General features: G+C 34.3%; 5 protein-coding genes, 1 long non-coding RNA gene and 2 other non-coding genes across 15 annotated transcripts in view; all 8 read right to left on the bottom strand.

Moving 5' to 3' along the window:
- Positions 1-12,452: 12,452 nt before the first annotated feature.
- Positions 12,453-13,552, bottom strand: LOC140009786 (F-box protein CPR1-like). The gene is made up of 2 exons (XM_072056104.1): positions 13,162-13,552; positions 12,453-12,502 (listed from the first exon to the last, which is right to left on the bottom strand). Exons 1-2 carry the CDS (start codon positions 13,550-13,552, stop codon positions 12,453-12,455), a joined length of 441 nt encoding a protein of 146 aa, XP_071912205.1.
- A 7,863-nt stretch (positions 13,553-21,415) lies between these two features.
- Positions 21,416-30,344, bottom strand: LOC113696031 (uncharacterized). 2 transcript variants are annotated; one of them, XM_072055624.1, is made up of 7 exons: positions 26,842-30,344; positions 26,667-26,742; positions 26,497-26,577; positions 24,968-25,075; positions 23,113-23,736; positions 22,755-22,930; positions 21,416-22,196 (listed from the first exon to the last, which is right to left on the bottom strand). In XM_072055624.1, the coding sequence occupies exons 4-7, from the start codon at positions 24,970-24,972 to the stop codon at positions 21,598-21,600; spliced, it is 1,404 nt and encodes a 467-aa protein (XP_071911725.1). In that variant the 5' UTR covers positions 24,973-25,075; positions 26,497-26,577; positions 26,667-26,742; positions 26,842-30,344; the 3' UTR covers positions 21,416-21,597. The 2 variants fall into 2 exon arrangements, with proteins under 2 accessions (XP_071911725.1, XP_071911726.1); XM_072055625.1 differs by lacking the exon at positions 26,667-26,742.
- A 1,475-nt stretch (positions 30,345-31,819) lies between these two features.
- Positions 31,820-36,748, bottom strand: LOC113695398 (10 kDa chaperonin, mitochondrial). The gene is made up of 3 exons (XM_027214482.2): positions 36,536-36,748; positions 35,874-36,013; positions 31,820-32,163 (listed from the first exon to the last, which is right to left on the bottom strand). The coding sequence occupies exons 1-3, from the start codon at positions 36,638-36,640 to the stop codon at positions 32,115-32,117; spliced, it is 294 nt and encodes a 97-aa protein (XP_027070283.1). The 5' UTR covers positions 36,641-36,748; the 3' UTR covers positions 31,820-32,114.
- A 19,896-nt stretch (positions 36,749-56,644) lies between these two features.
- On the bottom strand, positions 56,645-58,794 carry LOC113696070 (uncharacterized). The gene is made up of 2 exons (XR_011817065.1): positions 58,525-58,794; positions 56,645-57,226 (listed from the first exon to the last, which is right to left on the bottom strand). It is a non-coding gene; the product is annotated as an uncharacterized lncRNA (long non-coding RNA).
- A 50-nt stretch (positions 58,795-58,844) lies between these two features.
- On the bottom strand, positions 58,845-58,947 carry LOC113697664 (U6 spliceosomal RNA). The gene has a single exon (XR_003449947.2). It is a non-coding gene; the product is annotated as a U6 spliceosomal RNA (small nuclear RNA).
- Positions 58,845-67,549, bottom strand: LOC113696069 (hydroxymethylglutaryl-CoA lyase, mitochondrial). Of its 7 annotated transcripts, none has more exons than XM_027215393.2 (10): positions 67,065-67,381; positions 66,437-66,696; positions 65,087-65,243; positions 64,753-64,932; positions 64,214-64,294; positions 63,954-64,117; positions 63,122-63,258; positions 61,768-61,883; positions 60,853-60,879; positions 58,845-60,655 (listed from the first exon to the last, which is right to left on the bottom strand). In XM_027215393.2, exons 2-10 carry the CDS (start codon positions 66,679-66,681, stop codon positions 60,407-60,409), a joined length of 1,356 nt encoding a protein of 451 aa, XP_027071194.1. In that variant the 5' UTR covers positions 66,682-66,696; positions 67,065-67,381; the 3' UTR covers positions 58,845-60,406. The 7 variants fall into 7 exon arrangements, 4 of the variants coding, with proteins under 4 accessions (XP_027071194.1, XP_027071195.1, XP_027071198.1 ...); XM_027215394.2 differs by lacking the exon at positions 67,065-67,381 and adding an exon at positions 66,804-67,047; XM_027215397.2 differs by lacking the exon at positions 67,065-67,381 and adding an exon at positions 66,129-66,212 and having other exon boundaries at positions 66,437-66,575.
- Positions 67,191-67,293, bottom strand: LOC113697663 (U6 spliceosomal RNA). The gene has a single exon (XR_003449946.1). It is a non-coding gene; the product is annotated as a U6 spliceosomal RNA (small nuclear RNA).
- Positions 67,550-70,722: 3,173 nt separating the features above from the next.
- Positions 70,723-72,089, bottom strand: part of LOC113695356 (uncharacterized) — a 4,141-nt gene continuing 2,774 nt past the window's right edge. Inside the window, exon 3 of the mRNA XM_027214414.2 lies at positions 70,723-71,104. Within this exon, the coding sequence (XP_027070215.1) occupies positions 70,826-71,104 (279 nt within the window). The 3' untranslated portion in view covers positions 70,723-70,825. The remainder of the gene's footprint in view (positions 71,105-72,089) is intronic.

Genomic DNA, 72,089 nt, shown 5'->3' with positions numbered 1-72,089 from the left:
TAACCAATGAGCATAAAGAGACTCTATATGGGGTAGGGGCTAGCAAATGTACTGACCTTACTAGATTAAAGAGATATTTTGACACCTCCTTTAATTTTTTTTTACTATGGGTGGGATTCGAACTTCCAACTACAGTTCAAAAAGAGATTTAGTCCTTTTTTTAGTGGCAACTGAACCCCAAAACTTAGTGGTTCAAAACTCTTGCTTTTGCTAGTAGACACTTATTCCTTACTTTTCTTCTTCTTACAAGTTACCAACTACGACAAGGACATATCAATGTCACGATCATTCTGATAACTTTATTCTTTTCCTTCATTTGACTGATGGCTTTATCTAACGAACGAATTTAAGTCATTTTCAGGAAAAAAGTTGACTCAATTTCCTGATCCACTCATCTAATATGTCATCTTGATCAAAGATGTGATTTCAATTAATTGGGTCATAAAATCACTACTACCTTTTTTTTTATATCAAAATTTTCACCCTAAATAGTAAACCTAGTAATTGGGTAGATTGGACGGATTTTGAATCAGTTGGCTTTGGGTTTTTATTTAAATAGATTATACTTAACCCGCCAATCAAAGATTGGGCTGATGTTAGTTGGATCATATTAGATCAACTAAAACCCATATAATCCAACATATTATTTCATATATTTTGATGCATAATACTCTCACATACACATTTACACATACAAATGATTTTTTTCTAACACATAAACATATTTTTACATACATAAACGTATTTTCACATACTAAAACACTTTCATACATGTAAACACACACTTACCTCTTATACTACTTGGATATAAACCCAATCGAACTCGCATTTGATTTAGTGAGTGTCAAAATAAAAGTGTCATATAATTTTGAAAACTTCAGGAATACTGAGTTAAAATTGCCAAAATTAACCATGGGTTTCTGAAATTATCCTGACATAATAAGTATTTGATTTTTTAAATTTCAGGCACATTGGTTCATTTTAGTTTCAAGGGTAGCTTCCAGAATAAAACTTTGTAAAATTTCTGAAAAAAAAAAGTTAGAAGAAAACAAGTAGCAACATCGCTAATTTTGAAATTTCGTCTACATGTTCCTCATACCTAACCTCTAGCCAATGCAAATTCTCTAGGGGCAAGAAAGAAATCCTGCAGCCTCACTTTATACAATCACACAGGCACATCAATTTAGTTTGATCTTGCAATTTGAAGTACCAATTAATAAGGTAATAAAAAAAAAGAGAAAGAAAAAAGATAGAGATTCGCAACTATGTTTTACAGAGAGATGTGAAATGATAGAGCTATTTAGTTGAAAATTCATATCAAACAAAAAACAAAAAAGAGAAAAAGATAATAGAAGACACCTACAACAATTATAGAAATATATCGACTTCCAACAATTGACACTTTAGTTGACTCTAAATAATGGGAAATTATTTAGGAAATAAAAGACAATAGTTCATTGCCCAGAATTCTTTTGATTTTAATTTTATTTGATTAATTTGGGTCAATGGGTGCCCAACTAGAAATCCAACTTGCCCAAGAAATATTTGGGTTTTTGTCACCCAACTGACCCAACTCAACCTTTAAAATAAGTGGATAGGTTGGACGGATTTTTGGGTTTTAAATTTAATTGCTAGCATTACTAAATAGCATATTGTAATGTACAAATACTAATTTGTGTAAGTTTTTAATTGTCAATAGGTTTCAAAGCTTTATGTGTATCAACGACCACGTATTCCAATTCCTTTCACGACTAGATGATGTACAAGTTTGACTCATAATTTAAATTGCAATTTTTCTTAGATTAGGAGTTTCTTCATCATACATGTTCCACCATTCAGCTATTAAAACAAATCATGCAAAAACTAGTAATTATATTGAGTAAATAATAATTGTCCTTAAAAAAATGAATAATGAACAATATAATTTAAGGAACAAATTTATAATTTTGGACTTGGTAAAGATATAAATGCTGCTTTAATTCCAAGTGTACTTTCAAAGTCTCCAATTTCGTTGACAAATGTGCTTACTTAAGGATATCACAAAGTTAAACTATGTTAACAAAAAAAAGTCATCCAAAAAATAAAAGATATAAAGTTAAACTATGTTAACAAAAAAAAAACTACGTTAACAATTTAAAAGATATAAATAAAGTCATGCAAGAAAACCAAGATTATCTGTTTTACCTCGTTCATTGCTTTTGCGCTTGTAAATCTACTTCAAGCTTCTTAATACCTCTTTCAACCCTCTTTGAACTTCAATCTGTCAAATGCACAATTGCAAGAATATTAAAGTGCTGGATTTAAGAAATAGTTTAGACCAATGACACAGAAAAAGATCAAGTAAGGAATTTTTCATGCTAAGATCGTTTAAACAAAATTATGTACTTGTAATACTGAAGATACTTACCTATTGCATGCAGGTCTCAATGTAGCCGCTTATACCATCGAACATGAATGATGTCCAAACACTTTTACCACTCTTTCACTGTGTGTTCTCTGCCATTCTAGCTGGGTAGACTAGGTTTGTTATCCTAATTGACAACTTTTAAAATTTTCATCAATGACTACATAAAGCTGCCACATCTTTTTTCAAAACCCTTCTGACAAAGTTAAGTTAGACACTTTTGCAGCTTCTCCTTTTCGTTATATTTCTTCCATTCATTTGCAGTGTACATTCTTTTTAACTCAGGAGAATGGTGAAAAAGACTTTACATTACAATGAACCAATAGCTAATACTGCTATGTTGGGTCACAATAATTCTCTGTTATTTGTAAATATCTTTGTGAGATTTACCACTTTTTCACTATTATATATGAAGCTGGTAATTCTCTAGTATCTTTTATTGAAATCAACTAACTAATACGTTTTTCAGAATGACTCCTTTGCTTCATTAGCTGCTCCCCGATTGCTTTCATTTTAGAATCACTATTTGTGATGATTTGTACAATATTTTGTTCTCCAATTTCGTTCACAACATGATCCGTCAAGGAAACAACAAAGTTTGCATTCTTCTTCTTGTTTGTACAGTTGATAAAACTATGATATATCATGTTCCTGTCGCTGTTCACCATGAAACCAATAATTAGTAGGTGTTTTGTTTGAGTACTCCAGCTATCGAACATGATTTTCCATGCATATATTTTTTATTTGGGTAAATTACAATAAAACACCTAATTATTGGGGGTTTTTGAACAATGAAGAAATTTTATGTGCAATAGACAAACTATAGAAACATTTACTGTATTTTATCCTTTGTATATATATATATATATATATATATATATATATATATATATATATTTGTTAAACTAATGTATTGTTCAACTTCACCATTTCCACATTCAAGTGTTCACCCTCCAATTTGTTTACTTATTGGTCCTTTAATTCCAGTCCCATCTCGACTCTTGCAATTGTATCAATCACAACTGAGTTAGTATAAGTTTATTTGCAACTGGTTAATGAATTGCTATGATTGTTTATATTTGTACTATTAATAGTTACTGCTTTCTATGAAAAAGAATTATTATACTAACCTGCACAGGCTGATGGATGAGTAGACAGAATACTAATTAAGCAAAGTCGTTGCTCATCCCAATACTTAACATTTTGCATAAACTATAGCCACTGGAGGTAAGGATATAGGATAGCTATATATAGTTGATCGATAAGGAAGGAAAGAACAGCTTATATACAGTGATTTTTGAGACTTTAGCTATGTGAGCTTATTTTCATTGTAGCTTCTTATACTTTGTAACAGGTTAGATCTTGGGATTTGTAATAATGGAATTATATTTTTCTTTAGTTGTGAAGATGAAATATTGGATTTGTTTGAAATTTAGTTTGATGATGTGATGAACTTTTGCTCTATTTTACCCTCGACGCCTTGCGCTTTTTTGGAGTATTCACTAGCCATGGTGGTGTTATATCTCGGGTATACAATGTGACATCTCATATTCTATGTAAAATAATATTTTATTAATTTTTATATATTTATTATAAAATGTAAAATTAATTGTCATACAATATAATTTCTATAAATGTATTTTTTTTTCTTTCATGCACACACATTGAGTGTGCATTAATCACTAGTCATTGATGAAGACTCAAACTTATGTTAACTTCTCATTTAAAATTACAAATTTATATTATCTTCACTTCCAAGGTTCAAAATTTCAATACTTAGATTCAAAAATATCTTACATTTTTCCATACACTCGTCCTCATATATACCGTTTTGGTGATGTATTTTTGAATATTGCACTTTTGTTTCTTATGTAGTACCTATTGCTGATTCATTATTTCCTCATATTTTCTAGTAGGCCGAAAAGAGAAAATTGGAAGCACATCTACACGGAATTGGATGGAAGCACAAACATGCAAAAAATCAGTATTTGTTGGGAGAATATAAATAAAAACTGTCTTCCACAAATTTCTTCAATATTTTTTTAACGCATATCAAATTATATGTAGCTGATGATTATTATTTTTGTATCATTCTAAATCTCTCGTCGCGGGTTTTCAACTAGTAAAAGAATAAGATTTTTCTTTTCGACTTTGTGAGCAAATAAATTGCATTAATTCAAATCAGCTGCTACAAACAGAGATAACATATTCACGGGGAAAACTAGGGTAAATTACTTATAACCTCCCGTGGTTTTATATAATGGCATATGATCTCTATGATTTCAAAATAGCAACATAACCCTCCATAGTTTTATGCAAAGTGAAAATGGCTAGAATGCACAATCAATTACAGTGTTTATACCAAATGCAAATGTGCTCTAAAAACGTCTGTGATAAAATTTTAATCTCCATGTAATCCCCTTATGATTTGTATAAATATCCACTTTACCTTCATAGGATTTTTGTATTTATCCACGTAATTCCTCTATGTTTTTATACTGGGTACCTAATATGTTAATTGATTTAGCATTTAAGTAAGGGCACTATTGATATTTCAATTAACAACATTATATAGGATTTTTTCCATCAAGTTTCCACTTTATATAAAATTATAGGGGAGTGAAATAGACATTTTGAAATGTTAGGAGTGTCATGTGGCAATAGACGGAGGTTATATGCAAGTTACCCGGAAAACTATCCTATACGAAGTACAAGCGTTCAATGAAGAGCTTTCCTAGCCATAAGATGGGCTGGAATTTAAACAAAAAATCTTTTAATGGGAAAGAAAGTAAAGATGAAGCATTTTAAAGATAAATGGCATCGAGTAAAGCACAATTGCAATATGCTTAAACACATGAACATACTTCGACATGCAAATAAACTACTTCCTATGATCTTATCATGTAATCGAAGTTCCAAGCAACTCCCTTAACAATCAATTTCAAGCAGATTATATCATCACTTGCAAGCAGAAATGGTGCTCCAACAAAGCAAGCCGTAATCTTCAAATCCTTCCTCTTTTACTACTGTCTTTCGAATTCTGAAGCCTGCTAGGTGCACAATGCTTGATCCCTTTATAACTTCCCCAAGGCTGGACAAGACTTGCAAAGCAACAATACCCGCATGCGGCATGTCATCCTTGATTGTTGATTCTACAGGACTAACTTTCAATGTCTTAACTGATTTCTTGGCAGTGCATTACTAGGGTTCGACGAATCGGCCGAGTCATAACCGGAACAGTCCCTACCGTTTCGATACCGATATCCGAAATGTCGATTATACCATATTCGATTTGAATCGCTTTGAATCAGTCGATATTTTCCGAGTTAGAACCGTGTAGAAAGATATCAGCCAAATTCTCGGATTCGACTCGGATTTTGTCCGATTTCCCATGCTTTCTTGTTTTCTTTTTCAGCCACAAAGACAAGATTTAGGGGAAAGGGAAGATAAGGGGAGAAACATACCGTCAATTTCTGGGTGCCTTTTGCAGAGAGGGAATATCTTCAGATTAGCAGAGAGGGAAGGAGAAAACAGAGAGAAAGGAAAAGGGAAAAGAAAGAACGAGGGTCACAATTTATTTGGAGAAGAGAGTTCTTTTGGCCACCGTTGGTTATTTGGAGAAGCGAGTTCTTTCTTCATCGTCCGGCTGTGAAGGAAGGAGAGGAGAAAAACAGAGGGTGATGGCAGAGGGAAGGAGACAACAGAGGGAAAGGGAAAGCGAAAGAAAGAATGAAGGTGATGGCTGGCTAATCTAGAGCTGAAGCTTCAATTTCTTCGTCATTTGTACTGGGCGAAGGGGTCTTCAATCTGGCTGTGAAAGGGAAATTACCAAGCTAAGGGACGGCTAAATCTGAGAGGAAATTGAAAAGGGTGAAAGGGAAATTGAGAAGAAAAACGAAGAAAGGGACGGCTAAATCTCAGAGGAACAACACTAGTGAAGTCAGATTGCTACTTTGATAGTTTGATTCCCAATCTCACTCGGAGGAATCGAGAGCATCTCAATTCTTTGGCAGTAAGTTTATACGGAGATGTTTCAGCATATAAAAGGAGCCTAATGACAGAGCTTTGAGAGAGCGGCACCCATTTAATAATCCCAAAGACACCAGGCTCCCACTGTGCCAGGTTTCACTCTCTAATTCCACATTGCGGCAATTGTCACATATTTGGTGGAGAAGCTGGGCTTTTGTACCAGACCCAGAAACAGGGAAAAAAATAGAAGGAAAAATTAGAAGCACTTAAATTTCAAGTTTGGCCCAAGTTCAAGTCCGCATCTTCTTTTAAAATAACTTATCAATTTTAATTTTTTTAATTTAGTATTCAGATATGATATTTAAATATTTGTAAATTTATGTAATGCATTTTGACAATTTTTACATATTATTAAGTATATGATTAATTTGTATTAGTAGTCTCTTATCTAAATTTTAGTTAGAAAATATATAGTGATTATTTGGATACATTTTAATGATCATAAATATAATTTATTTATTTTCATGTATCTCAATTATGTTGGTTAAAATGATTTTAGGTAAATTAATTAGAAAAAGGCAAATTTGATAATTTTAGGTAATAAATAGTAGGTATTTAGTAAATTTAATTTGATAATTGTGTTTTTAATGGTATTTTCTATTTTTAGCAATTTTTTCAGATTTTTTGGAAATTTTTATATACTATAATATGTGTATCACCCGATATTCAACCGATATACCGCGACGGATATGGAACAATCGAGACCGCGACGCGGCCGCGATCCGAGACGGCGAACCATGTGCAATCATGGTTCAAAGTCGCGGTCGCGGCTCGGAACGTTCCACATCGGTCTCGACATATCGGTCGCGATCTCAGTGAGACGCAAATTTTAAAACATTTAATATTCTAAAAACTGTTAATAACATAAAAAAAGTATGCTAAACAAAAATAATAAAAAAATAGCAAAAGAAAATTTGTAAAATGTACTATTTTTATACATATTAAACACGATAAGTACTTTTAATTATTTAAAACAATGGCTTCACAAATAAAATCAAAATAACATAGACCACAATTTTAAAACTAATAATTGCAAAAGTAATATCAACCATTAACAATACAAACTAAAGATTTATTTATAGCATAAAGTTGGAATATTTTGATCAATCTCCTGCCAAAAATAAAAAGAAATCATATTAGATAAAAGGTAAATATGTAAAAAGATATACTAGTACTTTATATTTTTCGTACCTGTTAATACCAAGTAGAATGACGATGTGGTTCAAAATCATCCTCATTTGTCAATGAATGGTAAAACAGATGTGGAAGTGGCATAGGACCTTGAGTAGATAGTGTATACGAGTTATCTGGTGTATTTACTGGATGTGAGGATTGACTAGATGTTCCATAATCATTGGACGGAAGAACTTCTGGATTGGAGATGATTTGCTGATGGTAGTATCCAAACCCTTGATAGTTAACACTATCGCTGGTACCATATGATGCAGTAGAATCATGACCATAAAATCCAATGTTATTGGAATCAAAAGAAGAACCATCATGAGACTTATCTATTTTTTTTTCATAATATCCACTACCATGAATGCTAGTAGACCTTTCGACCTGTCCAAATCTGTCAAATGGCCGATATCCACTGTAATAGTCAGGAGTGATTCCATATGATTGGTCATAGCCATATCCCAATTGACTAGTACTACGGTTTTGACTAGATTCATGCTCATAAGTTGGGTGTATACCCAAATTTTGCATCTGATCATTGACTCCTCTATATCTTTGTGACCCTGAATGGTGAGAGAAAGTATCCTCACTTGAAAATTGAGTTAAATCATTGAGGAATTGACGTTGTGCTTCTATACCAGGACGATAGCCATGATCAGTATCTTGGGTGGCATAATAATTATCTTGTCCTTGAGCCCATGACATACCTCCTGTTTGTTGGCTATCTTGATTGTAACCACTATGCATGAAAGAATTGTTCTCTCCATCTCCATTGTCACCATTGTCAACATCATCATTACTGCTGTCACTTTTATTTGAAGATGACGGAACTGTCTGCTTACTGGTTTGTTTAGTCTTACTTTTTTGTTTCCTATTTGAGGATTCAACAAGACCTTTCTTATTTCTTTTGGTAATATATTAGGACAATGTATCACCAAAACCATCGTTGTCATGTTCTTGATATTCACTACTTTCTGATTTAGTTTGATGAATGCCCTTATCCAACCAATCCAGATTATCTTCAGGCAATGTGGGTTGTTCATTTTCTCTTATCCAATCATCCAATATATCATCTTGGTGAAAAATGTGATTCAAGTTAATTGGGTTATAGAAATCATCAGTATCTCTTTGATGCATCAAATTTTTCACCTTCAATCGCATATTGTAATGCACAAAAACTAATTTATGCAATTTTTTAACTGCCAAACGGTTGCGTAGTTTTGTATGAATTAATGACCATGTACTCCAATTTCGCTCGCAACCAGAGGATGTGCAGGTTTGACTCAATATTTTCACTGCAATATTCCTTAAATTTGGCGCATCTTCACCGTAGTTAAGCCACCATTCAGCTAAACAAACAAAGTAATAATAACATTCATTTATTATTATTATTTTAATATTATAAAAATATTAATTTCATTTATATGATTTAGATGTTTATGTAAGTATGAATTAAGTTGAAACCAGGTAAAGATTTTGGTAATGCTCTTGCTGCAATAGCACTTCCAAAGCCTCCCTTTTTGTCTGCAAAAATTTTGATCTACAAAAATAATGTATACACAGGTGTTAAAATTTTAAAATTTGTTGATTAATATAAATAAATAAAATAATGAAAAGAATACCTCATTTATTGAATCAACTTGTGCATCTAAATTTGGCTCCAACCTTGCAATGACTTTCTTTAACCCTTTTCGAACTTCATCCAGATTAAACTCACAAGTTCCAGAATATTGAAGGATTGGGTTCAAAAAATATGCTAAATACAATAAAATAACAAAATTAGAAAATAAATAAATATATATATATTACATATTTAAATTGGATGTAATATTTTAAATTACTTGCAGCATGTAAATCTCGATGAAGTTGATTGTACCATCTATTATCAATCACTTCCCAAATTGTTTTCCAAGATTTCACCGACTTTTGAATAGCCATTTTTGCTCTATCCATTGCCTCATAAATAATTGGCAATGTTGGCTTATTATCTTGATCAATAGTTTTTAAAACTTTGACCAGAGGCTTCATTATTGCACACACATTTCTAACTTTTTTCCAAAACTTCTCTAACAATATCAATTCAGCTACTTTAATAGCTTCTGTTTTTCTCTTGGTAGTGTTATTAAACTCTGCCCATTCATCTGAGGTGCACATTCTTTTCAGTTCTGTAGAATGCCGAAGAAGACTTTCCATAGAAATGAATTCAGTTGCAAATCTAGTGATACCTGGACGTAGCAGTTCCCTTTTTTTTGTATATGTCTTCATCAGATTCACTACTTTGTCACTGTTATATATGAAACTTATTATCTTCTTCCCCTGAGCAATAGTTTCTTTTACATTATCCATTTTGCCAATATCCTCCAACATCAAATCTATACAATGCGCAGCGCAAGGTGACCAGAAAAGATTTTTTCTTTTTTTCATCAACGGTTGTCCAGCTGCTTTCATACTAGATTCACTATCTGTCACAACTTGCACAACATTTTTTTCTCCCACAACCTCTACTACCTCATCCATTAACTTGAAAATATATTCAGCAGTTTTCTTGACATTGGTACAATCAACTGAACTATGGTATATCATGTGTCTATCACAGTATACCATAAAATTTATTATTGGATGTTTTGTATGAGTGCTCCACCCATCACACATAAGTGTACAACCAAAAGTTGAAAATTTATCATAAATATCTCCAAGATATTTCTCAAGCTCTTCATATTCTTCATCTAAATATTCATTTCCAATTTGATAAGCTGAAGGGCCTTTAATACCAGAACCAGTTTTGACAATTTCATCAATCATCGATTGATAATAAGGATTGTCAGCTGCATGAAATGGTATAGCATTGAAATGAAAAAACTTTGAAACTGCCTTACCAACTCTTTTTATATTTTTCGTCGCAAACATTGATTTGACTGATTTTTGTTTCGAAGGAAACATATGTGAGTCAATTCCTCTGCTTGTCATTTCATCTGCTTCTCTGACACTGAAATTACGTGACAATCCTCTTTTATTTTCAGAAGTCGTTGGTTTTGAAGTGCCAACACCCATATTCCCTAAAATTCACAATGTTCAACAAATAAAAAATGAATGACTAAATTGCAACTTTATTTAATTATATTTAATAAAATGATATCAAATTTGTTATAATATTTTAGTTTACAAATCATACCTGACATAAACATAGAAGGTCGACTCCCAGATACCGAATGCCTTCATTGTTCGTCTAAAAATTGCAAGTATTGGCTCTCTCTAATTGCTTGCTTCATCTGTTTTTTTTCTAACGCCATCCGACTTTCTTCATCAATTTCAAAAAAGACTTCGTTCTCTTCGTCGCCAACCATGTTGAAATTACCATACATATTTTCTTGTTGGAGAGAATTCAATATTTTTCTTCTTTTTTCTGTTTTATTGCAGCTCTTTGAATCTTACCAACCTTTAGATGCATTTTCATTAAATCTCTAACTTCACTTGAGGCCCTTGGACAAGGTTCAACTTGTCCTGTGACATGACCGACATGCTCTTTCAACCTTGTAATGCCACCATGCATTATTTTTCCACAATGATTGCATCTCACAATTTTTCTATTCCCACCCACGGGTTTACCATGTTCCCAACCAATATCGTTGCTCGTCATTGTAACTATTACACATATCAATATAAATGGTTAATACATCACAAAATAATTAAAGATATATGGAAAAAAAATACAACAAGCAGCTTCTGACATTTTATAATTGTAATAATTTATTTCTATGATATTAGTAAGTTAAACATCTAATCTATAATGTAAACCTGCAACAATGATCATTTTTTCATTTATTATAAGAACTTCGGCATTTTGTTTGTTAATGGGTGATTAACTAAAACATATAATTTAGCTCTCCATCATGATCACCAAGATGATTATGTATTATAATAAGTTGGAAGATAATACAAAATGTCCCTCTCTATTAGCACAAAAATATACACATACAGTGGAAGCAATTCTCATATCTCTCTAATTTCTTTGTTAACCATCGTCATATATATATATATATATATATATATATATATATATATATATATATATATATAGACTTAACAATACATACCAAATTCAAATGACCGAATTCAAAAAAGAAAAACCCTTTGAGTGATAGTGCATGCCTATAAGCCTATGTGGACTAAATGACCGAATTCACTGTGAAACTAATTCCTATACCACAAATAACACTAAACCCCTATTTAATTAAAACACTTAATTAACCACATCAAATACTAATTAGTTTGGTTTAATATTGTCAACACTCTCTTATATGACAAATAGCACATGACTTGAAACTAATGTACACGATTTTGTTATGTATATATGCCGCCCCACGCTTACTGGTATGACAATAAATAGTGTTATCATTATATTTTTTTAGCCACACAACTCTATCCATTGTCCCTATCAATAATAGCTAATATGATACCAATTTGTACTTTGCCAAATGGTTGTGTATGCCATATTCTGATAATGACCTGATTAAGAGTTATATGTGGAACTTCTGCGATTTTATTGATTCTTTTTTCTTGTTTGCAAATCTGGACTTGTTGGCATTAAAATTTTAGAAACTTGACCAAAAAACTGGACTTGTTAACAAATTGCAGCAGATCTGATGAACAAAAGATATAGGAAAATGAACAAAACCAACAATAAAGACAAATGTCATATACATTCGTGAACATGTACCTTTCGGAGTGGAATCAACACAAAAAGACCAATGAAACTAATTGCACAGAGATAACTGGTCATCCAACCAATCCCAGGTTCCTTGTAGCTGCCCGGAGGAATTCCCGCAGTGCTTACTTCTGCCTACTCATATGTCTTCTTAATTAGAGCTAACAAATAAGAACCAAGTCCACCTGAAAGTTTGAAAACAAAGCAAAAGAGTTTAGAGAATCAGACAATACTAAGAAAAGAAAAGTAAAGTGAAGGTAGTATGTTCAACGTGGCAAATTCAAGGTAGTACCTTCAAAGTAAAGTGAAGGTAGTACCTTCAAGGTGGAAAAGAAAACGCATCTTTTCACGTGATAGTACTGTGGCAAATTTGTTTCTATTTCCCAATGAATGATTTCAACCTTTGACTTCTCCTTCTCATGTGTTAGGATCTAGCTGTAGTTTTTACTCTAAGGGTCAATGTAATTGAGCTGTGGTCCCAGTGCTTCTCCCAATTATGTCCGGTGTTTCGGATGAGCTTGTCCCAATTATTTCTGGAAATAGAATAGGGAACCACTATGATCATCAGTACTAGCCATGGTTCGATATAGGCGGTAGAGAGGTCCCCGAATTTCCCTTTTTTAATCCTTTTTTTTCCTTTTTTTCTAAAGGTTTTTTGTTGAATTCAACTTGACTCGGAGTGACTCGGTGTGACTCGACCGTGACAACTCGTCGCGGTGACGTTTCAGCCGATTTCTCGGCGAGACGAGTATCTCGGTCTCGATTCGTCACGGTCTCGTCTCGGCCTAGGCCGAGTCGTCACCGTCTCGGCCAAGTCGTCTCGCTCTCGGCCGAGTCTTCGAACCATGTGTGCAGTACCAAAGGAACTCTTGGTAATTTTCCTCTATAAGCCATTGCCTATTTTCCTCTTCATATGCTAATAGGGTAAGATCTGATATAATGTAATGTTCACCCACATCAACAGTTAATTTTGTCCAAGAATCTTTAATCCCGTAATCCTTCGTCAACCAAATCTCCATAAGCCCAGCACCACTCCTGCAAGCCACTCTGAGGCAACCCTGAATCAGTGCCAAATGCCTCATAGGGGCGTTAAACATATTGTCAAGTTGTGGCACAAGTTGGAATTGCCCAGTTCTTAGGTCAATCGCCACGATAACAAGATCAAAGCTCCAATCAGTTTCGCTGATGAGCCAATGCAGAGCACTTTGCAGTTTGCACCAGAACTCCTGTACCATTTTGTGAGAAAGAAACTGTTTAGAGAATGGAAACATGAGAGCTTGGGGAAGACCAGCCTTCTTCAAGAATTTGATTTTGAACAAAATATCTTAAAAGTGAGAGGATGGCAATTCCTATCCACAACCCCAACAATTCTTACCACCTTATAATCATCAATAGTTCACTACTATCATCATACCCAAACCCGTAGTAAATAGTAATCATCACTACGATAGGCTATATCCTCCTGATCAATTTTGACATGAGAAACAGGTACTTCCTGGTGCCTCTTAATCCAGGGAATCCACAAAAATACTGTCAACGGTTTGACAACACGCAGAAAAGGCCATTGCAAAATCCCGTCAGCTCAGCCTTGTGAAATTCTGCAGAAGGGTGGTCGATCTCAATCTTAGTTTTCTTAAAGTTCTATGGTGAATAAAAGTCAGCAACAAAAAGTTGCATGCCACCAGATACTGTTTATACTCAGTTGATTATCACTTATCTTTTAAGCTGTCTTTTGTTGACTGGTTTTAATTTGCATATTCATGTTACAGACATTAGTGAGCTGACCCTACCAAAATCATGTTTTATTAAATTCCCAGTGGCAACGATGATTTGATGAGCTTTGAAATTTCCATTTGGCCAGATGAAGGATATTATCTGTAAGTAATTTCTTAATTATGTCGCTCATGTTGTATTTCAAATAATTCTTGGAAACGGCATTCTTATGCTTTTCTCTTAGTTTGATCGACCAACAAGCTTCAATTTGTTCATGCAAGTTTCTGTTCAGTTTTCAGGTTTACTACATCTATCCTCATGAACTGCCAAAAGCCAAGTGCAAGACCAAGGTATGTTGTGGTCACTGTTGATGTAGTTTGCAAAATAGGAAAGGTTTGCACCTTTTGAAGCACCCTTTCACCGTGAAATTTCATGTTCCTTTGAAAGGGTACATGTGAACAGTTTCTAACCGTTTTCTGAATATTGTGGGTGTATAAATCAATGGGTTGAACACCAGAAAACTAACTGAAATATTTTTTATTCTTGACTAGACAAATCCAAGAACTTGCTACTTGGTTGTCTAATTAGAATTCATTGTATTCTAGAGTTTTTGCCCAGAGACCGGATTAGCAAGATAGTGGGGGCAATCAAACTTCAAGGAAAGTGATTACACGCCTTGAATTCTTCAAGTTTTGATCCCCATTTATGTGAACTTGTTTCTAGTGAATTCTCTCTTGAATTTTCTGATTTGACTCAATACGATCTTGTCATTCTATATTATATCATTGACCTACAATCTTGAAGTTTGATTGATTGACAAGAATGGAGTCTACACAAGAGAGTGCTGTCAAAGTTATGAACCAAGATTTCGTTAAGTTAGACAAACTTGATGGAACCGGAACCAACTTCAACCGTTAGAAGGACAAACTTATGTTCTTTCTCACTGCATTGAAGGTGGCTTACATTCTCAATCCAAATCTTCTAGAAATTCCTGTTCCAGTGGAGGGTGAGTCCGAGGAAGTGACAAAGCAAAGGCAAAAGCGTGAAGAGGACGAGATTATTTGCCGAGGCCACATTCTCAACACCCTCCCGGATAGTTATTACGATATGTTCCAAGGAGTACGAAATTCAAGGAAAATCTGGGCTGCAATTGAGGAAGAGTATACATCCCAAAAGCAAGGCACAAATAAGTTTCTCATTAAGAAATATTTTGAGTTCAAGTTGGTTGATTCTTTTTCTTTTATGGACCAAATTCATAATCTTCAAGTGATAGTTTCTAAACTTAAAGATTATGGTGTTGAAGTTTCTGAATCTTTCCAAGTTGGTGCAATAATTGCTAAGTTACCACCATTATGGAATGATTACCAAAAGAAGTTGCTTCACACTTCTGAAACTTTAACTCTATCTAGTGTTTTGAAACATCTTAGAGTTGAAGAAGGGGCCAGAATACTTCAAAAACTAGAAGTTAACGATGCTCCTAAGACTAATATGGTTGAAGAGAAAATGAATTCTGGTAGTAAGAGAAAGAGGCCTGATAATACTAATTCAAAAGACAATAAGAAAAAAAATAGAAATTGTTACAATTGTGGCAAGAAAGGCCATTATAAGGCCGAGTGCAAACTCAACAAGATACAAAAGAAAAATGTTGCTCCAAGTGCTAATCTTGTTGATGAGTGTGCAGAAATTATAGCAATAATGACTTTTGGTACGGTGACTGAATTTCATATGACGACACCTACGCCTTCAAAGGATTGGTGGTATGATTCTGGTGCTGCAATTCATGTTTGCAATGATAAGAATCAGTTCAAGAGTTATGAACTTCTTGAAGGTCATGAAGTTGTCATGGCAAATGGAGTGAGAGCCAAGGTTCATGGCAAAGGGGATGTGCATCTTCAATTCACATCCGGTAAAAAGTTGGTCCTTACCAACGTACTTCATGTTCCTGATGTTGTTAAGAATTTAATGTCTGCGGACATTCTTAACAAGAAAGGATTGAAGGCTGTACTAGAGTCAAATAATGTAATTTTGTCAAAGAATGGTGTATTTGTAGGGAAGGGCTATTCTTGTAATGGAATGTTCAAGTTGAGTATTAATAAAGTGAATGATATTTCTGTTTACTCTTTGGCTTCTACTTCTTCTACTTGTTCTTATTTTTTGTGGCATGGTAGGTTAGGACATGTGAATCATAAAGTGTTGAAATTTATGACTAAAGATGGCCTAATTTCCTATGATGACCTTGAAAATAAGAAATGTGAAACTTGTGTTCAAGTCAAGATTACAAGGTTGCTTTTTCCTAAAGTTGAACGACAAACATAGATGCTTGATCTTGTGCACTCTGATGTGTATGAATTCAATGATTTTCTAACTAGAGGAGGAAATAGATACTTTGTCACATTCATAGATGATTGCTCTAGGTTTGTGTATGTGTATCTTATGAAACACAAAGAAGAAGTGTTTGGTATGTTTAAAACATACAAAGCTTTAGTAGAAAATCAATTGAATAAGAAAATTAAAACTTTGAGAAGTGATAGAGGGGGTGAGTACTTCCCTAGTGAATTCTCGAAATTTTGTGAAGTAAGTGGAATTGTACACCAAACCATTGCACCATACACACCACAACAAAATGGTTTGGCTGAAAGGAAAAATCGAACTCTTGAAGATATGGTTAATTCCATGCTTGTGAGTTCAGGGTTGCCAAATAATTTGTGGGGTGAAGCTTTGTAAGTTGCATGTCATGTTCATAATAGAATTCCTTCCTTAAAAACTAGAATTTCTCCATATGAAGTGTGGAAAAATAGAAAACCAAATCTGTCTTATTTAAGAATTTGGGGCTGTATAGCCTACTATAGGGTCCCTGATAATAAAAGGACTAAATTGGGACCTAGAGCCCTTAAAAGTGTGTTCGTTGGCTATGCAGAAAATTCGAAAGCCTATAGACTACTTGATCTTGGTTCAAATATAATAGTTAAGTCAAGGGATGTTGAGTTCTTTGAAGATAAGTTTCTTAAAGACTCAACAGTTACTATAGGTCCATCCTCTCCAAATGCAACTTCTTCTAGTGGTACAAAAAGAAAAGAAATTGATACTCCTAGTGAACCTAGGAGGAGTCAGAGACAAAGAAAAGAAAAACAATTGCCCCACGACTTTGTGTCTCTTCAAGCTATTGTTTTTCTAGTAGAAGGAAATAGAGATTCTCTACTAAATAAAACTCCAATTTTGTTGAGTGTAGAGGATGATCCTAAGACATATGATGAAGCTATGAAATCGAGAGATGTTGCATTTTGGAAAGAGGCTGTGAATGATGAAATGGACTCAATATTGTCTAACAATACTTGGGTTCTTGTGGACTTGCCTCAAGGTTCTAAACCTATTGGTTGTAAGTGGGTATTTCGCAAGAAATATACCACTGATGGAACTATTCTTACTTACAAGGCTAGGTTAGTAGCTAAAGGCTATAGACAAAAGGAAGGAATAGACTATTTTGACACATATGCACCTGTGGCTAGAATAACCTCTGTTAGAGTACTTCTAGCTTTAGCTTCTGTTTTTAGCCTTCATGTGCAGCAAATGGATGTTAAAATAGCTTTCTTAAATGGTGATTTGAATGAGGAGGTGTACATGGAACAACCGGAAGGTTTTATACTCCTGGGCAATGAACATAAGGTGTGTAAACTAGTGAAGTCTTTATATGGCTTGAAACAAGCTCCAAAACAATGGCATGAGAAATTTGAATCTGTCTTACTCTCTAGTGGATTTAGGTACAATAATGCTGATAAGTGCATTTATTCTAAATTTAATAGTGAGTATAGTGTGATTATTTGTTTGTATGTGGATGACATGCTAATTGTTAGTGCTACACTTAAAGGTGTAGTAGAAACTAAGAAGTATTTGTCTTCTAAGTTCAAGATGAAAGATCTTGGTGAAGGAGATACTATCTTAGGGATTAAAGTTAAAAGACATAGTGGGGGTTTTGCCTTGTCTCAATCACATTATGTTGAGAAAATATTAAAGAAGTATCAACATTTAAGTGTGAAAGAAGTTGGTACCCCTTTTGATCCTAACTTTAAGTTGTATGAGAATACCGGTAAACCAATAGCTCAACTAGAATATGCTAGTGTTATTGGTAGTCTTATGTATGCAATGAGTTGCACTAGACCGGATATTTCATACTCGGTTTGTAGACTAGCTAGATACACTAAAAATCCAAGTAAAGATCATTGGAAAACTATTTGTAGAGTGCTTGGTTATCTTCAAAGAACTAAAGATCTTGGACTCTTTTATAATAGTTTTCCTAGTGTTCTTGAGGGATTTTTAGATACTAGTTGGATTACTAGTATCAGTGAGCAAAAACCAACTAGTGGTTGGATTTTTATGCTTGGTGGTGGAGCTATCTCATGGGCTTCAAAGAAGCAAACAGTGATAACTCATTCAACCATGGAAGCTGAATTTATTGCACTATCTTCAGCTTGTAAAGAGGCTGAGTGGCTAAGAGATCTTTTACTCGATATTGATTTTTGGTCTAGACCAATGCCTCCAACAACTATCTTTTGTGATAGTGAAGCTACTATGTCTAGAGCATTGAATAAAGTTTACAATGGTAAGTCTAGACATATAAGTTTGAGACATGCATTTATAAGACAAATGCTTGCAAATGATGTTGTCAGTATTGTGTTTGTAAGAACACACAAAAACTTGGCGGATCCGTTGACTAAACCTCTAACGAGAGAGTTAGTGAATGTGACAACATCTGGAATGAGATTAAAACCCTTATACTAAAATCACTTAGCAATGGTAATCCAACCTTTCTTCTAGTACTACCTCTAGTTTGGAAGGTTTAAAGGGTAATAACAAGTTGCTTCAAGTGATAGTGAACACTACGTTTTGTGTGTAGACCATTCCAATTAGTTGTGTTATGTGTTACTCTTAAGTGAGTAGGATGAGAAGTAACTCTTAATAAACATATTTCTTGTGTTTTATTTGTTAAAACTAGAAATATAGTTTACCTATATGGTCGTAGAAGTGGTGCCGCTTCTAACAAGAGTTTTGGGTGATCTCTTGTATATGATCATGAATAGGATGAGCACATGGCCAGTAATAGTGCTACAGATGGTTATGAATATATAAATGCTACATGATTCATGTATGTGATATTTCTTGTTTTTGTGAATCTTGGTTTAAGCAATCTAGCCACCAAGGGCTTCATTTAAATGTGTATTTTGATTTGGTGACCAGAAGACTCCTTACGAGTTAAGCGTGCCCACGCTAAGTGATCACGCTTAAAGATCAGAGTTCCAGTTACAAAATAGAAGACTTCCTATGAGTTAGACGTGCCCACGTCTGATCCGGAACGACCAAATCAGACCGAAACTTAATTTTTCAGCAAGGGAAGTTTAAGATGAGAGTTACTTTCCTTGATGCATGAACTTTCAGTGTTAATTTGACTTTTTATTTTGCAAACTAAGTGGGGGATTGTTGATGTAGTTTGCAAAATAGGAAATGTTTGCACCTTTTGAAGCACCATTTCACCGTGAAACTTCATATTCCTTTGAAAGGGTAGATGTGAGCAGTTTCTAACAGTTTTCTGAATATTGTGGGTGTATAAATCAATGGGTTGAACACCAAAAAACTAACTGAAACATTTTTTATTCTTGACTAGACAAATCCAAGAACTTGCTACTTGATTGTCTAATTAGAATTCATTGTATCCTAGAGTTTTTGCCCAGAGACCGGATTAGCAAAATAGTGGGGCAATCAAACTTCAAGGAAAGTGATTACACGCCTTGAATTCTTCAAGTTTTGATCCCCGTTTATGTAAACTTGTTTCTAGTGAATTCTCTCTTGAATTTTCTGATTTGACTCAATACGATCTTGTCATTCTATATTATATCATTGACCTACAGTCACACTCGTTCCCGTTACGAGAATGAAACGAAGCCTCAGCTTGACTATGAAACTCGCGTCAAGGTCGTGATTGTTCTTCCCTTTATTCAATTATTTCAGTTTCTCTCTTTCACTTTTGCGTGTGAATTAGATTCCGTCCGATAAACTATCAAAGAAATAAGAGTAAACCAAATGTGATCATGACATTGTAGGTGCTTGTGAATTGTGATGGGACGGATGCCACTTCTCTCAGTTGGTTTGGGTGGCATAGCCTGTTGCAGAAGTCCCTCCTTTTTTATCCATTTCCTTCGTCTTTATGGAGCCAAAGCTTGACTTTGTCAAGACTCAAAAAAGAGAGGGGAAGGGGGGGGGGGGGGGGTGTTGGGGGTGGTGTAAGCGCCTACCATCCTAATTAGCAGCCTGACAATCTTGTGTAGCCCTTGGTTCTTTGAGGACAATTTCTAATTATAATGTGCATATGCTGAATAATACAAATTGTTCCTTATATTTGGTAAAACTGTGTTTTACGTGCAGGTCTACCATCCTAATATTGATTTGGAAGGGAATATTTGCCTGAACATACTTCGCAGGGACCGGAATTCTGTCCTCAACATCAATACTGTTATTTATGGACAATATCATCTGTTTACGGTAATACTCTCGATTACATTCTTCAAGTAACTTATCCTTTCTATCTGTAGGAACCAAATTCTAAAGACCCTCTTAATCATGATGCTGCTGCAGAGTTGAGAGACAACCCAAAGCTATTTCACTAAAATGAGAGAGAGGCTATGGTTGGAGGAAATATTGGGCAGACATATTCTCCGAGATGCATGTAGCTTATTCGAAGTCAGCACTGATTTTAATTGCTCTTGTACTCTAATGCTTAGTGGGATTGGATGTAAATCTAATCTCATCACATGGTCTTCTAGTATCTAACATTTTCCCTCAATAATCCTGCAACTCCTTTTTTCTTTTGTGCTACTTGAGGGAGAGTTGAATGCAAGTGTACATTATTAGGCACTCTATTATGCTGCAGAATTTGCTGTTTCATCTGTAATTTTCTGCAGTGGGAGTCAGTATGGGCTTCTAAGCAATGGATAGCAGGTTCCAGCTGATAGTCATTAATCTTCTTTAGCATTGACTTGTATTCCAACCTCCTATTTGATTCTTCTCTTTTAAGACTTGGATCCCTGACTGGGATTTCAATTCTCAAGTACAGTGGCTAGATTTTGCTTCTTAAAATCAGCAGCCAAAACTAGTAGCGCAGAAACTACTACAGACCATCAACTGCTCTAGACGAGCAGCAAGATTTTTTTTTTTTGTTTTTCTGCAGCAGAGCAGCCAAGTGGATGTAGGACCAATTATCTAGCCGAGAGAGGCCACCCTCAGATCTAGATGTGCAGGAAGCCCAGTTTCGTCCAGGGCCAGAGAGTGACTAGGAAGCAGTGCAATTCAGCTTACGTATCAGACTTGCATCTGTTGATAGTGATAAATCTACCAAATTACCAAATCTAATATACGGTTTTGAATAAAATCTCAATGATAGAGTTTAAATACATCATGCAAAATGTAGGACGTAAAAAGTATGGATTTCAGTTATGATGTAATAGTTCATTTCTCAGTTGGCTAACAAAATAATGCTTCAAAAAAGAAGAAAAAAAAACCAACAATGTCGATAAAACTGTCATATCATCTCTGTTTCTTTTGCGGTAGCAATTCTAGCATTTTCTCGATCATGCCCGAAATTCCAATACAAAGGTGTGTAAAATAAACCGCACAAACCAAATGGAACTGCCATCATGGAGAAAAGGCCTCTTGACAAAGCCAAGGCTTCTCTTCCGGACCCTACAACAGGATCAACAGATTTTGGATCGTAGCCATACATCTTTTCTGCAAGAATTCCAACCACAGGGGCAGCAAAAGAAGAAAAGGATACTTCAAAAGCACGATCAAATGCATAAATCATGGTCCGATGTTTCACAGGGACAACCTCAGCAAACATTGGACCATTTGTAGCAGTAGCACACCAGCTAATAGTAAGGCCCATCAAGAAGAGGGTGACAGCATATGTCGAATAGCTGCTCACAGACTGTGGGATAACTCTCAGAAGGAACCATGAGAATGGAATGCCCATAAAAGCACAGAACTGTGCACACATTATGCGCCCTGAATTTGGGTATAAGCGTGACATTTGATCTGCAATTATTCCACCAACGAAAGACCCCAGTGCACATCCAGCAGCAAAGATACCGACAAGGGCTGCTGAACTGTTGTGATCAAAACCTGCCAAAAAATTTGCAACGCATTCTCTACATCAAAGCTAGAATCAACAAGCAAATAGACCTTACAATTAATTTCAGCACCTAAAACCCCAACATATATATATATATATATATATATTGTTTTTAGGTGGTGAATGAAGGGTGGTAGCCTTGCACCCAGCTGGGGTTGGGAAGGGAGCATTTTTCATTCATCCTAGATGTTTTAAAAGGAGGAAAGACAAGAAATTTGTCTTAAATTTGAAGGCATTCTTTCTATCATGCAGCTAGGTCTGAAACCTGCCTGATGTTGCTCATATCTCCGCCTAAACACACTATGAGCAACTTCTCTGTTCTCATGGTTGAGTTCCCAAGTTCACATGCCAAATCAATAATTCATGCATAATGCCTCAAAAAGTAGAGTAGGAAATCAAACCAATTAAATTTCAGAAACAATGAAGAAAGGACCATAATGAATGTGGATCTCAAGGTGCAATTATTGGAAACAAAACCTATTTAACATATCTGTAGAAAGTACGAGTCAAGAGGCAAAAACAATGGGTATCACATGTGCCAAGATTACCAATTAGTTCAAACCACAGCGTCAAAAATACTAGGGCTGTCCAAGGCAGTGAACCAACAAGACCCTGCAACACAATGTATTGGAAAGTGGGAACTCTTGTAACAGCTTTCATTGCTTGCCATGATTCCACCCAAAGTGACACTGAGTTAGCATTTCCCTTATCCATCACTTCATCCCTAAACCAGAAAGGAGATCACATTATTACGCAATGAGAGAAAGCTTCACAGCAAACCATCAACTGATGACTATGTACGAAATGATCTTTTATCTACTTGAAGGCAGAAAATATACAGTGGGAGACAACGAGATTTCTAACAAATTCAGCACCCACAAAGTTACAGGTTGAAGTAGCTTGTACCTGAACAAAGCCTGGCTGGTATCGTGGTTAGTAGTAGTTCTTCTTCTTGGGTCAGCAACAAATGCATGAACAAGAAAAGCAATCAAACAGCTCAATGCTGCCATCACCATGAAGGCAAATCTCCATCCAGGTATACCCCAGAAATTATGACCAGCCATAACTGTAGCAATTGCTCCACCTCCTATACCACCCACAGTACCAACGAGATTTAGAAACCCAAAACCAGTCCCTCGCACACGATCAACATAGCTATCAGCAATGAAAGACTGAAGTGCTGGAATCACAATAGCCAGTCCAAAACCATTTACTGCTCTCCAACATGCAACTTGTAAAAAGTCCTGGCTAACACCTACTGCAGCTGTTGACAAGGCCCAGCAGAGAGTACCAACCGCAAGAACAGTAGGGCGGTCATAACTAATCGCTAATATACCTGCTACTGGAGAAGCCAATCCCTGAATGAAATTGCGTATAAAAGTCAGATAACCAAGATCAGATGGCCCTGCAGAAAAAGCTTCACTGACTTCTTTGTAAACAGATGGAAGGAGATTTTCATCAGCTCGCTCCATTATAGCAGCCATGTTAATGATAATCAGGGACAGGGAAATCCCAAAAATTTTCCTTGTTCTGTAATTGGAAAGATGACCAAATTAAATTCAGAGAATAAATATCTTCTACAAACAGCCAAAGTTGAAATTCCATCACTCAACTTCACAGGCAATATTTGGAAAATAGATTTAAATACATAATTGGATAGATTTTAAATATAAGTACCATATGGAAACGCACAGAAACTAAGCAGATTACAACCACATAGATGCAAAAGCAAAACATAATAAGTGAAGTTGGTAAACCATTAGACAACAGGAACAACTATTGCAATACTCAATGGTCAATTAGCGGCTCAAGAATTTTAAGGCAAGTACAAACAATGTAGTTAAAACTTTTCAAACTACTATATAAGCCTATTAATTATCTCTACCACTAGCATTTGATATAAACCAGTATGCATAATTTAATTCAATCAGGCAAATTCCTTAAAGTAATAATCCAAATTATTCATGTGATGAAGATTGGTATTTCATTCCTCTGCTTTCACTAAATTAAGCTGTTTAGCCGCAGCCACTTCCTCAAGTAAGCACAAGCACACAAAATCACTCCACCCCGCTTCTGTATTACTGGGCCAAGCTAACATTTCAAATGCCAGCTAAAAAAATTATAGATATTCATTTCAACAATTACATCCTATTGATCACCTTGATCAAATAGAAAAATCCATCCAAACCGCAAATAATATGGATCTGCAACATAATATCACAACTAGACAACCACATTAATTCAACAATACCCCACCCTGTTATTTTTTCTAATATAACTCAGAACTCTTTATTAATATGGCCAAAACAACAAGAACTTGTGTCCTAACAGCCCCCAACTCCTAAACAAGCAGGATTTTTATGATGCAAATTCCACACAAATTACAACATTTTTATTGTCTTATAGTTAACAAGAACTGGGACGCATGAAGGAGGGATGGGTCGGGTGGCTAGGGGGGAGAGAGTGTAAGTGAGAGGTCCTGGTTCGAGCCCTTTCACTTATACTATTAAAATGAGAGAGAGATAGATAGAGAGAGAGAGAGAGAGAGAGAGAGAGAGCTAGGAAGCATTTCTCTCCCACTCTACTCATAATTCCTAACCAAGAAACTAACATTTATAGCATCACAAATACAAATCAAACAGTTCTTCTACCTTAGTAAAATTAGCAAAAGTTAATATCTAGAACAATAAGGAATAAGCAAAGGAACAAGTTTTAAAAATTACAGCCTTTCATCAATGCAAAAATGCCAAGAAAAACTCACTGCATGGTGTCTAGGCGCCTTGGAAGCAGAGATTTCAATCCAAAACCAACACGGCCAAGTTTATAGGTCCGAAGGCTTGAGCTTATTGATCAACCAAAAAGCATATTCCTAAAAAATATTAAAAAAAAAAACAGATAAGAAAACTCCAATCTGGGTTTGCAGCAGCCACTGAAGATCATCAACATGGCTGGGTGATTTTGACGTAGTTGACCCAACATGAAGGTCAAGACGTCACGGAATCCCTTTTATGCCTCGAAAGAAATTTTCTAGTATGGATATTTAAGAAAGATTATGTCCAGATTTCAAGATTGTGTATTCAATTTACAGATACTATTCAGATTGGATGGGGTTATACTTTTTAGTATTAGAGGTAGGCACAGCCTGGGCCTCCATGAAGCTTAATTGAACACATAGCAACATATTTTTTGGTACACAATTAACAGAAATACAAGAGAAAAATTGAACATCAAAATAATTAAAATTTGCCATAAAGACAAATTCCATCCATGCAGTTAGCCCCACATTCATTGTTATCTGGATAAAGATTTGTGAACCGGTATTATGTGTACATAACGATACCAAAAAAGGAGAGATAGTAAGTACACTATGAGGGCATTGCCAAATTAATCGCTACATAACTTCAGTTCTAACTAAACCAAAAGCAGTCATAATGCTTTTAGCACTTTAATAATCAAAAAAGGCTTAGAAAGCCACCAAGACCTGTCACAGTCTTCAACATCAATAAAACATACAAACTTACACATTTTTCTTCCTTTTTGGGAGAATAGCTAGTTAATCCATCCATTTAAATCATTTCTAGTACCATTACAAATAGGTGTGAACATTATCCCATCAAATAGCTCTAGAATACAAATAGAAATCTTAGATAAAAATATGAACAGCCATGTTTCCAGATCTACATATACAAATTTGAAACCAACCATTTGTTTGATTGTAAAAATGTCTTCATAATGAAAATTGAATTTTCTAACAATTTCTTGTCCGAGTCACTCTAGGTTAAAAGCCACAATTCAGACTTCCACCACCAATTGCAGTCCTTTAACAACTGCAATTGATTCAGCTAGTTAAATCAACAAAACATTACCAACTCCTTCAGCCAAATAGTCACAATATGTTCAGTTCCATGTCTAGCAATCACCCCAAACTCTAAATACATTACCATTAGGGACAATAGAAAGGGATAAGAGTACAAATCCATAGGACCAACTTAAGCAAATGATTCTGAAATCTAATTTTAAACTGCTTTTATTCTCCGATTATCATTTGCTAAAATTAAAAGTCTTGAAAATAAACTACCTATTCATAGATACAGGCTAGTAATCCAAAATCAAGATGTTATAAGAAACATTTTCTTCACATCCTAAAATGCTGGCCCCAACAATTCCTTTACACATCATCCTCCTCATCCAATAAATAACCACTTTTCACTATTAAGAAACTGTAGATATCAAAACATAATTATCTATCTATAAATCAAGAGATTTTGATTAATTTTTAATTCAACAGACCCCTCCATATCCTTCCTGATCATCGTTTGCCTTGGACCTTCACTTGTCAAATTCTTCTTCCTCCACTCCAGCACTATCAACCTATTATCAAAGAAGAATTTTAATAAACAAAAATTAAAACTGGAATAAATATGTATAATGGCATTTATTATTTTATGGGGGGAAGTTACAATTCTTTCGTTGTAAGTCTGAAGATTCTTCATATAATTACCACCCTTCATCTTGTCAGCCTTAGGGAATTTTTCTCTAAAAAAGGGCCAAAAAGTAATTTCAGAATAAATAAATTTTTTTTAAAAATTTGGAAATAAACATGTTTCTTTCGATTGAGCGGGAAAAAGTACTCACGACATCACATATAGACTTCAACTTGCCTCTTTCAGCCTTATCAACCTAAACTAAAGATGAGAAAAGAAAATGGTAAGCACAATATTTTAAAATAAAGTTACCCTTCTTTGGAAGTTCCAAGAAATTTAAGTTGTGGTAGAAAGATCAATTCATATTCTCCTTTAGGTGCTTTTTGGAGCTATTATCACAAATCATAATACGTATTAGGAGTAAAGTATAGTAAAAGTTTAACAAAGAGTATCAAACAACTTGAAGCCATAAAAAAGAGCAAAAGGCTCAGCCAAAAAATACTAAAAGTACCACAAAAACTCACTCAAATACTAAAAAAAAGATAACACTAATAAAACTTACAATGCAAACCAATTATAATAAGCCATTGAGAGGGAACAGGGCAGAGAAGCTATAGCTATGATTTAAGTTACAGCAGTGAATCACTTATTTCTAGGATCAAACAAGAAGGAACCTAATTTCTTAGCTAACACCTACAACACAATGAGATTGACTCTGTCATCCAAAAGCACTAAATTCAGGCTACCGAGCAGATAACACGAAAACAACACCAAATTTCGTAATGAACCTAGAGTAGCAGAATACTCAAACTACTTAATTACCTCAATTAAATGAAGAACTTAAGAACAATTTGAAATCAAATTGACCATTTAACCAATCTTGCTTGAAGTATTGTTGGAAGAATTAGATAAAATCTTATCTTCCCTCTAAGACCAGAACAATATTTTTCCTCCAGCAAGATCATCAAACATTCACTCAGATAATTACAGAAAAACAAAAAAGCATACTTCAAGGAGAATCAAGTACGATGCAAAGAGAGAAAAAAAATCAGAAAAGGCTAAAAACAATGAAAAAGTGAGAAGAGAAAGATAGAGAGGTAAATTAAATTAAAAAAGGACCGGGAGAGTGATGAGGGAGTCTCTAGAAAGGAATAATTATGGTGCATGGTTTTGGTCAAATGTAGTTAGTAGAGTTAATCTTGCCTGAAATAGCCAGATTAGTTTAAAAAAAAAAACATTCGCCCTTTAAAAAAATGAGAGAAAAAACCTCAATAACAGAATGCTACATAATAAGCAAGAATGTAGTTAATACAAAAACAATATGTAACTTCCCAATAACAAAGCACAAAATCTCGCATCAAATAGCTAACATAAAGAGAAAATTTCTGAACGTTAAAAATGAACTAAGGATCAGAATCACAAACTACACAAATTTGCAATTACCTTCAAGACAAACCTCACAAAAAAAAGAACCTCACAAAAAAAAGAACCAACTTGCTGGAGCAAAACAGACAGATGCATAACGTGTAGGATGCAGATCATGTCATGTCAAAACTCAGGCAAATGTTTAATTGTATAGGATTAACCCCATATTGTAACCCATCAATGCCCACTATCCTACAAAATCAGTAAATACACAACCTTGAGCGATCACCAAAAATTGACAATATCAATAAGCCAAAAAAAAGGGAAAAAAATGGAGAAGAAGCCAGACGAAGGAGGAAGAGGAGAGGAAAGGATATAAGCAAATAGGTTTCTGATCACCATGCAAAAAAATGGAAAAAAAAAAAGTGTTAAAAGTACATACCAGAGAGAGAGACGGTAAGAGAAGATCAAACTAATCCAGTAAAGAAAAATTGCAGAACCAACGGCAATCTAGATGAGGGCTTCTGTAGTTGACTTTCACCAGAGAGGAAAGAGGAAGTAAAGGGAAAATAGAGCGAGTTAGACGAACGCATACATGGGCCTTACCTGGCTTTATGTTTGCAAGTCTCCGAATGATATGGACAGTGTAGAGCTGAGCAGGGCGTATCGGACTCTAGATACTCTTTCGTCTTTTGTCTTTTGTCCTTTTTAAGGAGAAGCAAAAGCTATAAATGAATCTAGTTTATCCTTATCCATTTTATGCAGAATTGAACGCACTAAAAGAACCACAAAAAGTTTTAAATCTGGTTTAAATCAAGGGATCAATTTCCTCCACTTGCATTTTAATATTCAGACTTTCTTGAAAATATTTCACCAGCGAGTGCATAAACATCCGTTTGAATCGATAATGGTTTATCGGGTTCTTCTTGACCTATTTAGATCTCATTTTCCCTAGTATAAAGTAAGAGTAGTTGTAACATAGAATTTATCATTTCGACAGAAAAAAAAAAACATACTAAAAGGCTTTTATAGCTTTCCATATGTAGGATTTTCTGAATTACTCTGCCTGTATACATGACAGGTGCCGAACCTGTGCAATAATAATTACTAAAAAGTCCTAATTACCACCACAAATAATTATAGAACAAATCCAAGTACTGGAGCAGGGACCCTAGGTGTGCAATGGGTTACTTGATTCACCCTGTTCCCGAAGAGTTTGCTTGATCCGATATACCAGATTAGTCTAAAAGAATATTACTTTTGTGTACAATGGCAAGTAGGGTCGATTCCACAGGGAGCGGGTAGGAAATTATTTCTTTCCAAATTAGTAGAATGGAATTGGGGGATTTTCAATAGGAGGCAAACAAATAAAATAAAAATAAAGCGAACTAAATTCAAAACCAACTCACAAAGCACAATTCACTAAAAGTAGCAATTAATAAGATTCCACCCAAAGGATTAACTGCTCAGGCACGGTCCAATCAAATGATCATCGATGCAAAGATATCTCATCCATTCATCACTAGGTTGGTTATAGTTATCAACAAGCTCTGACAACCAGTTCTTCCTTACTTTTTCGACAGTCAAGGTACGACCATTAACTGCTTCCCTAACCAGATAACAACCCTAGGTACGACCGTAGGAATTTAATTACCCAATTGCATTAAAGCTAGAAGAACCCAACCCTAACCAATAAACATGCTAAGAGAGTTTATTTAAGCTAGATCTTACGCTTCCCCATCATAAAGCCAATTATGGTGGTTGCCACGAGGTGTTAACTAAATGAACAATTACGGATTCTATTTAATTAACGTGGCAGTAGGCTATTAAATTAAATCAAATACCCGGCCGTTGATATTCAATTAATAAAATACCCATGAACAATTAATTCAGGAAACGCACGAATAGCAATAAATTGGGAGAAATAATGAAGATTCGATTAGATCTCACAGATATTATGGACCGCGCCCTCGCGTCAACCTTTGGGTAGAGGAGAAAATTAGCCGCTCCTCATCGTGTCAATCCCGCGTGATTTAATTGAAGTCATTCAATTATTCGCCGAAGAATTGGGGAATGGGAATTAATTGCAGTAACAACAGAGAAGGCCCTGCCTTCGTCTTCGTTTTGGAGCCACCAGTGTACGAAGCAAAAGGCTAACCGAAATTGTCCAGAGCAAGCGTAAAAATCCAAAGGAAAATAGCCGTCTGGCCTATTCTAATTGCTACCGAAGAGAAAAAAGAAAAAGGGAAAAAACGTCTGACAGATCTCGGAAAAGAAAACTAAAGCTAAGGTATTGATGCCTCTGAATCTCCCTTTTTATTCTTTATATAGCCGCCGTCAGGAGCTTCTCAAACGTGACCTAATTGATTGAAAACAAAAGCAAAGCTAGCCTTTTGGAGTTTTTATTCCATGCTTCTCGCGGTTCACGTGGACCGGAGTCCGGCTTTCGGTAATGTCTACCTTTTAAGGCGTGGCCACGCCCTGAAATGAGAAGTCTTCTGGAAATTCACCTCAAGATATCATTTTTAATACTAACCACCTACAATTCACACAAATATCAAATATGAGTGAAATTCCCTTTCTTAGCACCATGAATAGCCAAAATTAGAACAAGATGACAATGCAAAATGTGCCAAATAACTGTTCTATCAATACTCTTTTCTGGCATTATCATCAGCAACACTTGCAAGCAGATTAGTCGAGTGACTTCTTCAATCCAGAGGAATCGTATACATTAGTCAATAAACCTAATGATTATTCCTTTAAAATCTTAAATTTGACATGACTTTTCAAAATTTAATCCCATTGTCTCTAACTCAGAAATATGCTAAGGACCATTTGATTTTGGACGATTCGAATGTGGTGTCCTTGGCAAATATGTGAATAGGCTACAATCACTTTTGCCTATGGTATGGAAGTGATTAGAAGGATTGATTGAGGGTCCAGATACGATCATTCAAGTTATTTACCATTCAGACCATTTCTTTTATATTTTTTTTTATTTCTATATAACTGTTCCATTGACTAAACTGAACATTTTTTTTTTCAAATTTTTATCTCACAGGATAGGTGTAGGTTTAAGAAATGGAGAAAAAGAAAGAGAAATTTAAATCCAAAATTTTTAATTCTTAAAATCTCATCTTGTATTGCTTGCGCTAAAAGGCTTTTATAGCTTTTCAAATGTAAGATTATGTGAATTACTCTGACCAAATATTTCTTCTACAAGTTTATTGCTCGCACTAAATGACTCTTATAGCTTTCTAAGTGTAGGATTATGCGAATTATTTTGACCATATTTTTTAAATAAATTTAGCTATAGGAACTTCAAAGAACTCCTCAAAATTTTTTAAATACAAATCTCAAAATACTCAAAAACACACAAAAAAAAAAATTTTCCTTCTTCCCTTCCGCTTTTTCTTTTTTCTTTATTTCCCTTTCTCCCTCCCTCCCTCCCTCCCTCTCCTTCCTTCCATCCTCCTTCCCCCACCAACCTGCTCCTCCCCTCTGGATGTGCGAGAGAGGAGAATTAAGGGGAAAAATGTATATATTTAAAACTTGGGGGGAAAGAAGGAGAGGAGAGAGGGGGCGAGGGGGGGGGCGCTGTTATTAACCCAAATAGAAACTGACAAAAGTTCTCATCCTTGGTATCAGGAAATGGAGGTGGAGCTCATCCATCCTATAACCATTCTCTGCTTACACTTGGATGGGCTTAAATAGTTTGTCTCCAAGATCCCAATTTTATAGCAGTTAAAGACTTCAATCTAAAATTCACTCGTTCAAAAAAAGAACAGAATAAGAAAATGCAAAATGCAGTTGCCCAAGAATTGTTCAAATGTGCAATGGGATCAACGACTCCATTGCCTATATCAATTACCTACAAGAATGCAAGCATTAAACAGTTTCTGCAACACAATTGGCCAATTCACGAGTTAAGGCTTAAGGGTCAGAAAGACACAATACTTCATTAAAATGTCAAGACAGCCTTCTAAGTTAATCAACATTTTAAAACTAAGAAATGGCATTTTCCATCCTAAGAGAATCCAATTCTCCAACCCGCTGATACATAGTCCTAGCATACCACCAATGTAATATCTTTAACATGGTGGAAGTAGCAGCTTTCTAATCATGCAATGTTCCAAGGATGTCATCATCTCGGTACAAATGGTACCTGAAAACAATGCAAAGTGATTTCCACATTAGTAGAGCATAATTGCTGAAATACAGCGAAGACCTCAGGAACTCAACACAGAGGAGAAGAAAGAAGGTTTCCAATAGTTTAAGATGGCACAATTAGCTGAATAAATGAATCGTAAGTTAGCCTCTTTCAAGGAAGAAACACGCTTTCTTGATGACAAAAGCAGATAAGGGTCCACAAAATCAAGGCTAGCATACTTTGAAGCTTATTGGTTAAAAAAATGGATATCCGCCCAAAACAGTTAAAGTTACATACTTCACATATTTTTCATGCAGTAAGACTTCAGTATTTAAATATGTACACAAGCAATGATAAACAACACCACATGGCACGCATGCTTCAAAGATTTTCTTCATTGTGAATGACAGTTTTCCTTGAAAAAACCTAGCTCAATGATCAACCAATATCAATGGATGGACTATTATCCAACATGAATCATCCCCTCTATGTACGCAGATTAAGCGTCAATTCTGTTATTAGGCATTCAGAAAATGAATATTTACTTGTTCAGGATTATACTAAGTGCAGAATGAGCAGACAAGGATTCCATAATAAATGCCTGCTAAAACAGCGCCAGTAAAGGTGATGAAGACCACACAAAGCTAACTGCAAATGGCAATAAATGAACTTAGTTCTGCACGTATCATTTTTACATGACAACACCAGCTCCACAAAAACCAGGAAGAGATAATGAAATATTCACTGCAATTGACATAAACATACAGCTATTTGGGCATCTGGCAATCCAACTCATGACATGTCTCATACACAGGAGAATATGAATACAACAAAGTAAATCATGCCTATATATAGCCACAGATTTACACAGAATTAATGGAGATCCGTCAAGTGTGTGCAACATACATAAACACATAGACAAACACAAAACAGAACAAAACACACCCCACTCTCAAGCCCACACCTACCCCCACCCATCTACACACACCCAGCCACAAAAAACACAGAGTTGACTCCTAGCATTCTCGCCAAAAAAGAACTTAGTCCTACAATCCAATCCAAAGTGAAAAGCAATCAACATTCCGAATTCCCAGTCAATTCAACAAAGGTAGAGCAGTTCAAAATAAAAGCCAAGTTTGAAATTTTAAAGCTGAAGATGCTAATGAAATGAACAGCCAAAATGATACAACTGGCACTTCACTTGGTCAATCTAAAATTCTGGTTTTTGACATTATTGCTCTTAATCAATTTATTCAAGGACAGACAGGAAGTATTGTCACGAACAAGCAAGGGGTTTTCATGATGATCATCATTGAGCATCATATTGGATGAAAAATCAAAACCAAGGGTCTGGAGATGATAATGATGTGTAAAAAAAGGTGATGACATCAATGCACAATTCACAGTAACATTGACCGGAATTTGTTCATCACATGCCACTATTCACACGTGGTACTTTTCATCATGCAAGTCTCAGCTGTTCATGTTCTATATACACAACACTTGCTGTAGCTCAAAGTTATTGCCGTAATCACGGTTTTCATGATAATAAAAGAAGAAAAGATGAAGGTTGGAGTTGGCAAACGTTTTCAAAAACATTCTCATTCTATTAAAGCAATCATACTCATCGTTATTGGTCACAACTAATTATCTAATTGGTAGACTTCTTTTTAGCTATATAGCACGTCTCTTCTGAATGCTTCATTTTCTCATATAGGAAATTCTATGAAACTTGAGTTAGCAATGCATACTCATGTCCTGTTAAGCAATCTTTAACAATATATAACATACCAGCTGCTGAAGAAATGCTACCCCTATGAGGTAAAACTACTGAGTCAAGGATCATGACCCATCACCAAAAAAAATTATTTGCTTACGCCTTCAAGGTGAAAATACAAACTCAGGAAATTCCTAATCTCAAATTGCTTAATAAGATTACATACAGGCATAATATAGGCCTTGGAGGAACAAGCGTACAAGTCCTTGAGAATACTCCCAGATATACTGAAGATGATTTTAAAAAATTCCCAAAAAGTTGGACTGCATCTAGGACCATAACTCCTGGATGGGCAAATCACGTAGATTTGCAAAATGTTGGACAATACATCTATCTGAAGCTCATTAATTATGTGAAAGAAACATATCTATATCCTAATCGTCTGAAATATCAGATCACAACAATGGATCCCAAGCATCTTCAACATTGTACTAATTCAATTAATAATTGAATGCCTTAATTGGACTCTCATAGTACTTCGAGCTCGAAAGAGAAGTGAGGAATGCAGTTCCCTGGCTATTCTTTTACCCAATGAAACAGTTACGGTTTTCTATTTTGACTTTAAAAAGAAATAAAATACACTAGTGGAGACAGTTCCACCGCTGGAAAACTATATCAAAGGGATAAGACTATTCTGTGACCATAGATTCAGTCAATCAGACTTGTATAACTCAAAAACAAAGTAAAGAAGTTCAATCTGACCAAAAAGGAGTGTTAGGTAGATCATAGAATGAATCACATGATTCACTTGAAACATTGACAACCATGTAGAAGTAAAATACATCCAGGATCAGCAATATGTGATAAATTCAGTACTTTGCTTTGATCAAATGCACAAGTGAGATTTTCATCTGTAAAAACCGGACTGCAATTGCACTAGGTACAGCACAAGGTTTGCTTGTGTTTGTAAGATTCCCCAAGTCAATCCAAAATATTGAGAAGTTGTAATAATGTGGATAAGTCACTTATTATAGTAGAGACATCATTTCCGGTAACTCCAGACCCATTAGTAGCCATTTCCTGTTAATATTTATCGCTCAAATGAGATAAAACCAATTCATTCATGGTCCATCATAGCCTTTACATTCATTTTGACACTTTGATCTAGCTATGAAGGAATAAGGGGTGCTATTCTTTAGACTTGTTATGTAATAAACTCAAGGTTAGAATAGGTACGTAGTGTGATCCACCATCCCCCACGATTTACATGATGCAAATTCTGGTGAGATTCGCTGACATGCTTTCCACGAACTATATTCCTAGACTAACATCAGACAATTGTCAGAGATGATATCATTTCTCCAAAAGAATGGCACTGCATTATGTTCTAGAACAGATTAATGAGGGAAGAACAAGTGGCTTGAGAGCAAGCCATACGTAGAGGATTAAATAAAGACTGTTTTGAGATTGACTTATTATATAGACCATGCTGTATCACAAATTAACAGACCTGGCCAATGGAACAACTAACAGACAAAAGTAAGTATAATAACAAAACTGCCATTGGTTCAAGAGTAGGTAGACATTACTAAGTAACTAATCTCTGATCAGCATGAGCTACACATACGAAAGGGAAGATGGTTCTTGCATCAAAAAAGCACACTTCATATGTGATAAAATGCCTAATTACTAATAAAAGGAAACCTATAATTAGCCTTGAAACTTAGCTAGATTTAACTTTCAAGGTCCTCCAAAATTTGGGATCCTCAACACAGAAGTGCAATGGTATAACAAAATGTTAAAACTGAAAAACTGCTAGCATTCTCAGAAGTGTTAAACATTATGACCAGTTAAGGTTTTTTGGATCAAAAAGGACATTCAACGTGCCAAGAAAGCTGATTCAGTCATTAATTTATTCATCAACCAAAATTACTTGGTTCAAGTTATTTATGTGAATGGAGACAAACATTGAGGATAAACATCTAAAAGATAAACATGTGTTACTCACTCTTTCTCGCCGAGCTTCACTTGAGTTCCTCCATATTCAGGCAGCAGCACATTATCCCCCTCCTTCACGGTAACAGGAATCAGCTTTCCCTGGCTATCATGATACCCTGGACCGACAGCAACAACTTTCCCCATGTTCAACTGTATTATCAACAGTAATTAGTATATTAGATAAAAAAATAAAATCTTTCACAAAATACACATTTTACAAGCAAAAAGCCTTAATCGAATCTAATACAGCCTCATCATCTCTCCCAGTTTGTTTCCCTCTAAATCTGCATAACAACACTATCACTCAAAGCATACACATTTGAACTATTATCCACCATTCATACATGGTAAACTGCATCATCCGAAAACCAAATATCCCCAAGAAAAAAATCTCAAGAAATAGAAAAAATGCATAGAAACAAATTAACATCATCCACCCCAACTTAGTAGCATATTTTTGTAGATTTAGATATTAACACATCTTCTGCAAACCATGTGCATATGGTGCAGACCCACAAGCCTTAATCATTTCCTGTGCACTATTGAACACAATTAGGCAAACCACGACTCCAAATTATGCAGAAACAGACAATGCCCACATAGAAAAAGGCACTTTTTTCAAGCAAGAATAAACAAATAAAAGTGTGCAGGTGAGAGAAAATTCAAAAGTACCTTGGCGGTTTTTTCCGGAAGCAAAATCCCAGCATTTGTCTTAGCAGGAGGGATCACTTTCTCCACCAAAACTCGGTTAAGGAGAGGAATTAAACGCTTTGCCATTTGAATTTCCTTTTGGTTTCGTCTGACTTTTTGGGGCAGAAGCAGCAGACGATAAAGGAGGAGAAAGACAACGAGGGTTTTACCGGCCAAAGGGTTAAAGCCTTACAGAAGGGTTTAAGAAGGCACGGGGCTTTACGGATTCGCTTCGTATTGATTTAAATGACTAAAATGCCCTCTCTGCAATCCTTTTTGACAATTGTTCACAGGCATAAGGGTAGGGATGGCAACGGGGCGGGGTTGGGGGTCCCCCGCCCCCCGCCCCGTTGCCTATTAGTTCCCCCCGTCCCCCGCCCCCGCTTCCGCTTCCTTCGCGGGGTTAAAAAAATTTTATTATATAATTTTATTATAATTAAATTTTAATAAATAATCAAGTACTAAAATATCAACACATCACCAAATTATTATTCATTGTAATTTTACAATTGAAACTCATAAAAACAATCAAACAGAAGTTATTTGAATACAATCCAATATGATAAAATAAATATAATTAAAATAATCAAGTTTTCACTTTTAGTACAAATGCAATCACTAATTCATTATTGTGTTTGTGCTTTTTTTTGAGAAAAAAGTGTTATTCTATTAAGTGTAATTAGAAATTTAATATAAATGTATTAGTAAATTTAGTATAACTAATTAATAAATTTTTTTAGTAGACATGTATAATTATTCATATAATTGATAATATCAATTATATTACATAAACTAATATACATTATATAATACATCTAACTAAAAATATCATTATCATAAGTTTATAACTAATTAACTTACATATTATATATAATTATACATATATTTATATATATATATATATATTTTTTTTTTTTTTTTTTTTGCGGGTGGCGGGGCAGGGGATGGGGCGGGGGTATACTCCCCCACCCCCCGCCCCGTTTCTAAGCGGGGGGAAAAAATTCCCCCCCGCCCCCGCCCCACCCCCCGCCCCAACCCCCGCCCCGAGAGCCCCCCGCGGGCACCCGCCCCCATTGCCATCCCTACATAAGGGTGGGTCAAACCATGTTTTGGCCGCTCAATTCTAATAATAAATTTTGTGGTCTTAATATGGAGAAATAAAACATCTTTGGATCAAAATCAATTACTACGAGGATTTCATATGTTGTACTCCCATAGGAATCCAATTACAAGCTACACATTATGGGTTTTTTTTACTAAAATCTAAATGATATGACATGAAATTGGTCTCAAAAAAGTTGAAGAGAACCACTTTCGATTCCCCCTCTCTCGAATGATCAATAAAAGTATATTGTTGTCTTTATGAATTTGAAATTTTTTAATAAATTACTTTTGAAAATTAAAGATTGTCCCTTGCTGTATATCAAATCACATTGAACGATTTCCAACCTTCTGTTAATAAAATTTACTTTTTATTAAAAAAGGATTCCATAACTAGGAATCTTGACAAATCATTCCTCCTCAAAAAATAAAAAAAAAAAAAGAAAAGAAATTCTTGTCTTCATTGTGTACATAAAAGGCAAGGCATTTTTTTTTTAAACTTTTTTCCGTTTTGGCAAAGACAAAGGTTTGTTTATGTGAGTTTGGAAAGAAAATTACTTGTCTTTGTAGGACACTTGTTATACAGTTATGGGTTTAATTAAAGTCGGTCAAATTCAGTATCTATGAAACAAATTACCAATTTTTTGGGTAACATGGGTACCACGGTAATGGACATCAAACAAAGGGCTGGGGATTAGATGGGCCCAACGGTAAATTCATCTCTGCTCAACCAAGGGCACAACTGGGTTAACACCTTCATTTATATTTTGTGCAGCCCAATTTCTGCTGAGACCAAATCTAAAGCATGCTCGGCCTAACACATGTCACCTAGTTAGCCCATCTAAATGAAGAAATAATCTTTTTTTTTTTTGGCATAGGGATGAGAGTTTTTTTTGGGGGGGGGGGGGGTGTGTGTTGGTGGATTAAGAATTTTGTAAATGTGAATCCTCATGCAAATGAACCTGTATAATTATAATAACCAAGACTAATTCATCCGGTAGCGATTTAATCAAGTCATCAATAAGTCTTGATTCGACTTGTAAGCTTTCCTTTTTTCTCTTGGCAAAAAAAAAAAGAAGAAGAAGAACTAGTAGAGTTTTACCTCGCGAATTTTGTTTGTTTTAAATTTGTCACTTAGCAAAATAAAAAATTTGTTTGTCTGCTCTTTTACTGAATTTGCTTCACACTAAGGCAAGTTGAACTAAAAGAATAAATATGCAAATTATTTGGCTCAATTTTCAAAACGAAAAAAAGGCTATGACAAGAAAAAAAATACGGTTTGAGAACTTCAAGACTTGCTGAATATAAGTTGCTGGTATTTTCCCTCTAATGAGTTTTTTACCAAATTGTTGAATGAATTGTTTCTACCTTTTTTACTGAATTTGTATGACATTAAATCATACAAGTTGAACTAAGAGCACCAATAGCCAAAAACTGGGTTCATATACCCTTAGGCAAAAAGGACAAGATTTTTTTTTCTTTGGGATAGTTTCAGAAACCTCCCCTGAGGTTTCCAACAGTTTCACTTGACATCCCTGAATTTTAAAAAATCTCATCCACATCCCGTGCTTTGAACTTTTTGTAACATTTGAAACCCATTTCAAAATATAGTATTAAAAAACTCATAATGGGAGAGATAATATAATTTCATTCCAAAATTATCTGTTAATTGTTGTAAATTGGTTGATATGGTTCTTTAACTGAAATTTAAAAATTGATAAAAGATCAAAAAACTCTTTAATAGTTTTTGTGCCATTGGTTCGGACAAGAAATGCTAAATTATTTAAAATTACGAATGATTTACAATACTCCTAAAAACAGCTTCAAATAATCTACAATAATGAAAGTACCTTTTTTGCACCAGTTAAAAAACAACACAAACAAGTTCATATATAACTTTTAGCATGTTGTATTTTCTTAGTTTTCAATCCATCAATTTGGACAAAAGATAAAAAATTTTAAAAAATATAAAGGATTTATAAAACTCCTTAAGTTAATTCAAAACACTTTATGGAAAAGAAAATATTAATTTTATAACTTGAAAAAATTTCAAATAAACTTTCAAGTGTTAACTCCTTGTAAAAGTATACTATAATTTGTCTAATCAGAATAAACCTTTGTATTTTTATTTTTGTTTTTATATTATAATTAATATACTCACACTTTTGTAGTAAAAAGTAAGACAATAAAAGGGCAAATTTGAAATCAGATTATATTTACTCTCTCAAAATGAAATTTTTAATATTATATTTTAAATTGGGTTGTAAATGATACAAAAAGTTTGAAAGAGGGGAGGCAAATGAGATTTTTTTAAAATTTGAAGGTGCTAAGTGAAATTGTCATACCTTTTTTTGGGGAGGAAAGAGATTGGGTAAGTTAATGGGATAATTTCACATACCCCCCCTAAGATATATTATAATATAGGCAAGGCCCTGTGGTTTAAGCAATTACACATACGTCCCTTGAGCTTACAAAATGACTATAGTAACCTTCTTAACCAATTGGCAAAACTTTCAAATGAATAATGTTAACAAAAAAGAACTAGCCAAAAAAAAAAAGAGACAAACAATAAGTTTTTCACTTTTTTTTGCCACAACCACTGTGGACCACAAATTTTACTTACTAATATTCCACCGAACTTCATTTTCTTGATCCTCCACTCTTATTTTTTGTTCCCCAACCCATATATATTGGAGCTACTAATATCCTTTGCCTCCGTCACCTTCTTATGAGATTCTTGGCCGCTCGATCCATCAAGTTATTTCAATCTAGCAATGCTAAACCTTTTCAAAAATTTGTCATGGTACTATGAGTATGTCCATATGTGTACGTCTAGATATGTATTGATGAGAAGTCTCCAATTTTGATATATGTATGAACAACATGATGATGTTTGTTTTTGAGTTCTTTTGACATATTATCGTTAAGAGTTGTTGTTGGCTAATTTTGCAACAGTTTTGGAGTTGTTGGAGTCTCTCATTTTTTCTTTTCTTTTCCTGGTAATATCTATATTATCCTATGTTATAGGAAGGGGAGGAAATTCAATTAGATTGTATAAAAGGGTTAGAGAGAAGACTCGTCTAAACCAAAATGGTGCACTAGAGGCAAATCCTTTCAATTTTTTCTAACTACAAGGCTCATGATTTGAATATCCAATCTACAAGTCAAAATGGTTTTTAATGCCTACTGGTAGAGACTCTCACGATTGACCTGACAATGAATAAGATGGTAGAGATAGATATCCAAGTCATGGGTTGTAAATTGTAATGAGGACAAAGCAAAAGCAGAACATCATAAGATAAGGTTTAAAGTGCTTTAGGACTTTGAGGGTGGTTCTGTAGATGCTAATGGTTATAGGCCAATATAAACATTCTTGTGCCGTGAGGAGTTTTATAGAGATGCCAGTGCACAATATTCAATTGATTTGGGAAAGGCCAAAAATTGTGGTAAGAGAGACATGATAGTTAGAGAAAATATTTCTTTGAATAATAACAAAAGGTTATTTCAGGGTATTCAAGACTTTTGGATGATGACAGCTTTTCGGGTTTGTATTGTTATCCAAATAGTGTAATTGAGGGAGGTAAGGGTAATTAATGAAACCACAAGGGGTCTAGCTGCAATTGTCATATACCTCAGCAGAGGTGTGTAAAATTATCCCTAATTTAATTCCATGCGGTCATGCGGTGTAAGCTTCTAGAATTGATATTTCTCCTTTCGGCAATATCATATTCTATCTAGTAGATAAATCATTTCCCTTTTTTTCTCAAACCAAAGAGTTTACATTATGAAGTTAATTTGCTTAAGAGAGAAAAATTAGTCTCTGATGTTTTGGTCCCCTAATATTTGGCCTATATATTAAATTAGTCTCTAATATTTTGACACAAAAAAATGTTCCCAAAGTTTCTAAGTTTGAGTGAACTTAGACAAATAAATGTTCCCCTAATATTTAGGACAATTGACGGAAATTCAACCATTCTTAACTGTCAAAAACAAAAATTTGTTAGTCAATTATTTTGACTTTGCATTTTTATTTTCAAAAATTTAGAGTTCGAATCATTTTAATCCCTTAAGTTTTAAATAGTAATGTTGAGGGTTTTAGGATGAAATTAGATGTGAATTGGATTAAAATTGTGTTATATTTACTAGAAATTTTAGTATTAAAAAACATGAAAAGATAAATGAACTTTTCTTCACTTTTTTTTTATTTCATCTATTCATACTACTAATTTGTAATATGTTTATTCTCTTTGCATAATTGGTCTAAAATTTGGCATGATACAACTAATCATACCAATGATTAATTGATAATGAATTTTATTATTTTTTAACAAATATTGATAGTTAAACACTTAATTAAATATCCTATTAAAATGTAAACAACTATATGTAAATTAAGTTGATAGAATAATAATTTTTCTTTTTCCATTTTTGGCATTGCAATTGGTTATCCATTAAGCTTCAAATGGCATTTTATATAAGTGTTTAAATTCTTTAATAAAACTATTAGTATAGATGTGCATAAATACAAATACATTTAAACATTATTATTGAAATATTTGATTTAATATGAAGGAAAGACAAAAAAAAAAGCAAGTTTTTCAAATATCCAGACGAGTACTTTATATTGGTAAGTAACTTTACTTGTTAATGTAATCATGACCATAACTAATTGAAACCTACATCCAACAAGCAATGCAACGCAACAATTTGTGCAATAGCATTTCGAGTATGGTTATATACGATAATCAGGACTCTCTCCTTCCTACTAATATTTCTTTATATACATTATCATATATTTTTATTTGACTGCAATTAATTTAACAAAGAGATGATTTTAGGCTAAAGAATAGTGTTATGCCGATATGAAATATTGCTTTTAGGGAATTTTATAGGAATTTGAGAACATATTTTTCATGTATTTAATTTAATTCATATTTTATTTCATTTCAAAAATTAAATATAATTATTTGAAAAATAAGGGACCATATTGTTAAAGTTTCAAACATTAGGGACCACAAATATAAAGTCAAAACTTTTGACTAACTCTAATTGTTTTTGACCATTAGATATATTAATTTGTATTAGTTGTCATAAATCTGACTAAAATCACAAACTTTGGAAATCACATTTATTTTGGTCAAAATATCAAGAAGCAATTTAGAACTGTGTTTCTCCCTTTGCTTAATTAGTTGCCGTGATATATAGGAGCTCGATTATTTTTTCTAGAGTAAATTTTATATACACTGTCAGTGTATACACTACCACAGTTTGATGGATACCACATGAGCAAATTTTAAATTTCAAATTTAAATTTTTACACATGTATCATATATAATGGTGATAATTTATACAGTGACAGTGTATATAAAGATTAATTCATTTTTTTAACAAGTAATAAGAGAACAAAAACAAGTGTTCTTTTAAATACTAAACTCACCAAGGCCACATAACAATTGACCAATGAAGTGGAAAACATATTTGCATGAAACTGTTGATTATACTGTTATGATCTGTATGTTTCTTCAGAATCTGGTAGAACCATCATTCCTGCAATCCAGCCCTTCCAAACATGTAGACTTTTCTACATCTTTTTATCTTCTTTTTTTCAAAAATGTTTCTTTAGTGCCATTTATGGTCAAGCTCTCTTCCATTTGCCATCAAAAGCAATAGCTCTTCAGAAATTGCAATTCACTTGTACTCGAGACAGAGATTTTTATTATTTTTTTTTATTTTGCCCTCCATCTTTTTCATTATACGTCCCATATTTAGTCAAATCTAGAAATTATAGTATTTCTCATCAATAAATTTAATACTTGCAGTTATATTAACTTTTATAAAATTTGAATTTACCTCCCTAAAGTTCAATTAAAAGTGCAAGTTTGTCCCCGCAATATATGCATTCACAAAAATGTGCTACCCTAAGTCCTAATTTCTACACATGCTCCAATTACCATCAATATCATCATAACAATATTAACCAAATATGCTAAAATGTGATGTAATAACTCTTTTTTATCATTTTCTTTTGTTTCTTAAGAAGGGGCTACAAATTATATTGCAGGACTCCTTATATATAAGAATTGACTTTTAGAATTGGTTCTAAAACTTGAGATAGCATATTCGTCTTCAAAAATAGCAAATGCTATTTTGCAAAGATTGCTCGACACTACTGTTAATTCTTATCTCAAGCAAGCTAGAAACGAGAAAAAAAAAGAAGCTAAGATAAAATAAAAACAAAAGAAAGAAGAAAAAGGAGTGAAAATCAAAGGCAAAGACATGAAAAACACCTTTTATTAAAGTAAAAATGAGGAGTTGAATTTTAAGCAAATGAGTACACTGAGAAGGCTTTCAAATGAAGTCTCATTCATTTCAGCAAGTGTACATTTCCAACAATGAAACTAGCTAGAAGCCCCTTTATACTTGCAGTACCAGCAGCTAAAGTGTAGAATGCCGTAATATATGTAAGCTCCTTGCTTTATTGGAAATCAAAAATCATTCTCATGGAGTAAAGCTTTTTCTTCTTTTTTTTTTTTTTCTTATTTTAAATTTTTGGTTGAGAAATCATGGATTAGAGCTTTGATATGGTATGATTGAGTAAGACTAAGGTAAAAGCAGTCAAAGAGCTCTTTAGAAATGATTATTATTACTCATAAATGAGGGTGGCCATTTGAAACTTGAAAGTAGTAGGCCTAATAATGATAAATTTCATGTAGCAGTTGATGTTCCAATAATGTCCATGCCATGGCTTTGACCAAATGTCCACAACACCTGACCCCAAACTTACGCCTCCCCTCCCCCACCCCCAAAAACACAGAACAAAAACTTTAAAGAAATTAGGGATTTGAGCTTAAAAAACAATCAAGCAAGTTATGGGTCCATTTTACATAATTCTTTTACCAAAAAAAAAAAAAGAAAGAGAAAAGGTACAAGGGCCCTCACAATTTATTACTATGGATGAATATTGTTTTACAAGTTACTGGTCATGTGGTTATGCAATGAGCATAAATTGTTGCATTGTACCTGAAATTTCAACCCCTCCACCTTGGGATCTCTGCAAGAAAGGGAGAGGGGCAACATGAAAGGCAACATGAAAAGAAAATTTTATAGTCAGAGGCAGAAATGTAATGGGAAATGCTTGTTTGTGCCTTTCTTATTCTTTGAAGTGATGATGAATTGTCTGCTAAAAAGACACTTTTTGATTAAAGAAGCACCTGACCATTTGCTGGTGTCCATCTATGGCTGTTGCCCATTTTACAACACTTTGCAGATCACAAGCTCAATGTTGAGAATTTGGTGGGTCTGTCCAATTGATCTAAATGTGAAAATTGAGAGCACACGAATTGGTAAAATTGTGAATGAAGCTTCCTGAATTAGAGCAAATGCTGAAGAATACTGCTGCACGTGATATACCATGTGTGCTAGAATATTGAAACTTAGCGAATGAGGTATTATTGCGATTCGATTGCTTCAAGTGGTAATCTTTTTTTTTTTTTTTTTGAAGATATGGAAAACAATTAGGTACGCACATTGGAGGCATATATTTGTATAACAAACAATAATAATATCATCACAAACGTTGTGATTTTCAAGATCACTGATAAATTGCACGAGCATGCATATTTTATAACTGTAACCCTCAAATTTACAGTGTTTATACTTTTCCTGTTTTTCTTGTATAGTATTATAATCAATGTTATGGTGGTGCAAAATATCTCACAAAAAAATCCACCAAAATCATCACATTAGCTGCTTGCCGCTTGTTACTGTCACTGCGAATATCCAATTCAACAGGAGGAGTCAGTCCTAGGTTCGATCCAAGTTAAAGTTTGAAATTGGCAAAATCTGCAACACTTGCAGAAGGAAGGATGATGAATACGAGAGGGACTATACGGTCAGGATGGAGCATCCTGGATATTTATGAGTCATCTAAACTGGAAAACTTTAGCCCGTCAACTAAAGAAGCTAAGCACTATTGTGTTATCTTTCCTTCAATAAATTATAAGTTGAAAGTTCAAAGAAAAAGTATAGAGCTGCTGAAGATGTTACAGAGAGGGCATTAGAGGTTGTTCGGAATGTAGGAAAATTTTTTAGGTTTTACGATGTTATTCCAATTGTACATTTCTTGGTCATCTTTTTATCTCACGTGTAACTAGCTACTGCATCACGTAAACGGTTACAGTATTATTTTTAAAATCTCTTTTGAAAAAAATGCAATCCTGATGGAGTTTGCCTGCATATTGGTCAAATAGCTAGGTTCCATGAGGTGCTCAATGTGAATGCTTTATTCTAGGGTAGTGTCATTGATCAATTTGGCACCATAATTTACATCTACATGCTTTTACCTCGTCTGCATTTTGTTTCTTTATTCACATTAAAAAACTAGAAAGTCAAATCTCTCCGGTATTTTGTCTCATTATCTACTTTAACAAAAGAACTAGTCATAGTTAATTCTGAATTACTCCTTGCCACAATGTTTTATTATCATATTGCCCCTTTGACGTTTCAAGTGCATCATTAAGACATCCCCAATCTTTCCTTTTTGCAATTTGGTCCCATGACTCCACCAAGCTGGTTCAGAAATTCTTCTTCACTGCAGAGGGCAAAGTTGTGTCAATAGGGTCATGTATGGTCATTGTCAAAGGATTGCCAATCCCACGGAAAATTTATATCTAAATGCCAGATAAAAACGCCCTTGGCCCAATCTTCATGAAACTATGAAATAAAATTGAAGAAACCTGAGCTGGATAATGTATGTGGTACAAAGTACAAATTTGGAGAATATTAAAGGTGCAGCTTAACATTAATATCCTTTTGCAATACCATACTGCAAATTAGGCCTATTATGAACGATCTATACCATAGGAAAATTCATCATATATTATAAGGTCACCATGAAAATCAGTCCAAGTTCATCATTCTCTTCCACCAAAGAATGTAAGATCAAAGGAATCAGCAAACAGGGTTTAACTCAGTGACTGCCTATCCTTTCGTAGTGATACAAGCACTTTCATATTGATACGGTTAAATCTCCAAAGGAGCCATAAAATTCACATAAAGTTGTTTGTGCAGATTAGGCTCCGAAAAATTAAAAGGGCTTTTCACTTTTTTTTTCCTTTCAAGGAGAAAGGAGGAGAAAGGGGTGGTTGTTAGAAGAAGATTTTGCTAGAAATATTCTCTACCTAATAATGAAATGCAAGATTTTTTGCTGCCACTTTTTTTTTTGGGGGGTTGCATAATTTTTCTTTGGTCTTCATAACTTTTCCATCTACTGTTGGTTTTTTTCTTAGAATAAGAAAGGTAACAAGGGACAACATCATTTCTTCTAAGAAAGTGACCGCTGCATAAACTCTCTGATACTCACATTCCATATCTCCATGCCCCACTAGTAATCTTAATTGTTTTAGTCATTTCACAAATGATGTTGTCTCATTACTCGACAGCTTCAGATTCTATAATTACTCTCATTTTCATTTGTTCAATTTCAATTAGATATTAGAATTAATCATAAATTAGTAGGTCGGATTTATAATTCAAGGTGCGTGAGCTCTATGCTTTTGTTAATCATGATATTGTGTAAAGGGCTATATTTACTCTTTTCTTGGGAAAATTTAAAAGTTTTTCATGCCTTATCACATGAAAACACGTACTAATAAGCATGCAATTAAGCATATTGGCATTACATTTCTTTTCAGACTAATCTAAAAGGGAGTCTCTGTGTGAGAGGACAGGAAAAGATCAACTGAATTTCCAATAAAAAAAAAAAGGGACTCAATATCAAATTTTAGAGCCTATAAGTGACAAGTTTGGTTGGGGTATAGGTTATACTCCAAACTACAAGAAAAAAACATTCCCTTACTCTCACTATTTGTCCATGTTTTTTTTTTTTTTTGGCATTTCACATCAATCTTCTAGATTGGAAGAATGTTAATTACTGCTAAATTAACCTGAAAAGAATATTTTCTGTTCTAATTTCCTTTTCTAAGCAGCTGTTAGATATGACATCTCTTTTTCTATGTGACTTCACATCATGTGAAATATATTTTATGGAGTTGTGCTGTATCATATCTAAACCATCACTGGAGGGTTAGCACTAGAGTGCTCTTCAGCTGGCCAATTATTATGTAGTAAGGTCCCATGTTTTAGCTCAGTTTTAGTCTTATAATGGAAACATCTTGGTGCAATGCACCGCTGTGATAAAATCTCAAGACAAATTTAGGATTATTGCTATCCACAGTGTGTTTTGACCACTTGCTCTTCAGTACTAGGCATTTTATTTATGTGTTAAAACCATATCAGAATTGATGAAGCAAATTTTGACTGTACAGGAAAAAGAAAGAAGTTCAGAAAATTTTATTACCTTTGCTAAGTTGGAATTGTTGGGGATATATGTTTCAATTGTACAAAAAAATTACCCCTAACATTCTCATGATTTATGGTAAAAAAAACTTTTACAAATTTAGCCTGCCAATGATTTGGACAAATAACTTCTTTAAAAATAAAAATTTACTTATTATCAACATACATAAATTGGCCTTGAGAGCATTTCACCACCCTGGATACACTATGACAATTTTAAGAAAGAAGGGCATCTCTTGACACTTGGGGTCTTACTGTCACAATTTCAGAGCCTTTTATCAAGACTTGAGGGTGTCCATGGCACTGTTTGTTGTAAAAAGTATGTGTTCCCAAAAGCCTGAAACAATTAATTACTTATTTGATTTGTTTTGAGAATTATCACTGAAACATATTTACAGGCTTCCTCCCTTAAAATGCCAAGGCAAAATATAAGCTTCTTTTAGTTTGATGTCTATAACCAGACATCCCTTCGTCTGCAATGAGGCAAAATGGTCAAAAAAGGTAAATTAGTACACTAGAAAATGGTGTCAAAATACAAATAATATTGATAAAAAAAAGTGCAGATCCAAACAAGCCCTTATTGCCAAGTCAGTGAGGCCTGATTTTTAAGACAAATAATGTTTAGTCTTTTTATTTTTTGGTTGAAAACTGAAAAGGGTGGCACTTTTTATTGACTTTATCTGAAATATATATAATGGTATTCCATATACTTTAAGAGCATGACAGACATTCTACTCACAAACTAGGCAACAACCTTCCTTACAAAACACTAGGCCTTCTCCAACAAACCCAAAGGTAAAGCCAAGAAAATGATTGATCTCACATGACCCAAGATCACTAAAGATTCAGAGGTGAGACTTGGTGGACTTTCAAACAAGTCAGTCAGCATCTGCACCCAAAAAGTTCTCCCTCCTCTCTAACCAAGAAAACCAAGAGGACCATTTTCCCTCAGCACCACCCTCCCCCAACCCCACCCCCATAACAACTTCCCCCACAAACAAAAAGAAAAAGGAAAAATAGGGAGGACTAAAGGGAAGCACAAAGAAATCCCAGTAAGGTGTCCCTGAAAGTAGAGCTTTAGACAGCAAGTTTTTTTGGCTCTGAAATCCGAAATGAAAAGTTCCCAAGAATACACAATTTACCAAATTTAAATTAGCCTGCGCAGCAAAACCTATGCATATTGCCTCTTTTTCCCACCATTGACTTTGCAGCTTCTTCAAACTTCAAGGCATCTAAGCAAAGCCAAAACAAAAAGTTTCTCCACCATTAGTTTTTGTGACCTGTTTGGCCTGCACAAAAACATTTACAGCCTCCACCATCTAGGGAAGGGTGAACAACTTTTCTATTGAAATCCCACATGCCATGACTTGCTTTTTTATCAAGAAACAAATGGGATTATGGAGAAATTTGGCCTGTCTATCTCTTCTTCTGCTGATTCTTTTTCAGTTGGAAGCAACAAAGAGTTCTGCAGAAGATCACCATGGTAAATTCAGCAGCTTCAAAGTTGGTTCTGTGCCTTCAACAGAAGCTGCAAGAGCCCATAAAAATTTCAGAGGAAATGCAGATAAGGATAGTGCCGATGATGAGATTTTTGGTGGTGACAAGAGAAAAGTGTATACAGGTCCAAATCCTCTTCACAACAGATAAGTAGCAGAAAAAAAAAAGCTTGATTCACTCATTCAAGCTTTGACATTTTTCCTTTTTGATTTTTCTCATTTTCTTTGTTCTTTCATAGCATAATATCCTACTATTTCTTTTTTTTTTTTATCTCTCTCTTTTTTGAAATTTTCATTTGCCTTAAAAAAAAGAAGAATAACCAGTAAGGTTGTATATGGAAGTTAGTTTGACATTTTCTTTTTTCTTTTTCTTTTGGTGAGCAAATACTTAAATTGTTTGAAGGAAAATCTGTATAACCAAAATATTTGTTCAGGAAATACTTTTAGCTGATTATTCTGTGGCTATTAATGCCATTAATGTGGTTGTTGATGTAATTAATATTACTCGTTGCTCTGCTTCCTTTCCATTTTTCTGGTGCTTATTCCTTGCAGTTCTTCATTAATAGCATCACAGGGCGGAGAAAATTAATTCATTTCTTACATAAAACAATCAAGCAAAGAAGACAAAATAGCACGACTCCTCTGGGATATGTTTCACTATTCTGGAGGGAAAAGAGAAAAGTACAAGGCAAAAAGTTATGGAGAGAAAATGGAGTCGTTCTAGTACCAAAAAACCCAGGGAGTTGAACAGGAAATTTTAGTTTGTTTTCCACTTTTTGTAGATTTTTCCTAGACATGATTATATGAATAGTAGGTTTAAGCACCTTTGAACTTTAAATGTTATTTTTAGGTTATTTCACCAATCATTCTGAAATTTACACTTGAAGATCATTCACGTCTAACTACTTGTCGATAATATTACATGCAACCCTCAGTTGTGATATCGACACAAAAACTTATAACTAATCACCATTTCCCGTGGTTGATACAAGACCACCATTTTTCAAAATTGAAATGTTTAGAAGATGGGCTCTCTCAACCAATTGTTTGGATTGTGATTTTCCATAGAAAATTTCTATGTTTCTGTAAACACATTTTCTAATCATCTTTTTATGTCACGTACATTAAATCGCTACATTATATTTTTCTACAAAAGCTACTAAAAATAGCAATCCAAACGAGGTATAAACTAGAAAAATTTAAGAGAAAACATACACTTCCATGAGAAGATAATAAGTATACATATGCATATATATATATATATATATGTATATAAACATATACACATACAAAGATACATATATACATATGTGTGTGTGTGTGTGTTTTTTTTTTTTTTTTTGGTAAGTAGAAGATAATGGAAAAGGTTATAGTTGCTTAGTTCTAGTAGAGTATGGGCCTTTTTTCTCGCACACATACACACACAAACAAGACCACGTAGAGAATACAGAAACAGGTACACGGGCGCACGGACATTTACATAAATGAAATGTACAATATGGACAAATGATGAAATGTACATGCATGTAGATGTATCATAGATTGCTTCTTGTGCATGCCAAGATGAAAACAAAAGCACTTATAACGAACGTGAATTTCTGTGGCATTTTACAATGGTTTTGGACCCACCCCCAGCCAGATCCTGCTTTTCTTCTTCACCTGGTGGGGTTCTAATTCTATACTGCCCTTTCGGCTACAAATTGCTACTAGCTAGTTTGCTTTAGCTTTGGTATTTTTGCCTACTTCGGTCAGAAAAAAGGACTCTAGTAGGATTCGTTGTGATTTCAAAAGTTAACATCTAGACACATAAGTTGAAAATATTTATGTTTTAGGCTGTAGCTGGAGATAGGGGAGAAAAGTATTGTCAGATTTCAGATGTTATTCACATAGTTTGGTTATAGTGTACTTTAAAGTTCAACAGTTGATAGTTCGCAAATTTCAGAATCATCATGCTTGTTACTTTGTTATTTTCCTCAAAAATTTTGCACACCCTTTTAGCTGCTGCTAATTTTCCCCCTTTTTTTTGGTAAATTATACATGCAAGATTAGTGTTTAGAAGTTAAAATTCTCAGATAAATGCAAACTAATTGTATCTTTTGACAAACGTCACGTTCTGAAAAGTGCTATAGTTATATTATTTTTTTGAAAAAAAAATTCATAAAATCTTCAATCCAAATCGGCCTTAAAATTTTCCACAAAATCTCACATACTTTCTTTAGGGTCTGATTCTTAAACGTTTTAACTGCAATACATGCAATTGGTAAATATTTTCACACCAACACCAAGCCTTCCCCATATGATAAATTTGCATGTTGCATATTTTCAGTAGAAAAATCAGGAAGAGAGGTACTTATGAGAACCAATTTGGCATTCCATTATTCTTTCTGGTTCTAAAATAAGGAACATAAAATCCTTAACCTTTTAGTTGCATTTCTTTGAAGGGTGATATTAGATGGAGATGTACTAAATAATATCCAATCTCAGATGTGTTTTCTTATATCATATAAGTACTAGCTAGTAAAGATTTCTAAGGTCTATGCATCATCAGTTTTCTTAAAAACAAAAAAAAAAAAGTGGAAATTATATTCACGTCCTGCTTGAAATGGTGTACATGACTTGATTAATAAGCCGTACCAAAAAAAATATTTGTTGAAGATTTCACCATACCCTACATAGTAAAAAAGCAATTGAAGTCCCATTCCCTGATGCCCGGCCACTGCACTATTTTCTTCAAACGTGACATTGTCTGTCTCAATAGGGCGCATTAAATGATTGAAAGACGCCTTTGGTTTTTGTTTGGTTCTAAGCTCCATACTATATAGTACAGTACAAAATTATTGATGAATCCCATTCAAACTTCAAAGGCGTTATGGTACAATTTTGTACACAACGGCCTCAAAGGAAGAAAACAAATTAAGAGTTTTACTAGTGGATTTGCTTCTTTTATTCATGGAGATTTAGGGATTACAGATTAATTTTGCCCTTAAGAATCATCACCAACAATTCTACATTCATTAAGTTAATTGTTGGACTTTAATTTTTTTTAAAATTTTTTTCTGATAGGGGAGGGGTGGGATTTAAGAAGTAGGGAGGAGGAAGGGGGATTTGAACTCAGGATCTCTAAGTCTTTTTTTTTTTGGTAATTGTGGAAATAGAACTATATTAAATATATGGCTTTGGGAGTTTTAAAAATGATGTTAGTGTTTAAGATCTTTGAGACTAAGAAAAATCACAAAAAAAGGCAGAACTAGGGTATTTGTATGGTAAAAGATATAATTGATAATATTTGGACTTTTTGCAATGTACAACTTTTGGTAACATTTTGAAAGAGTAAATATGGCTACTCAAAAAAAAAAAAACTGGATTTTGACGAAGAACTGAATCACATATAATAAAAAAGAAAACTAGAAATATGTGGGAGCTTCTATAGCAAAATATAAAGGAATTCTTGGCTCTCAAAGTTTATGTCAACTAAAACAAAAGACCTATATCTAAAGAGGGGTGACCATATAGTAAATTGGAGATATATATCTTGATGATCAAATGTCTTTCTACCACATCCTTGAAAAGGGACTCATTTTTCGCTGCTCCCAAATTTCCTTTGGGATTCTTCCTCCTTCATCCCCTCTCATGAAATTGACCCCAAAAAAATAAAAAAAGAACACCAGAAAAGAAGAAGAAGAAGAAAAAGTAAAGCAATATATTAGACATTCAATCTTAGGATGCAACGACAATTATGAAATGTAAGAGAGCAGTTTGTTCGCCATTGGCCCTCTTGAACAAGTCTAAGCCCTTTCCATTCAATCTCAAGTCCGTTTAAATTGGAGTTTTTGAAAGCTTTTTGCTGAAAACGAGGATATTTTATAGTTACGTGATGTATGTGAAAAACAAAGGTTATTAAAAAAATGTGTCAACAAAATATTTTAGAAGGAAGACATACAAATTTGATAGTCTACATTAAAAGTAAAAAACAAAAATGCAAGCTGGATTTGTAGTCATTTTTCCTGATGCAACCTGTATTTACTTCTTTCTTTTTTTCAAAAAAAAATCTGGATGCAATTATTCCCAAAAAAAATTTAAAAAAAGATACATGTTCTGCTTTGATATTCCTGGTCAATATCTTAGGATGTCAATCACCTATATTGAGTCAGGGAAAAAATACTAAACCATGGTGTTATATTAAAAAAAAAATAATAGCCCAATAAATTTATAAATCCAGGAATTAAAGCTAGACGAACTACAAAAAAATCCTGTATTAATTTTCCACGCACAAAAAGCATTCAACTGTTCCATTTGGTGGCTGTTCTCATGGGGGACAAGTAGGTGACCAAGGATCGTCATTATTAGCATCTTACCGGTTGATTACTGATGGAAAAAGTTGTTAAAAAGCATGATTAGTTAAAAAGAATGAACTTTTAAGCCATCTCTAATCATGCTGACGTCACACTACTGTGATAGCTGTCGAAAAACTATTAGTCGATACTCCACGCCCAAACAAATAAAATAAATTAAAATAAAATAAATGAAACGCATCCTCAAGAAATATAAGCAATCACATTTTACAATTGAATGTAAATAACCATGTAGTAATAATTAATTCTCTTTTCCCCCACCCCCAAATCAAATTTAAATGTGACATGGCACATCAACTTAAGGATTTTTGGTCTAACCAAATATATTAAAAAAAAAAATCCTTGAAGTATCATCGAAATAATATTACGGTAATCGTCATCTTTTAGTTTTCAAGTAATTATATTCTATTTTTTTATTTGTTTCTTTGTTATTCCTAAAAAGTTCATTCATAATCAACATAATATTGAGTTTTATGAATTAATTTATTGGCTTGAGTAACTCAAGTGTTTTTTTTTTTTTTATACTATACCGGACAAGATTTTTTATCAGATTCAGACACTCTTAAGCCTAGGATATATAATATTCGTATTGGTGCAAAACAGCAGAGGATCTAAGTAATGTGCTACTTGATAATTTTAACCAAACAAACATTTCATTGATCTTGTTCTTCCAGCTTTCACCAAAAATGGTGAAACACAATCCATCAGAAAAGCAAAACAAGGTTAGCTAACATCAATTGTCACTATCTGGGCATAATTTAATTAAAGGTAATGATTGAACAGTGAGGGTTGTTAATCACATACAGCACACACTGGATCCCAAGATTTAACAACACTAGAAGATTTTAATACAGTAAATGGAGCTTTTTAACAGAAAGAGTTGGACAGTCTTCCAAAAGTATGTTCAAGTATTAAAGTCAACTGAATTAATCAAAGAAGCAAATAATAGGCAATTTACTCTGAAAAATATCACTTCGGCGGCGGCGCACTTAAAAGAAGTTTTTTTTTTTCCTACACTCTCACCCCTTCTTATACCCTTCTCATCCCATTGTGTTAAGTATAGAATTCAAACTCTGAATTCGACAGCAGAGAAGATTCTAAGAGCCCTCTCCTAACTATTGAACCAACCCAATGATTATTTAAAGAAGTTATTCCAACCGTTATACATACTTCATCTTCAATGTTTGTTTTAGCATATCAATTACCTTTCTATATTGGATTTCTGTGTTATTACAATGATAATTTTAGTTCATAAAAATAGATGGGAAGTAAATGCAGTTATATAACTCTAAGCCGCCCTACGAACTAATCCGAAACCTCATCACCAAAAGATTGCAAAGTCATCCAGTTTTGAGGATACTTTTACACCTTATAAAGAAGTGAAGAATATTCATCGATACGACAATAGATACTTATCCAAGTCAAGTTCTAGATGAAGTGAGGTAATAACGAACAGTATCTAATTGAATAAATTCTTTTCATGTAAATATTCCAACTTCAAGAAGGGAAAATAGAATAGTAAAAATTTTATTGAATGAAAAATTTTGAGGATAAAAAAACAAGGCAAAGATATTTTGAGGATATAGAACATGAAGTAGTCCAGCCAACAGTATTTATTCCACTTATAGAAACAAAATTTTGGGGGAAAAGAATGCATGGCCTTTGGAATTGGCTTTTACATCCTACAAAAATGGAATGGATTTTATCTGATCTTGCTTTCAAGGTGGACATCTGCTGGAGCATGGATGTACATTTTGCTACTTGGACAAAAGGATAATAACATTGAAGACAACTGAACACCACTTGTCATTTATGTGGGTACATTTTCAATGCCAAGAATCACTTGATAATTGCACCTTTTAGCTCTTACCCAATACAAGGGGAAGTTTGGTTACCAAACAAATATGTAGGCCAAAAAGAGGATCCTTTGAACCCAGAAATGCTAACTTAGATTTGTCCATTTCTTTGTTTAGAAAAGTTTTTCCAACCTTTTTCTCCTTTTTATTGAAAAGAATCACATGAATGGGCATCTATGATAAAATCAAGAAAGAGTAAACGCAACTTTAGCAAGCTCCAGTTTAGTACCCATAAAACCACTTGAAGACAAGACAACTGCTTAGAGAAAAACTCAAAGAAATCAAAGGACAGAGCCTATCCTGATATAAGAAAACAACCTGGCGTAATCAAAGTACAGGCAAGGAAGCTTGATATATCATTTGTACATTCTTAAGCCGAATGAGCTACTCAATGCCTACACAGGTTTAAAGCACTCTCCTACTTGGATAAGAGCCATCAATGGCCATCCTCCAACAACTAGATAGAAACATATCTTTGATCTGGTGAAGGATGCTAAAGTTTTAAAAAGTGTGCTACACCACTTGAGCAAGCTCTTTCACAAGATTCAAGATCAAACATTTGAATTTTAACATCTCATTGTATGTTATGTTATGATATAAAAACAGAAAGTTAACAGACAAATTATATCCAAAAGTATTTAAAGACATACTGGAGTGTCTACAGCACTGTAATATCTACAGCACAATCAGACAAATCTACACTTCCCAATGCAACATAGCAAACTAAAGTATTGACATAGATCAAATCATTCTGTTCTAACTAAGGAATTCTTACACAACAATTTATTGAACATACTGCAGTGTTTCTGAAGAGTCAGAAATGCAGATTATGTACTCCATTAAGTTCAATTAATAGCATTAATCATTCTGACCATGAATGTTGGTTAATTTACAAATTGGTGCTCCAAAAATAATGTACTCATTCAGGGATGTTGAAAAGAAAAGGCTTTTTACATGAGCATTACTGAACGAACTTTTCTGCAGAAAATAGTTTGCAAAAGCAAGTCCAACCAATTATATATGCGCCATAGACGGTAGAAAAAAATAAAAGGTTTTCTTCACTATTGCTATTTTACCGCAGTGATGACAAATATATACATTGAGATTTTCATGGACCAATAAATCCTTCGCCACTAAATTGCATGGAACTGATAATAAAGCCAACCTCCCAAAACCAAGATATTCTCTTTCAGCTTGGACACACGAGTTACCACTCCACTCAAGGCATCCGAAAAACCTTACAGCTTCAAGGCATTTGCAGGTATATTGCTTAGGCCAACATAAATGCTTGCAGATGAATTTCCAACCAATATAACCACCACAAGATTGACATTTGTCTTCAAACCTAGTCCACTGAGAATATAAACAACATCATCAGAGGCAACATTCCAGAAGCACCTTTAGAATTAGAGGAGGCCCTGTTCTAGTGGCTGAGGTTGAGGCCCTAATGATTAGAGGTCGTGGGCTCAAATCCCCCTTTCCCCTCCGCACTTCTTAAATCGCATCCCTCCCCTGCAAGGGAGGATAAAAAAGCACCTTTAGCGTATCGAAAATCCCCAAGACGTGATACAGCAGAATCAACTCCATAAAATCCAATCAATAAACAAAGCTGCCCTTAAACAAGGACATTCTGCTTTGCAACAGCTTCAATATAAAGCAAATATGCAAAGATATACTACATCTAGTGCCAAGTTGAGGTTAGTCGAAAGTTTACATGAATTACTCAAATACGGGGATTCATTAAAAAAATTTAGTCTACCTTCATTCTAATATAGAACACTTACATGTCTTGCATCTTTAAAAATAGCTAAAACCTAGATATAGAGAACAACATGAGCCATTTTCCACCATGTTGGTAGTCTTATTTTAAATGTCCATTGAACATTAACTGTAAATGTTGAACTCAGAAAAGGGCTTCAGACCAAGAACAACGACCGATCTCTAGACTTCTTTCGATTAATTTCAACTGTTCATTTCCAAGGAGAAATGTCATAGCTTATTGATGTTTCCAAAACTTGTTGTTCCATCGATGCACCAGATATAAGATAAGCAGTTAAAAGAAATCAAGTTGTGACAATCTAACTGTTTGCTTGAATTCAGTGAAGGCAATTAATATAAACCAGTGATGAAGAGCTTTGACAAAAACTAAGCAAGAAAGGAATTCAAACAAGCAGAAGCAAGTTCATATTTACATAAGACGGCCTTCTTATGCTCTCCCCACTGCAGAAAACATACAATATCACTGCCTCTCATATCAAAAAGTAACAGCAAGGAAGAAAAGCCATAAATTGCTAAATCATCAGACCAAACAGCCACAAGAGACTGTCATTTCTGAACATCATGTAGAAGAGCTGCTTAATAAGCCAACCTTCAGAACAGATACAATGATTTTCTAATCTTTAAGTTCTGAAGCAAGAATGTTAATTAATGTTATCCACTTTGATAGCAAGCATACAGAAAGGACGGCTGATGCAGAGAACTGCAATTTATCCTGCTATTTCATGAAATCAACTCTTGAGGAGTTGAATGAATCAATTATTTTGAAGGCTCCGTTAGCTACGCAAATCGATACCATATTTTCAAACACTGAATCTTCAAAATAACAAACAGAAAAGAAAATATTCAAATAAATACACCATTGGAGGCAGTCTAAATAATCATCTAAATCATCAGTAAAGACAATAGTCTCTCCTGATCAGTAAAGACAAACAAGAACCATCGATCAAAGTTCACTTCCAATAAAATCATCAATAACAAACAGCCAACAAAAACATGAACAAAATACCAAAAAAATAAAATAAAAACACCACCTCTGAGGATTTACGGAGCTAGCATGGTTACTTCCTCTGTAATGTCCAAATTAATTAAACCAGAATTAATCTATTTATCAACCTATAACTAATCCAACAAAACAACTTTTAAAAAAAGCATCTTTCATAGCAATGCCATATCAGAAAAATCAGTAAGCTATTGGATTAAATAAAGGGAAAACCCAGGTTAAGAAGATGAAGCTGATAACAGGACAAAACCAATTATTTCAAACACCCACATAAAAAAATCGATGCAGAAACTCAAAGCACAAAAACCTGAATCGGGAAGTGGAATCAGTGGGGCTGGGTAAAGATGCCAAAAAAATTTGGACCATTTCTCGATTTGTGCGTGTCATCCTTGCGCAGGGGCCATGCTAATCTTCTCTGTATCGTTCCAATTTTATCGGATGTCCCCGAAGGGACGCTCAGCACATTCAAGGCACATATATATAAAGTTGCTGTCTAGTTCATGTTTAGTCGATGTGGGACGAGTAGTTGTGGCTTTAGAATAGCCCATGTTACTTGCTGACTCTTATTCTTTTTATTTATTTATTTTACCTGGCACAATAGGAATTGCAAAATATTTTCTTAGTAGGGTGAACCTATAGTATTTTTCTTTAATTTCCTAATTTATTCATGATGTTAGAAGTGTAGAATCACATCTTGAAGAATACACTACAACCAGACAAAATGTATCTCGAGAAAAAATATCAATGGTATATATTTTTCTGTTTGGATTGATCTATTTCAAAAAAAATTCGTGCATTATAAATATGCTTTCCAATAATTCTTTTAATTTTTAATAACATTTTGATCTCATATACATCAAATTACAATAAACGTTACAATAATATTCTAATAAAAATTTAAATAATGTACTCGCCACACGAAAAAAAAAATCCTTGTAAAAACTCTTACTGTCTTTTTATATTTGGCAAATGCTAGATGCGAGATTTGTGTGGAGTTTGACAGCAATGGCAGAAGTGATCAATGCATCAAAATAGTAAATTTGCTCAAAACGGGTTTTTTTTTTTTTTTTTTTGTGGAAGCTTGCTAATTTTTCTATCATTACGCGCGAAAGTACTATTTTTAGTACGAGCCATCAATGGCTATCTTCACGCTACCAGCGCCGCAGAGAAATATATTTGATATGGTGGAAAATTTTGAGATTTTCAAAAATGTGTTTCCCAACTTACAGGAAGCTTTTTCAAAAGATCCACAAGCAAACAATCAATCTCCAGAATCTTATAGCTATGAAAGACAAATACCATGAAATGAAAGCAGCGTCTGGATGACTAGATTATGTTCATATGACCAAGCATTAATGCAGAAAGAGTAAAAAAACGCCAAAGGAAAAACATGCAGATACACTGGAGTAATTGATCATCTTGCAGTGCTAATAATGTAATCAATTGAGTTCAATTTTATTGCATGAAGAACAAAGCTGACTCCCTTATTTGTACTGATAATCAATAGTAGTTTTCAACTCTAAAGAACATATCCAGAACTTACAGATGTACCTGATATGAGTGACATAAATTGCAAAGAAAAACTTCAATGTCATCAATATCACAGGACTTTTGCACATAGAATCAATTTGCAAGAGCGAATCCGCCGTTGCATACCAAGAAAACAGAAGGTAGACAGATTTTAAAATGTTTCTTCGAAATTAGTTTCCACAAATGATGGTGAATATATACCCTGAGATTTTCGTGTATGGCTCACAGATCATTGCAAGTGAGGACTGCACAAGACGGATGAGAATGCAGAACATCCTGCTGAATTTGGATTGTAGCATCTGCAGGATATAAGTTGCTAGAGATATCCTCTTTCAGCTTGGATGCACAAGTTCAAACTACACTTTTGAGGTGTCAGAAGCACCTTACAGCTTTGAGGCATTTTCTGGAACTCTGCTCAGTGCTTTAGCAACCTTAGAACCAGGAGATCGACCCAAATGCTTGCAGATAAAATCCCCAGCTAAAATGACCTTCTGAAGATCAACATTTGTCTTCACTCCTAGTCCATTGAGCATATAGACGACATCCTCAGTAGCAACATTTCCAGAAGCACCTTTAGCATATGGACAACCACCAAGACCAGATACAGCAGAATCAACCGTACGGATCCCCATCTGTAAAGAAACTACTGTTAGACAAGAACATGCTGCTTTGCAGAAATATTTTTATTCTTTGGCATATAGGCAAAAGAGATATTACACCTACTGCCAAGTTTGAGGTAAATTGGAAGTTCACACAAATAACCAACAAGGAGGACTGATAATTTATTTAGTCATCTATCTGGCGGCAAGCTGCATCAATATTTTAGTACCATGTAATTCTTGCAGCTCCAAAATATCTGAAGATCATGTGTAGAGAGCAGCTTTAGCCATTTTCTACAGTGTTGTAGTGTAATTAAAAAAGGCTGCCTAACTCAACTGCAAAAAGAAAATTCAGGAAAATGATTTATGCCTAGAAGCAAAAAGGACAGATAACTAGTTCTTTCTCAGAATTAACTTCAAGTTTGAGAAAGCTCATTAGCTAAATCATGGTACAACAACATATGGAAGCACTTACACAGAAGACAAATAATATGATAAATAACAAGGAATCAAGTTAAATTATATAAAAAAATATATATATCCCGTCTGTCCAATGAATATCATCAACGTAAGACTATTCATTGACAAAATTTCACCAGAACCAAATGATTAAAACAGAATGGTAAAGAAAAACACATAACAACCAGGGGAGTAGCAAAATGATCAAACAAAAAGTATAATGATCCTTACTGAAATAACTTGTGTCACACTAAATATAGTTGTGCCACTATGATTAATCAACTAACTGGAAACTCTTAACTGACCCAGTCGCTCACATAGTTCATGGCCTAGAATAAAAAATACATGAACATGCAAAATAGTACTCCACCTTGAATGGTATGATTGGGGCATCAGTATTACCAGGGAGATAAAGTGACATATAACAGCTTAAAGAGAATGCTTTAGAGGTTTGCTGAAATTTAAGAATGTCGTGAAAATATGTTAGCCCAATTTTTCAAGAGTAAAATATTAATTTGAATAATTAGTTTATAGTACAAAATGCCCATCTAACAAGTGGACACATATTCAAATACTCAAACTAAACATAATATTCGATTTCAGATAAGCAGCGTAACTCTTGCAGAAAACTGGAATAAAAACATGATTTTTCAATGCAAAGATCAAAATAAAAGATAACAGCATACTTGCAATGACACGAGAATGTTTGAAAGAGCTTGCCCGTAGGTGTCATGAAAATGGACAGCAAGCTTCTCTACAGGTACAACTTCAAGGACAGCTTCAAGCATCGGAACAACGGTACCTGCCATTGAGGGGAGCAAGGAATGGAACATACCGAAATAAGACTACAAGTTGTCATAACCACAAAAATTTAACACTGAACAGACAAAAAGTGATATCCTCAGGTTTGTTTGACCGAGGGATTTTTCTCCTCAGGATATGGAAATGGCGTGAGCAATGACTTGTTCAATGCACATAATCATGTTCAATTGAAAACAGGAAAGTTTCACACAAAAAATATATGATTGGCGAGTGCAGTTGAAGAACAGCTTATATATTTTAATTCCACCCAGACATCCAACTCATAAAAAATAAGAAAATAGAAAGAATAAAAAATGAAGGAGAAAGAATATATCTTCCCGCCATCAGTTTCCTTCTTATACTATAACTATAAAGATCAGTCTTAGGCATCCACCCAATGTTATAGTACTAATATCTAGTGTCCTCCCCTGCTCTACAAAATCTTTCTTCCATTATATTAACAAGTACCAAAGTCTTTCTTCTTAAAGAATGCCCTTCCTGCTACAAAGACTGTCTTCCAATATATGAACAAGACAGGGAGACTGTCAAAATGCACAAAGAGTTTCAGAAGAGGCATTAGAAGATTCAAGGTAGGTATAGCTACACAAGCTGGCTACTGATGAATGTCCGAGGTAATATGAATTTACACTGCTAAAAGGTACGACAATTTTAATGCTGGTGCCATGATGAAAAGTGTAAAAGGATGAGAACATGTAAAAACAATATTTTGCAGTTTTTAAATGATTAGCAATGCTAAGCTCTGTAAGCCAACACATATGTGCTTATCAGGCAAACCATGAAAGAGCTGATGGCAGTACATTCTAACCCCTAGTTCTAGTTTCCAAAATAAGAAAAATCTATCTTCTACACCCACACGCCTTTTCCCCAATTATCAAGGTACATAAAACTGCCAAAGTCCTTTTATCGGTCTCTCTCTCTCTTTTTTTTTTTTGTGGTGAAATTGATTGACCAAGTTTCATATGGCAGGAAATCTTGCAATGACAGAGAGGAAGGAGACTCATCCAACATTCCCAACAAGAAAATCTCCCTAATTGGCAAATATTGAAGATAAATCTTAATTTTCTTCTATCACTAGACAAAGATTGTTGCGTATTCATGTAACTTCTACAGAAGGGTAGTTGCACAAGTATTAGAGAGACAAATTCACACACACATACATATATAGATGTTGTGTGTGTGTATGTTTGAGAGAGAGCAAACATGAGTTTTAAGCATTACCAGGAGTGCCAACACCAATTGTGTCACCAAGGGAGATTTCAGTGCACCCCATGGCAAGAAGTGCTTTTGCCACATAAACTACTTGCGAGGGAGATACTGCTCCTTCCACTGGACAGCCAACAACACATGATATGTACCTAAGGAAATTAATGAACAAATCACGATAAAAAATCAAAGTAGAATGTTGCTTTCTCAAAGTATTGAAATGCCAAAAAATAACTAATGGAGTAATTAACAAGGACAACCAAGGAACAACGTTGCCAATTGAAGAGAGTCGAGTAATGATCAGTTTGCAACAGGAGCTTGCAAAGAATGCATCAAAATATACATCCACAGGCATATTTTTACAAGCAAATTTTCATATGCACATATTGTTGCATACATAATGCAGGTATCTAAACAAGAGACTTTGAAAGAAACAGAACGAGAAGAAGTATTTTTAGACATAACATGGGCAACTACACCTGGTTGTAAATGCTATACTCATTCACCAGATTTTTAGTACAGCATTATTTTTTATCCAAATCTTGTTGAATTGATGTCATCGGAGGACAACACGAAGAAAGATTCAGGTATTTTCAGATATATTATAGATGCCAATCAATATGCTGCAACCAATTTGCACTAAAAAACACGTAGTACAGTACATTTTTGTATAACTGTATATACCCTCATGCCGCTCAATAACAACCAGCTTCCAGATGCATCACTCTCTTTCCTATTCAAATAAAATTCCAAATACTGTTTTGAAACAAGACTAACATCCTTCAAGCATATGTTAAGCAGTTGAATTCTTCTGAATTAGGAGAGTATAGAGGATCAGATGGGATACCCGCGGACAGGTATAGAGCTATTTCTGGCTGCACAGGCAACATCATGGTATCGATTCAGACTATCTTTGATGCTACAATTTAGGTTTGACATGGAAAAAGATTCAGAAGCTGCAGCGAAGATAGCCACTTCCTTGGCCCCAGCAGCAACAGCTGCTGCAAAGCCCTAGAATAAGGTTCAGTTAAGATTTGCAAGCAGGACTTCCATCAAGTATAAAATTGTACTTGGTAAGTTTAACAAATCAAAAGAAAGAGAACCTACTTTGAGATTTGGTGTCAAAACAGGAAACTTTGCACCTTCAACACTTTGAATTGCCTCAAGTACATCCTTCGCATCTGCAAGCTACAATTTGGTTCAGTATATCTAAACATCAGGTAACAAACTACAATATTCCATGAAAGAACCAAAGTGGAATTCTCAAAGACTACTACAAGTAACTCATACAATGAAAAATAAACAAATAATAGGGACTCGCATGCTTAAAATACATATAAGATTCCAACTGCATCTGCAATCAGATCCACTGATACTGAAGTTATCAACGAAAGCTGATATCAGAGTTAGCATCCACACTTCTGAAAAACTATGACCAGTTGATCATTGCAAGAGTTTGTCACCTCATTCAGGTGGAACACTTCCATTGAACAATTTTACAGGATGTCTAGACCAAGTCAACCAGAGTCAAAAGTTGTTAAACAGAGATGATGCTCTTACCAGAGGCAGGGTATTAGAGAACAAAAATAATGTACAACTAGATCAACTGTTTAACAGTAATATGCAATCAAAAAATTGTAAGTTACCTGTGGCACCCATTTTGGTGAGACAAAACTAGTAGCCTCAACGACAGATAATCCTGAAGAAACTAGCATTTTTATTAGATCAACCTTCACAGCAGTAGGTACAATTGCCTTCTCATTTTGCAGTCCATCCCTAGGCCCAACTTCCACAACCTTCACAAATTTAGGAATTGATCCCAAGAACTGCAAGATTGTGGTGTAACTAAATGACATAGCCCCAGCAACAAAATGCACAAAAGCAATACTGAGATTGCTGCAATATTGAGGAATGTAAAGGATTTTGCAGAGTATATTCAAACTGTGGCATGCAGTAAACAGATGATAAATAATCGCTGACCTTGGTTTTCACATCCGTAACGGACGTAGCACTGCTCTGAGAACTAAAATTACGTAATGACATGTATAACATGTCATGTACTCGATTGGGGAAACAATATGATGATGCAACTGCCTTTTGTCCATTCCATGGAGATGGCCTTATTATATTCTCATCACTGCAGAAAACTTTCCACTGTCACTTTCACTTGTGTAATACACCCAAAAAAAAATCTTAAATTTAAAGTTGGAAAAATAATTTTGTCTATTAATATTAAGATGCAACAAGATACTGTAATTGTTGAACATTATAAATACAACCACTTGATAAGCCCACCCTCAAAACAAGGATATGTTGTACTCTAACTTGTATAGGTTGGGAAACAAGCCAATCAAAATGAAGCTACAAACTAGTATAGCAAAAACTAGTATATCCTAATAGCGATACTTTAAGTTGTCCAGCAGTTCAATTATAGATAAAAACATGAATTGCTATTTTGTGGCATACTGAACAAATCCTAGCACAAAAACAGCTCAAATTGTCATGGAAAAGATTGAATAGATTCTCCAAACAGTGCACTTTTAATGATCACCTATTCCAATCATGTTGCCTAAAACCAAACAAACTTCAAACGCTAGACTCAAAATCACAGGTTTCCAAAAAATGAGAACCATAAAATTCTGAACCATCGTCTCTATATCTGACACATTAGGACGTAATAAAAGCAATAAAAGCAACTGCAAATAACTTTTTAAAATTGGTACACTGTTCTTGACACAGTCCAAGTTGCACTCCTCTCATTATATAATTTTAGACTGGTCAACCCAAAAGCACCTCTCTATTGTCTACTCTAATAGCAATTGGAGATACCAGTAAATTTCGTGAAATAAATCCATGAACTGTTTTCTCTAAGGAAGCCAGTTAGGGGGCTTACCCCAAAAAGAACAAAACAATTGTCCAATATCCTCTTAACCAAGTAAAACTTTAGTTATATCCTTTTAACATTTGATTTCACTCGGGTAAGCTTCAAGCAAAAGTATACAGTTGTCTCTCAAGTATACACCTTTACTAATCTTGCCCTGGCAACTCTCAATTCTTTAGTCTGCTCCAATCTCTGAAGAATTCATTACCAGCAATTAAAACATCCCTGGAATTGTTGAAAAGATAAAAAAATTATAAACACAGAATGCAATTGGGAAAAAAAAACAATAGAATACCGTCTGATATCATCACCAACGATAATAATCTCTCAAGACTGTCAAAAACTTCAAGAATAACCATTAATCATATCCCAAGTGCATTAAGATCAGCAAAAAACAGGAAAACCAATAACAAAATCTTGAAGAAAGCATACCAGGAGCATACACTTACTTTCTATACTTCACTAGGCTAGTGAAATCATTTACTCCTTGATTTTTGAAATTTTCAGCTTCCATAGCATCATTTCTGCCGCAGAAAGTATCGGAAAAGGAACCCCCAAGTGCATTGGCACCACTGGTCAAATCTTCATGAGCTGAAATTGGCCTCTCAAAAGCAGGCAATGAAGCAAAATATTTAATGGGCACAAAAGACCTCCACCTTGAAAGTTTACCATCAATGGCTTTTGCGGCTAACATTTGATATAAAACTAACTGCACCCAAGAAAAATAAAATAAAAATCTATCAACCGTTTGCAACAGAAGATTCTGATAAATCAAGCATAAATTGAAAATTTATGAAAAATTTACAGAGTACTTACACAAACAACAAAATAAGAAAGTTTACAGCTTTTTCTGTTTTGTTGATTGAAAATCCATAAACAATTTTGTGGCACCTCATCCCAAAAAAGGAAAAAGGGGGAAAAAATAAGAGAGTTCAATCAATAGTGAATTACATGAATAAACAATCCCCTCTAAGAAAAACCCTCCTCCAATTATTTATATAAAAGAAAACCCACATAAAGATAAAGAAAAAAAGATAAAATCCTGATTAATTAATAACAAAACTGTTTAAGACAAACCTGAAACTGAATTGAGAAAGACTAGCAGTGGACTACTCTTGCCGAAAACGAAGAATTGGATAAATCAGAGGGATGATTTGGTAATTTCAGGGTCGAAGAGAAGGGGAAGGACAGGTAGCGGGAAAAAAAAATTTGGACCATTTCTCGATTTGTGCGTGTCATCCTTGCGCAGGGGCCATGCTAATCTTCTCTGTATCGTTCCAATTTTATCGGATGTCCCCGAAGGGACGCTTATGAGGAAGAGGATGTTCTTATATAAACTGGCTAATTAGTTTCTGAAAAAGCGATGTGGGATTAGAAGTTGAGGCGCATTAATTATAGGCTTAAAGAGTATTAAGATTTAAGACTACCGGTTAATGGGCTTTTAACAAGTTAGTAAGTCGTAACCTTCTTAGGGCCCATACTTCTTACTGAATCTTTTCAATTTTGGTCCCGTTAGCCACAAGGCAATTGCTGCAGTCATGACCCGAAAGAAAATCTATTTTGGAAGGGTGTTTGTTTTTTGAAGCATTTAAGAGGTTAATAGCAAATGTATTTTCTAAACCAATTGCATTCTGGGGATTTCTTTTTTTCTTTTATTTTTTGGTCTTGTTTTGAGAACATTTGATTGTTTGAGATATGATGGTTTGACCATGTTGTTATTTTACATTCCTCATGACTTAGGGCTTAAAATATAGGGGTTAAAATATACAATTCTAAAATATGATGGTGTTACTATGTTGTTATTTTACATTTCTGGTGACTTAGAGATTAAAATATGAGTTGATATTATATACAATAGTAGTGTATATATTATCATCATTGGATGCATGAGTACGACACATAAAAATTTAGATTTCAAATTAAATTGAAATTAGTTGTCATGCATTTGGTGATGAAAGTGTATATACTGTCAGTATATATAAAATTAATCCTTAAAATATAGAGGTTAAAATACACAATTCATCCTTTAATCAATGTTTTTAAAACCGGACCGTTAATTGAACCGGTGAAGTGAAAGGGTCGAGGTTCAACCGGTCGGACCGGTTCAACCCCAGTTCAATAAATTTTTTAAAAAATAATTTATATAAATATATATATGCACAAAATAAGACATGTAATGGACTAATTTAATACTTTATATGATGAAAAGTTTACTATTTTTTAATAACTTGGATTTTTAAAAATAAAAATTTTAAATTATAAGTTAAAATAAATAAATTTCATTTCAATTTCAATTATATCTAAATCCAACCCAAAAATATCACAATATTTTGAAATTATGCAAAATTCACGTCTATGAGAATTTAGACATTGTGAACTTAAATTTTAATTTACGCTTTAGGATTTAGAGATTGCAATTTTAAAAAGAAAATTTGGAGTTTGAAGGAAGTCAAGAGAATCGAAAATAGAAATGTAAACTTAATAAGAAACAAAAAATGAGATAAAAGTGAGTGGTTGTGACATTAAATAATTTGGGTTAAAGAAAAATAATTCTTTTTTAACTTTTTTCAATTTAATGGACAAAAACAAAATTAAAAGATGGAAGAAAACATTAATAAATTAAAAATAAAGAGGTTTGATTAAAAAGGGAGTGACAAAAGAAAAGAGGATAGCGAGAGAGAGAGAGAGAGTTGAAAATTAAAAAGAAAGAGCCATGAGAGGATGAGATTTTGTAAGAAAAATAAAAAAAAAGAAATATGAGTATTTGAAATATGAAGAAAAATTTTTAAAAAAAAATCAAGATGCGAACTGGAGAAGCCGAGAGTGAGAAACGGAGGAAGTGAAATTGAAATGAAATGTACCGTCTGCACTTTCTTAATGCTAGGGTTTTTTTATTTAATCTGATTTTATTTTTTAGTTAAGTATAATTCTACACAACAATACCTCGTCCTTGGGCTATGGTGTAGTGGCAACGTACCTTATTGTTGGCTCAGAGACCCGAGTTCGAATCTGGCAGTCTCCATTCTTGCTATTATTTTGAATTTGAGGTTATATAGTTTGAAAATTTGAGAACCGCCGGTTCGCGGTTCATACGGGTTTTAGCGGTTCGTCCGGTTCGCGCGGTTCGTAGCGGGTTTCCATTACCATCCGGGTTTGACATTGGACCGGACCGGTAGCATGGCCGGTTCGCGGCCGGCCGGCTCTGAAAACATTGCCTTTAATATAGGGTGTGCATTAGTACAAAATCTGTGCTTTCGAATCTCGATAAAAAAAAAAAAATCGCTGCTATTGGTTGTCTAAGCTCCAAAATATTATACCTATTTCACTCTCAAATTCAATTAGAAATTGATACAATAACAACACGTATTGTTGTTCACCAAAAAAAAAAAGAAATTTAAAAGATCTCCTGTTGAGTTCATTTTCATTGGGACCCTAAATTCTAAATATCGCTTATTTTTCTCAATATTTTAATTTTGATTTACTAAAAATTTTCACATTAGTCCTTCTTTCTCCTTAACTTGCACATTGATAGTCCTTTTAATCCTTAAATAAGATACGGGCAAGCTCAATTTATTATGGTACGAATCAGTATTTATTATACGATTATTACCTAAATATCTATGCTTTATTGGTTACTACTTACTAGTTAAAATTTATGATATTAATTGTGTAGAAATAATGAAATGATAGTAGTTAGTAATATATGCTACAATTTATATCTTGAAATTTGCATTTGTATTCGATATTGGTGTAAGCCATATTGGTAAAATTTCCCACCAATTAGGTGTCCGTTTTAAATTCAACAAACACGGTGCTTAGTATGCAACAACTAAATTGCCAAATTGCTGGATTCAAATTACCAAACTCATTTCAATTTCGATTTGAATTCAATCTAGATCTGTATGCCCCAAATATGCTCGTCTCTACTTTAACATTAGGTTTTTGAGTAAATTTTATATATATTGTCAATGTATACACTATTACGATTGGATGGATGACACATGAACAAATTTTGAATTTTAAATTCAAATTTTGCACATATGGCATATATCTAATCATAATAGTGTATACACTGACAGTGTGAATAAGATTAATCCTAGGTTTTTATTGAAAAATTTGTTGTTCTTAAGGAATTTCTTCATTACTACGGCTAGCCCCATTATCCCTAGTCCTCCAACTGCCCCTTGTACCATAAAAAAAAATGAATTGTAATTTTGTTTCCTTAAAGTTATTAAGTTTATACTCTTCACAAATTGTTTAGTTGGACTTTTTGTTCGAAGTGGCAATTGCAATTGAAGGATTGGAAATTTCTGAGATCAAATGCATACTCGTCGACTGCATCTTCTAGTCTGCCTCGGGCAACGAACGACAGCATTTCAGAAGATTGGACTCCTAGCCAGCCTCATTTTAACTCCCAAGTCCAACTACAATTTGTCGGAGGTGCTAATGTAAGATTTGAGAGCCATCTACATCACTACAGGCTTAAAAATTTCTTGTATAAATCTTGAATATCAAACAAATGTTCTTTCCACCTGTCAGTCCTCATGTTCATTTTGGTAGGAGAAGAAATCACATACAGAAAAAGAACCTGACAGCCTATGTTGATGACAAACGAAGTGGTTGATGACTTACTGATGAAACAAGAACCAAACAAAATGGAGAACGAATAATTCTAGGGAAAAGATATGCAGAGTTTCCTGCCCTCAGAATCTTTTAAAAGTAAAAACTGGGAAACTAAAACCAATCAAACCCTTTTTTTTTTTTTTTTAAAACCAATTTCTTCAACAAAATAAAGTTCCATGCTACAGGTAACTGATTTCAAGTATATAGAGAGACATTCACAGAGAGGAGAAAATTGGAAGACCAGGTAAGGTTGTTCCAGCATCTACAATAAAATTATTGCCTGATACGTACTCAGAAGAGTCATGGATTAAATATCGAATAACTGATGTCAATGCTGGATCTGCGGTGCCATATGTTCTCAAAGGGACAGTTTTAAGAGCAACGTTCTTCAACCAGTCTTTTTGCATGAGCCCCTCAGTTATCTCAGATTTGAAAAGTCCAGGTGAGATTGAGTTCACTCTTATTTTGTGCTCCCCCAACTCCATTGCCATAACCTATTTATGATTTGAAGAAGCAGCAAAAGAAAGGGCAAAGTGAGAATCCAAAAGATTTTTGGTTCATGAAGGGAGTGAGAGTTAGAAATCCAAATGATAATCCAGCAAAGATATAGGGCAAAACTCAGATAAGATGATAAAAGCCTTGAACATTTCAACGCCAAACAAATTATAAATCATGCAATAACTGCAGAATGAAAAAAGAACAACATGAGGCTTCAAAACAGCATGTAATAGCACTTTCCAAGCGTGTTCAATAACTAAGCTGCAAGATTGAGAGTTCCAATTTGTCTGCCTGTCTAACTTAATACCAACAATTGCACAAGTGCCACATACAATGGCCATCTACAAATGTCTTGTGCAAAAGGCCAAGTTGGAAATCTTACTGCCTGGTGTAGAGCTTAAGATAATGCTATTAGTTTCTTCTAATCTGGTGGAAACCATTTACATCGTTGAACTTATGGCTTTTTCGATCCATACTCAGTGCTAAGAAACCACTTTAACTTCACTATTGACATAACAAAACTCTGTACAACTCAATGCAATATGATATCAGGAGTATACAGGAATTTCCTCAAAGCACTAATTCAGCAAGAAGGCACATATTCATTGAATGTAAAGCTACAATTCTGTTGCATCGATCTTCAGCTTATGCTCAATTTTAGATGTTACAATGTCTACCATTAGGATGTACAAGATCTTTATTTTAAAAAACAAGAAGGTTCCATACACACAGCCAGACAAGTGCAACACTTAAAGGATTAGGATGCAGGTAAATCAAGCAACTCTACTACACAAATCTTTTTATTAGTTAACATGAGCCATCTTTTTTACTACCCCTTCCATTTAACATTTATTTGAACTCCAGACAGCAAGAAACTTAAACTTTCATTAGTTAACAGAAGCAGTTCAGTATAGGACTGAGAACTTACTTGATCTTATTGCATATGGCTATTTAAGAGCATACTCTATCATGTTTCCTAAT

The sequence above is a fragment of the Coffea arabica genome, chromosome 6e, assembly GCF_036785885.1.
Source record: "Coffea arabica cultivar ET-39 chromosome 6e, Coffea Arabica ET-39 HiFi, whole genome shotgun sequence".
Taxonomy (NCBI): Eukaryota; Viridiplantae; Streptophyta; class Magnoliopsida; order Gentianales; family Rubiaceae; genus Coffea; species Coffea arabica.
Note: the sequence above shows the minus strand (reverse complement) of the source record. Positions and strands in the feature narration are given on the sequence as shown.

Coding starts and splice junctions, on each gene's coding strand:
- LOC140009786 (XM_072056104.1), bottom strand. CDS start 13,552: ATGGTACAGGAGTTCTGGTGCAAACTGCAAAGTGCTCTGCATTGGCTC. Junction 12,503..13,161: donor CCTTTGGTACTGCACACATG/GTTCGAAGACTC, acceptor TCAAACTTTCAG/GTGGACTTGGTTCTTATTTG.
- LOC113696031 (XM_072055624.1), bottom strand. Junction 22,931..23,112: donor ACCAGCCAGGCTTTGTTCAG/GTACAAGCTACT, acceptor TTTCTGGTTTAG/GGATGAAGTGATGGATAAGG. Junction 22,197..22,754: donor GCTGTGGTTTGAACTAATTG/GTAATCTTGGCA, acceptor ATTTTTTGGCAG/GTTTTGATCACAACAGTTCA.
- LOC113695398 (XM_027214482.2), bottom strand. CDS start 36,640: ATGGCAAAGCGTTTAATTCCTCTCCTTAACCGAGTTTTGGTGGAGAAA. Junction 36,014..36,535: donor TTCCGGAAAAAACCGCCAAG/GTACTTTTGAAT, acceptor TTGATAATACAG/TTGAACATGGGGAAAGTTGT. Junction 32,164..35,873: donor GTGAAGCTCGGCGAGAAAGA/GTGAGTAACACA, acceptor CATTGTTTTCAG/GTACCATTTGTACCGAGATG.
- LOC113696069 (XM_027215393.2), bottom strand. CDS start 66,681: ATGTTAGCCGCAAAAGCCATTGATGGTAAACTTTCAAGGTGGAGGTCT. Junction 64,118..64,213: donor TTTTGACACCAAATCTCAAA/GTAGGTTCTCTT, acceptor ACCTTATTCTAG/GGCTTTGCAGCAGCTGTTGC. Junction 61,884..63,121: donor AATTGGTGTTGGCACTCCTG/GTAATGCTTAAA, acceptor CCTCAATGGCAG/GTACCGTTGTTCCGATGCTT.